The following is a 69,256-nucleotide window of genomic DNA, read 5'->3' on the forward strand; positions in this document are numbered from 1 at the left end:
GATTTCACCTGATTTCTTTAAAATCAGACACTGGGTGACTAATATCCAGTTAGCATCACACTGGGACCTATTTAAGACGGTGCAATACAAAGCATAAAGACTGCTTCGTCCTCAATAGATCTCAGTTAAATTTGGTCCAGAAATCTCTAGCTTTCTGGCTCCAGGAAGGAACATACTATCTTGGCAGCAGCTTGGGGGCATTGCCGAAGCCCATCCTGAGTCCCGAACATCAAGAAAAAGAAGCTTACTACACTTCCGAGGAAAAGAAGGCCAGTGGCAGATCAGAAGGGCGTCTTGAGTCAGAACCTGGAGTTGCCGGTCTGGAGGGAGAACTGGAAAAAGAGAAGACTGGCCTCACAGTCTTGTATGGGATATGAGGGGCTCCATGTGGCATATCCAGTCCTGCATTCAGGCTAAGTACTGAACCTTTAGATGGTCTCTGTAGTTACCACCCCCTCCCCCCTCCCCCAACCCCTCTCTCTCTCCCTCCGCCCACTGCGAGGAGAGCATTCTCAGCTCATTTCCATTGTCAGAAAGCTGGAGTCACTTCACAGGTACCCTGCTGGTGTCAGGTTCTTAGGAGTTTAGTTGGCCTCAGCCTCTGATACAATCAGGTTTCTGAATGGGCAAATCAGAGGACCCGCTCCCCTCCGTGTGCCTATTGCCGTGTGGATGCCACCTCAGGGAGTATTAAACCCTCTAGTTCTGCATTTTAGGGCTAACTCTTCCCCCTGGGTGTGGCTGCTAGGCCAGTGAACACCAACAGCCTCAGCTCCCACCACCTTGTTAAAAGAAACTCTGTAAGAGTTTGAAAGAAGGTGGCAGCGATGGACATGTAAGGGAAACACGTGGCCAGGGCCTGCAGAAAATTTTTGTGTGTGTTTACTGAAAATTTAACAGAGGGAAGATTCCCTAAAGCAGCCTACGTGCCTTGGGATGAACCCTGAATGCCAGTGCCTCCGGGTGGGGGGTGGGGGGCCCTCTAGTCTTCCAATACCCGCTATTCCAGCGCGGTTACTATGCTCGTGAGCGTCCATAGCAACCGCCTAGGGCAGGGCTTCCCTGCTGCTGCCCAATCCGTTTCCTGCGACAGACCCTGGCTGCGGTTGAGTGGTCCATGGTTTGATGTTAAGAGAGGCAGGGCGAGTAGGCTTCTAAGGTGGCTGAGGGTGGAAGGCGCACACAGGTAAGTGGTCTAGGAAAGCTCTGGCCCCGCAGGGCTGCGGCACCTGCCTAGGGGTCCTGGATGTCTCACCCTGGGTCCCCAGGCAGCCCAGGCCCGTTGCCCAGTCCTGTGGTCCAGGAAAGGGACATCCATCCTGTTTCTCACTTTTCCAGGGTGTAGCTTGTGTCTGAAACCCAGTCCGTCTTCCCAGTTGTTTTCTAAACCTAGGCTTCTAAGTGGCCCAGGGGAGAACATGTTTCCGAAATTCAAACCAAGGCTGGTGTCCTCTGGCACTCTCTGTCCCGAGGCCACTTTCGGTTAAATGTTCCTTGCATTTTGGCGGTTAAAACCAAAGCGCCTCAGTGCCATCCTTGGCACTTACGGTGTCGTAATAAGCAAACACGTGAGAAACCGGGAACATTCTTTGCCTAGTTACTGCAGAAAGGAGGCTGTTTTATTGGTAGGTAAAGTATTTGAGGAATCTGGTAAAATATTCTATCCTTCTTATAAATGAAATAACTCGGTGAACAGCATCTGTATGCCAAGTCACCCCGTCCACCCCTTAAACGGTTATAAGCACAAGCCTATTTTGTAGAAAATCCATTCACTTATCAGAGTTTAGTATTTCCTTATACTCTGCATATTTTACACTGTTATCATGATGTATCTCTCCAGACACCAGCCACGTGGTGTAACTTTAAGTTTATGTAATGTTATGTAGCAGACACTCTGCAACAGATGTGCTATCGCTATACCTCACATCACCTATACATCTTCCCACTCATAGGCTTTTGGTTTGCTCTCTTAAAGATGCCAGAGAGGGCTTCTTAGACAGTCTAATTGTTTCTGTCTCTGGGTGCCCCTGGGTATACAGCTGTGGTAATAAAGCAACCGGGGAGTGTCGTTTCCAGTGTACTAGCTCTGCCACGGAGAAGAATTCTTTTGCATAAAAAAAAATCTGTTTATTTACAGATAATTAAGTCTTTCCTATGTTCTTATTTAACCTTGAAGTTTCAATATTTCATATTGAGAAACAGGTCCTTGCTTCTAATTTTGGTGTTTGTTTAAAAGGTGAAAGATTTATATGGTCTGTGGAGAAGCCCTAGCTAGTTGTGGTATTTATTAACATATGTTTCTGGTGTTAATCTGACACTGTGGTAGCTACTAGAACCAGTGGACATGAGGGTCTGCGCGTGAGGCTTTTGCACCTGTCCCTGCCGCTGCTCTGAGGCCGGGTGTAGAGAACAGCGATACATCACTTGTGTTTTCTGCAGATGTTCTATAGGTTTTTGTTCCTTTAAATATTTATGATCCTGAAACCTTGACTTAAATGTGCTGATAAAATACAACCATTCAATAGATCATCTTAATTGTAAATGGATCTTTCTAGTACTTGTATTTGCTGTGGGGTTGGCTCTATCTTTAGCAAATTAATATTTATAGTTGAGCACTGTAGCACTTTCAGCACGTTAATACCTGCTGATCACACACTGAATAAAATCCAACATGGACTTTGTAGCACGTCTCATTTCTTTGAATGCTCTTTGGTAGTGAAAAAATATAATCTATTTAGTTTATCTTAGTGGAGCTCTGGCTGGCCTGGAACTTGCTATGTAGACCAGGCTAGTCCCAAATTCCTAGAGCTTTACCTGCCTCTGCCTCCTAAGCCTGGAATTAAAATCATAGGCACCACACCTGGCCCAAAATTTATTAAAAAAAAAAAAATCCAAAAAGCAATTATATAGTCTAGGGGATAATTTCCATAGGTACTTTCAGTTGTTTCCCAAAGACCTGATTGAATTTCCTTGCAGAGGGGAGATGAACACTGAGTTAACAGTCTGAGTAAGCGTTGCACATACTTGCAACAGACACAATCAGCAAATTAATCCCAAATCTTCTTAAAGCTGAGGTACGAGTGTGTGTGTGTGTGTGTGTGTGTGTGTGTGTGTGTGTGTGTGTGTGTGTGTTGGTCAGAGAGCAGCTTGCAGGAGTCAGTTCTCTCTTTCCACCATGTGGGTTCTGGGAATTGAATTCATCTCACCAGGATTGGCTGTAAATGCCTTTATCCTCTGAACCATCTCTTGGTCCTGTGCTGTCTGCTGTTAGCATAAAGTTAGGTGGGAGTGATGTTGCCCTATTACCTTTTGTATATTTGCTCTGCTGGTGGTAATATTCCTAATTTGTCCTCTCTTTATTTTGGTAAGTCTAGCCAATTTGTTAATTTTATCGGCAGAGTTGTATTGTTTTTCTTTTTTCTATTTATTCTTTTTCTGTTTCAGAGATTTTTTTTCCTTTCCTATTTCTTCCTTCTGCTTTGTTTTTATTTTAACCTTTTAACTTCTTTGATTAAAACACAGATCACCAGTGGCACAAGCCTTTAATCCCAGAGAGAGTTCCAAGACAGCCAGGGCTACACAGAGAAACCCTGTCTTGAAAAACTGAAAAATAAAGATAAAACAGAACAAAAACACCACAGATCATCCATCTGAACTTATTACTTTCTAGTAAGAATGAAGATACACCCTTTGCTCTAGCAGCGAAGAAAAATGACTCTCCATTTCTATATCCATTAGATGTCATGATAGCCCCTTGGCTAGCAGTGGGCCTTTCTGAGATGCCCCACCACCAGTCCAAGCTGGCTTGGTCTCATGGAGGTCCTGTGCATGCCGTCACAGCCACTGTGAGTTCATGTGTGCAGCGACCCATCTCATGCCTAGAAAATACTGTTTTAATATAGTGACATACTACCTTAGGCTCTCACATTTTTTGAAGATATATAATACTTTCTAAATGTTGCTCAGTGTGCTTACTAATTAAAAATGCTTTATTGTCCATTCTTTGGGGTGTGTCATTTGCAATTTGGGTAAATTCTTTTTCTAATTTTTGCTTTTCCCTTAATTTTCATAGCTTGTAGTTTCTTCTCATTCAGCTAAACATACTTCCCAATTTCCCATGAGATTTCTCCATTGATTCATGAGATTTTTAAAATTGTGTTGTTTAATTTCCTATTATTTGGGAAAATTTTAAGTGTCCATTATTGACTTAAAGCTTAATTTTGATATGTTCAGAAAACACATGTAACTTGCATGATCTTGGTAGCTTAGGACTACTGAGATTTCTGGCTGGTGATAGCCTGCATTCTCCGTGCAGCTGGCAATAGTGTGTGAGACTCCATTTGGGGTGGAGTGCTCTGCAGACACTGTGGGTCCAGGGAGTGTAAAGTGTTTGACTGAGTATTAACCAGGATGTCTTTTCTGTGAGTTACAGTGTTGGATATCCAGATGTAACTGTGGACTTGCCCCATCTGATTTTAATCTTGTCAGTCTTTGTGTTATGTATTTATGTCAGTGATTGCATAGACATTTAAGATCGCTATGTCTCTTAAGACGTTATTTCTTATTTGTTATTATTAGGTGTGTACGATGTGGGTCAGTCTGAACATCCTGAGGCCTGTTGTCATACTTTGCCTAAACGCACCCTCAGCATGCTAGTCTCACCTTTGCATTACTATTAAAATTACAAGAACAGATTAAGGGGCGGAGGATTAATTTTGCCTTATGGTTTCAGAGGATCACTTGGCCCCTGTGCAGGATGATAGCGGAAGAGCATGGTGCAGAAGGGCTGTTGTCCACGGCCAACTAGCAAGCAGAGAGCAAGCCAACCAGCCAGGGGCAATACACCATCAAGGACTTGCCCCTTGTGGCTTACTTTCTACAGCTAGCACCTGCTTCCTAAAATGTTTCTGCAACCTCCCAGAATGGAATCACCAAACTGGGGACCAGGCAGCAGCAAGCCTGATCCCATGGCTGGCTTTTCATGTTCAACCCACACTAAGTGCTTTCAGCTCAGGTACTTCAAACGTGTGACTGCTCTGACGTCCTCCTTGAGCGTCTCCCGGGACGCTCCAATCTCCACCTTCTCCGCTCTACAGATAGTTTCTCCAACAACTCCACGCCCAGTGTTTGGCAAAGTGTGAGGAGAGTACCTTGATCCATGTGCCAGCCATGCCTCATCAGAGGCTCATGCGTCCCGGTGTAGGTTTCTAAGCTGTGTTTGTGTCGCTTCCATTTTCTCCAGTTCTGCTTACAACTTCTGGACTCTCCAGAGTCTGGCCTGTCTCTTGGCATGTGAAGCCTGCCAAGCTCTGGTCCATTTCCTGGATTTTCCCCACGGTTGTCTGGAAGCTGCCTCCAAGCATGACGGTACACCATTTTTGCCTCCTTCCTCTCTGGGGTCAGTCTGTGTTACCTGTAGCCCAGCGTGTGTGAGAAGCTGTTCTGTATATTGGATCCAGGTTTTTAGATGAACAGTTTTGACTAGTCCACCATGGTTGTAGGTGGGAATCATGTTTTGGGTTTTTAAACATTTTTTTAGCCCCATCATACCTTCAGATTTCCTAACCAATAACAGCTCAAAATATGGGATGGTGGAGAACTTTGGTAAAAGGTCACCAAGGGATGGTTTTCATGCCATCTTCCTGGGTAGCTTTAGAGGATGGGCCACTGGAGCTCTGGGCATGGCTATAACAGATCCTCCGCCATCCCTTCCCTAAAGCAAAGTTCTGTGCGCCTGTCGGGTGGCTTTTTCTCAGTCCTCGGGTCTCCTACTCCTTGTGAGCCAGCTGTGTGTTTTCCGTTTAACAATCCTTGGTTGTGATGTCTCAAGATGGCAGCATTGCAGGTGTTAGGAGCGTCCACGGTGGCATGCCACCCTTCAAATGCCACTGTCAGTACCAAGTGACCCTGTGGATTTGGGATCCTTTACTGGGCACTAACCAAAGCTAAGTAGAAAGGTTTTCGCTAGAAGAAAACTATGTTATTTCTGGATTTGACAAGGGAAACGGGTTGGAAAGAAGGCAGACTTAAGGTCCCCAACACCTCAAGTTGTTTTAAGCTTGCTTGAAAGAAAACCACTATTTAAAGTTTCAAACTGAAGTGGAAAGATGCCATTATAAAGTGACTCGGAGCAAAAGGAAAAACGGACGGAAGAAACAGGGAGGGAGCTGGTGTTACCTGGACCACTCTGTCATGGGCAGCTACTCTATAATGTGGCCTGAGTGGATTTGAACTTGAACACAGTTCTACAAATCAGCGATTCCGTGGTTTTGGTCAAAAGGTGCCCTCATGTAGCTATTTAATCACTGATGGACTTATTTATTTTTATCTTCATAGTGCAGCAAATTAAACATGACTTGATTCTCTCGCTTTTCAGTAACAGGTTTATAGACATTAGCACCCCAGCAGAATTATACTTACATCCTAAAAAGTGTGTCACAGTCTGTGATGTCCTGGTCTTCCTAAGAGGTCCTAGCTATGCGTTCAACTAAAAATAAACAGTGTGTCCTAGAATGATATGTACTGCAATTAGGATAACTCTGTTTCTTATTAAAAAAATAAAACAACTCTGCACACAGAAGGAGCACATAGGCAGACGCCTATGTTATATAAATAACATTTATTTACATGTGAATGAAACACTGTGAAAGGTTACGACCACTAACGAGCCATTCACAGTGACTCCTTCTGAGTAGTTACTGCACTTTTAGGGGGAGAAGGGAGGCTTGTCTTTGACATCTATTACTCCTTTCAACTGGTAATTTAAAAGGCTCACATCTGTTGTCCCGACAATGTCCCAGATATCCCAATGCTTACTTAGCGTTTGCCTGTCCCTCTAGGCCCAGGGCTGGTCAACAATTTCTGAATCAGAGGCCCTCAGAGGTGGGTGGTGTCTCTTACTCTCCCTGAAACTACACACCAGCCACCCCACTGCCATCGGCTCACGTGCCTCTTGGTGGGACATGATGGAGCAGGGTGGGTACTGCTCAAGCAAGCCAAAGAAGGAAGAGAGTGCTGGCATTATCCCTTGGGTTTGTAGACAAGGCAGCAGAAGCTCAAGTCATTTGCCGATCACCATGCAGCAGGGGCAAGATTTGAATCTGCTAAGTGTGTGAGTAACTCTCTTTTTAAACCTGGAGACACACTCGGGATTTGAGTTTGTGTGCAACATTCCTAGTCTTTTAACTTAAAGCATCTGGATTTCAAAAGTTTAAGTGGCCAATATAAATACACACTACTTTCAGACATTTTAGAGACATGGGGGCGGGGAGGGACGTTGGAGGGATGGAAACTTTTAAACTTATCACCAGGAAGTACTGATAATGCATGATTAAAAAATGTCTAATGAGCTCAGGGGCACCGAAGCTGGAACTATGTCAGATGTAGCCTTTTATATGTATGTTACAAGAGTAATTTATTTGATATTCTTTCCTTCCTTCCTTCCATCCTTTCTTCCTTCCATCCTTCCTTCCTTCCTTCCTTCCTTCCCTCCTTCCTTTGCAGGAGAGATTTACAAATTGTGTTTGAGCGCCATGGAGCCTTTAGGTTCTACTTTAACGGCTACTTATGCCCGCCCTCAACCAGCATCAGCCAGCTTTCTACCAGCCATTGGTACCATGGCATCAAGCTATCGGGACAAGTTTCCCCACCGCAATTTGACACACAGCTTGAGCCTTCCATGGAGACCAAACACATACTACAAAACGGCCTCCAACTACCTGAACTTGGCCCCATACTGCACGAGAGCTCAGAAAGTGTGTGAGAGCACTATGCTCCCCTTCGTGTCCAACAGAACCACCCTCTTCACAAGGTATTCCCCGGATGATTGGTACCAGTCCAACTTAGTGAACTACCAAGAGTCCACTTGCTCACGGCATAATTCAGAGAGACTCAGAGTGGACACATCTCGCCTCATTCAAGACAAATACCAGCAAATCCGAAAGATCCAGGCTGACTCTACCCAAAACTTGGGAGAACGTGTCAATGACATATCATTTTGGAAATCTGAAATCACGCATGAGTTGGATGAAATGATTGGAGAGACAAATGCACTTACCGATGTCAAGAAAAGGCTGGAGAGGGCTTTGACGGAGATGGAAGCCCCTCTGCAGGTGAGCGTGAGAGCTGGAGTAGAAGACCCTGCAGCTTAGCCATTATGGGTCATTTTCAGCAAATCACATTTCATGTTGCCTATAGAAACACTATTCACCAACAAATTTGTAAATGGGGTTGGTAATGGCTAGCCATTTTTACACATATCGTGCACAGTGAGTTTCTGGGCGAATTCTGAAAGCAAAGCAGACTAAAGAAATATCATTAGGCTACACCCTGTTTCCACCTGAACATGCCATCTTCTTAGCCCTTAAAAAGGCTGGACTGATCTCTGCAGGTTCTAGGTCAAGATGAAAATGTAAGAAAATCGTTCTTTGAGACAGTTGTAATTTAATAGGAGCTGAGGAGATGGTTCAATCGGTGACACATTTGTCTTGCAAGAAGACCTGAGTTTGATCCCCAGAACCCATATAAAAAAGCAGGGCATGGTGGTGTGTGCTGGCAGTCCCAGGACTGGGGAGGTGGAGGTAGGGGTTCACTGGACAGCCAGGAAAAACAGTGAGTTCCAGGCCAATGAGAAACTCTGTTTCAGAATGAGGTTGATGGAATGTGTGAAAGCCCAGCTCTCAAGACTGACCTTAGCCTTCACACACACACTCATACGTACACATGAACAACACATGCATATACACACTCTACATGCATGCACACACACCATATCCATGCACACATACATGCATACATACCACTACACACATGCATACACATGCGCATACACACATGTACACACATGTGCATACACACACACACACATACACACACACACACACACACGGAAATGGGGCTGAGGGTAGACCAGTTGTCCTGGTCAGATAGACAGCACTTCAGGAAGTTGCTGGTATCTGCTTAGGCTTTCATGGGCTCCAGCCACCTGGGGCCCTTGTACCACATGATGGACCCTCCAACCCGTTCTTGCTTACCACCATAGAAAGGAGACATTCTGTGTATAAAGCTAGGGAAAACATTCTGAAGCCGAGGAAAGCATATAAATTAGTGTACCGCTGCTCAGTGAGTGCAGCTGACACCACTTGTCTCCCTGTGGAGCACCCAGGAGGTCATGTGGTATCTGTAGGGTAAGAGTGAGGACCAAGGGGCTGCAAGGCTCCTGATCTGAGGGGTATTTTGGGCTTCTCCCTCCAGCGTCACTTCTGTCCCATCCTCTCTCCGCCAGCCACAAACACGCAAATACACACAAGCCCTGGTGCCCTCGGGGAGGCTGGAGGTGTTAACATACGGTCTTTTGGATTAATTCACCCTGGGTTGTTAAGAATCAAAAGGCAGTCGGGCATGGTGGCGCACACCTTTAATCCCAGCACTCCGGAGGCAGAGGCAGGTGGATCGCTATGAGTTCGAGGCCAGCCTGGTCTACAAAACAAGTCCAGTAAGTCAGTTACTGTACAGACAGTGACAGAGAAACCCTGTCTTGAAAAACAAAAACCAACAAAACAAAACAAAAGAATCAGGAAGGGGCTAGAGAGATGGCTCAGAGGTTAAGAGTGCTGGCTGCTCTTCCAGAAGTCCTGAGTTCAATTCCCAGCAACCACGTGGTGGCTCTCAACCATCTCTAATGTGATCTGATGCCCTCTTCTGGCCTGCAGGTGTACATGGAGGCAGAGCACTGTATACATAGTAAATAGATAAATAAAAATTTAAAAAAGAAAAAATAATCAGAAAGCCCCCAGTGCCTCCCTGGTACCTAGCTTAGTGACTGAAAATATCCTTAAAACCACAACCACATACCCTAGTACTTATTTTCTCCAAGGTGCTCCATTGCTTTCCTCAGTCCCCTTCATGAGGACTGGGCCCTGACTTGGTTCTATTGTGAACTTTCTCCTGCAGTTTCTGCCTGGGTGTTCTTGTGTGTCACAATACTGACTGTTAAAACGGAGTCAGAAGATCCTGTTTACAATCAGTGTTACACAGAAAAAAAAACCCTCAAAAGATAAAATACAAATAATTACTTACTAGGAGGAAGACTTTAAATTTTAACACAACTGATTAAATCAATGAGGTGGCCATTTTTAGCTTATCAAACTTGCAATAATGAACACTTGTAACATCTAAGGCAGACGAGTGTATACCTGGATGTGTCACTGGTGGGACCGTGGACCGGAAGAAGGGTCCTGCAAGGCAGTATGGTGATATCCACTCAAATAATTAGCGTTCCCACAACCCACTAGTTCCTCATCTAAGAAATGTAACTTATACTTTTAAAAATTAGAAATTTGCTCAGTTAAATTTCAACAATATATCTCAACGGCGCTCACATTTTATGTTTATAAAAGTTTAACACCATACAGTAGTTTTATGTCATGGAAAAGGTTTTGAAAAGCCATTTTGGCTGCATACCTCTTCCACATAATTCATTGTTAGCAATATATGCTATGATTCATTGTTATCAGTAACATTCTCTGCCTGAAATAATATTTTAAAGCTTCAGTGTACTGTTTAATTTGATCCCAACAGCAGCGCAACAACAACAAACCAAAAACCATAGTATAAAGCTGGAGAGATGGCTCAGTGGTTTAAGAGCACTGACTGCTCTTCTAGAGGACCAGGGTTCAATTTTCAGCACCCACATGGCAGCTCGCAACTGCTTGTAACTCCAAGCTCTGACACCCTCCCACTGACATACGTGCAGGCAAAACATCAATGTACATAAAATTTAAAAAAATGTTTTAAACCACAGTATAAAATTACAGAGACATTTTTTATTTCATTTTATTACAATCAAGCAACCAACAAACAAAGCAGTGATGAGTATGGCAGAAACATGTTTTCTATATTTTAATTATTTTTGTTTTTTCCTCCTCCTCCTCCTCCTCCTCTTCTTCTTTTTCTTCTTCTTTTGGTTTTTCTGTGTAGGCTGACCTCAGACTCACAGAGACTCGCCTGCCTCTGCCCCCCTGAGTGCTATTGTATTTCTTAGTAGGTAAAGGCATATTATTTTTATAATTAGAAAAAATAAGTATTTTAAAAGACATGATTTAGATATATTTGGCCACACAAATATTTTATATTTTGAAAATAAATATTAATTTTCTTTTGTTTTTCAAGGCAGGATTTCTCTGTGTAGTCTTGGCTATCCTGGACTAACTTTGTAGGCCAGGCTGGCCTCGAACTCACAGTGATTCTCTTGCCTCTGCCTCTGGAGTGCTGGTATTAAAGGCATGTGCCACCACCGCCTGGCTTAAATTTTTATTAAAAATAGTAAAAGTTATTTGTAAAAAATGTTCTACTTTTTAATATAAAATATTTAAAAATAATATCTCAAACTCTTTCATGTCACCAAACTGTTTATTTTCAATAGGCTAATGCCAGGTATGTAATTCAGTGGCTAGTTGGTGGAGATTCATTTTGTCAGTTTTCCAAATTAGGACTTTTTTTTCCCCCTTTTATATTAATTTCTAGAGCAGGTACAACCCTTTTAGCAGCAGCAAAGGTTTCTTTCCTTGTCGTTGTCTTTCTTGTGCTAGGCCCTCCCAAACAGTCTCTGTTGACTTCCTTCCAAAGTCGCCCTTCCTGTGCCCTGCTGCGGTCAGTGTGTCGTGACGTGTCCTGTGCTCTGTGGATCTCTAGGTTGCCCGAGAGTGTCTCTTTCACCGCGAGAAGAGAATGGGGATTGACCTAGTTCATGACGAAGTGGAAAAAGAACTACTGACGGTAAACGTGGCGGGCGGGGGGGAGGGGATGTGTCAACAGTGAGAAGTTTATTGTCGCAAATGTGTGTTTAAGTGAAGAAACCAGGGAGGTCTGAAGCCGCCGACAAGTAAATTTATAGTGCCTAGCAAAGGTTCATTTTCTTGGTTCTATGAGTAATATGTGTTGACTGAGACTTTTAAAAATACAGGAGGGAGTAAAGGACGATTAGATGTTTGCAGCCCCGTCAGATATAAATCATTGTAAGTTTTGGAGTTTTTCAGTCATTCTGTCAAACATGTTTAGATAGATACCACTGGCTCACACAGTAATGACCACACATGTCTACAAGGCTGCACTCACACTGTATTTGTGAATGTAAAAAACTCCCAAAAGGTGACACTGAGGCCATTTTCCTTGTCGCTGCATATCCTTGTAGGACACAACTTTGATTGTCCAATTCCCGGTTTTCATAATGTGAAGATGCTGCCGCTTGACAGCAGCTCAGTCTTCCCTCCCCGACCACTTGGGCAGCTTCCTCATCCCACACACTCCATGGCAGTGTGTGCTTGGTCCCCAATGAAGGCACAGGGTCAGGCCGCCATGGCTCGATGCCGCCATGGTGTCAGAAACATCGCTGCGGGTCACAGCGCACAACTCCTGATTCCTTCCTCCCAGTTCCTTTCCGGAATGGTAACTGAGGCGTCAAGCAGCCAAAGGGTGTAAACATCTGGGGAAGTTCTGTCCCCATGCCAAGCTGCCAGCCCAGGGATGATGCGTCCCAGCTGCTCTGTGGAGTCTCCCAGGCTCACTTGCACTTTGCACCTGTTAAAGCCGACTTGCCCCCTAAGGTCTCTCACCTTTCTGCACTATCTGCAGTAACGACTCTCAGTCTGCTAAGGTTTTAGACTCCGTGTGCTTGAGGCTACTCCAAGTCTCTTTCTTTGGCTAAGACATTGAAATAAACACTACTTCTACACCGTAAGTGTTCTGACAGTTTTTAAATGTTTGGTTAACATGTAATAATAATAAGGGTCAAGTACGTACTGGTCAAATCCAGTGTCTGTTTGTCCTGCCTTCTGGGTCACTTCCCAGCCTGTCCTACCCTGTGGCCTACCTCTTCCTACAGATGGTAGAGTGGCCTTGGCTACAGCCATTGTCTCTGTGAACCCTACTGTCAGTCCAGTTCTTTATCTGAAAACAAACAAATAAAAACCCACCTCACATCCCTACACTATGACGTATAAAGACATCACATTGAAACAAATGGAAGGCTTAAGAATAAAAGTTAAAAATGGTCAAATTACTTAGGAAAAGTATGCATAAATAATTTTGACACTCGAGTAGGTGACAGTGTTTTGGATACACTACTAAAACAAAACAAAAAATAATAAGCTACATCAACAAAACTAAAAAAAGATGGTGCATCAAAGATGATTATCTTGAGCAAAAATCTTCACATATCATATATCTGATATGGGCTTGTTTTAGAGAAAAACAAATAATTGAAATTTTAAAAATGGTTGAGTTGTTCAAGCCAGACATGGTGATGCACGCCTTTAATCCCAGCACTTGGGAAGCAGAGGCAGGCGGTTCTCTGTGAGTTCAAGGTTAGCCTGGTCTACAAATTGAGTCCAGGACAGATGAGTATACACAAAGAGACCCTGTCTCCACCATCCCTCAAATGGTTGAATTGTCTCATCAGTTCACCAATCGGGAGAAGCCAAGACCAATAGCGCCATGAGACCTCTCATCATCAGTAACCGCCAAGAAGATGCAAACCACCTGCATAAAAAGCCTCAACCTCACAGCCACTAGGATAGAGACTTCTATACAGAAAACAAAAGCTGGGACTGTGGAGGGATTAAAATCCGTGCACATTGTTGGTGGGGATGGAAAAGGTTGCATATGCTTTCGAAAATGACTACTCGGAGTCACTATGTAACCCAGTAACTCTACTCCAAGTACCTACCCAAGAAGAGAAGAAAGCCTGTGCCCAAAGGGAAACAAGATCACACAAGCAGAGGAGGTTATTTATTTATTTATTTATTTATTTATTTATTTATTTATTTATTTATTTTTGAGACAAGGTTTCTCTGTGTAGCTCTGGCTATACTGGAACTCGCTCTGTTGACCGGGCTGGCCTTGAACTCACAGAGACACACCTGCCTCTTCCTCCCAGGATTAAAGGTGTGCACTTCCACTGCCCAGAAGCAAAGGAGGTTTTAAGGGGGAAATGTTTTTTTTTAAAAAAATAAGGGCTAACCATCCAGTTATCTTTGCAAAAGGCTGGGAAAGTTTGTCCATTGTCCTTACATTTAATATACAAGTCACCTTTGGTCACAATTAGCCAATGGCAGAGCTGGCTTTTGAATCATCACTGGCTGACGTTGAAGCAGGTGTGTAGCCACAGTTGCACCAAACCTAGGAGAGTGTGTGTGGGGGGGGGGGCAACACATTTTCACTTGGGGTGAAGGGAAAGAAAAGACAACAGAGTCTCTACTCTGACACCTCCCAGCTCCACAACACTGCCCTAAGAATACAGTTCATGAGAGGTGGGTGGTAGAGCGAGGTGCCCTGTGCAGGTATCACCAGCTCAAATAGGAGGCTTAATCCAAGGTTCCTCAGGCACAGAGTCAAAGCTCCTATTTGGCGTTCACCCACAGTCCTGCTAGTGGGACCACGCAGCCGGCATGTAGTACACGGACATTTTGAGACTCTCCGGGGAGTCTCCTACTCTTCTCCCAGTCTACACACGCACAGGTTGTCATTCCTCCTCATGACAGAGTCCGGACTCATGGGCCCAGCTCCCAGGTCCTATAGGAATGGCTGTGCTCTGCAGAAGCTGCAGTCATGGGCTCACTGGACCCAGGCCACCCCCACAGCTCCTGCCTCCCGCAAGCTTTCATCTTCAGGCAGAGGAGAGGGTGGCTTGCACCACATGTATCTCCACTGCAGGTAGGAGTGCAGATTGACAGGTCAGCTGACACTGGACAGCGCTACTGGTCCCCTTTTTACTCTTTCCTTATTCATGTAAGTTCCTCCGCCTTCTGCCATCTGCTGCTCTTCATCCGAATTTATTTGAATTCTCAAATTAAAAACTATTGTTTAAAGATTTAAAAGATACGTCTTATTAGATGCGTTTTCCCCAGTGGAAATCCCAGGAATTTCCAATGCGCGCCTTGTATGTGAAAGCACTTCACATATTGTAAAGTGCTCTAATGATGCTTTCTAGGTGGGGCTCCATGCCTCCCTCTCCCTCTTTCTCTCTCTCCCTCCCTTCCTCTCTCTCTGTCTCTCTCTGTCTTTATTTCTCTGTCTCTCTCTGTTTCTCTGTATCTCTCTCTTTCTCTCTCTCTCCTCACCTTTCTTCTCCTCCTCCCTCCCTCCCCGTCTCCCTCCCCTCCATATAATTGAGACATACAAAAATTAAACAATACAAACATCTAAGACTCTTCTAGCCTCCCATGACTATTTGTAATAACAAGTAGAAATTTAGTAGGATATGGAAGCAGAAAAAAACTCTTAGTTGATTCCACTGATCTCGAGCCTCTAAGAATTGCACAGCAGATTTTTAAAAAACATTTTAAGGATATTCAGTACTGTCTAAACATGTATGTAGCATGTTCATATGTGTGTGGGAGGGCACGTGTATGTGTATGTGCATTTGTGTGGAGGCAAAGGACAGCATCAGCTGTCGTCATTCTTGGGAATGCTTTTTATTGCTTTCCTGGCAAGGCCTTTCATAGGCCTGAAAGCTTATCGATTAGGTTAGACTGGATGGCCATCAAGCTTCAAGGGTGTACTGGTTTCAGCCTCCTCGGGGCTGGCATTACAGACACCGGCCATCATGTCTGACATCTTTGTGTGGGTTCAAACTCAGGTCCTTATGCTTGCAAGAGAAGTGCTTTACTGATTGAACCCCCCCACTCCCTGGAGCCCCTTATTTAATACCATTAAGTTTAAACAATAAAGGAAGAAGGCAGCTGGCAGGTGTTCATCTACTAGAATGAAGAAACTATCGTCAGATTAACAAAGACAGAAATAAAAAAATTGTTCGATAAATTTTAGCATCATAGAAATCATCAATGTCAGTATAAAAAGCACCATGAACAAAATTATATTGCATCTGATGGGGAAGTGTTGTGATTGTTTTTCCTCTCATCCCCAAGCTCTGGGAACGACAACTCATGATACTCAAAATATTTTTTACAAATACCTAGGCCATATAGCGAGGCTCTTCTCTGACTAACACATAATTTAAAATAACCTATTTATGCTATTCTTAGTTCTGCCACTTGACTGGGTACAATGCTTCCGTCCTCTTTCACGTCTTCCTGGGTGAGTCTCCTGTGCCTGGCTCTATTCCAGAATCTGCCTGACAGATGCCCCACCTCCTATTTCCTGCCTCGACTATAGGCCACTAGCTTTTTATCAACAGGTGATGCTTCCACACAGACACAGAGATGCCTTCTACACTTCCCCCTTCAGTCCAATAAAAGGCTTTTTTCTCTTACAATAATAAACTATACACAATAAAAACAATTACGAAATAATCAGGTAGATTTATATTCACAATGCCCAGTCCATATGCATTTGACAACTTAGGAGAAAGTATTTTCCATTATCTATCCTATCTTGGTGAGTTCAGAATTCTGTACTTGAATCATTTTCTATCATAACCGGCATCACCAACCTAAAATCATCTAGATCTAGAAACATCTTCTTAAATCCTAAACAACTTAAGTGTAATTGTTTGATTTTGTTTTGAGACTGGGGGGGGGGGGGGTGTCTCCTACTCTGTAGTCTAGCCTAGCCTTAGATTTAACCTCCTCAGCATCTCAGCCTTCCTTGTAGCCTATCACCACATGTGACTAAAGGTTGCTTTTAAAATGTAATTAAGAACATCAAATACATCCTTATATTAGCCTACAAATACAGGTAGGTTGGCTGTTTGTCTTGGACATGTTGTGCTACACTGGCAAGAGTTGGAGGGCAGATGACTGCCTGGTGTGCCCAAGGAAGACAGATTCGTTCATCATTGTACACAAATGGAACATTCCAGAAGGAAATTTTAGCTTTAATTGCCAAGCCTTCAAAACAAGCATGATCCTTGGCCGTGTCTACATGTTTACTCTGATTGTTCACAGCAGCATTGTTTAATGTCATGGGAAAGCATCCAAAGCTCAAGATGCCACAAACCAGAATATTAATAATGATCCTTTTTTATTTTAGAAAATGGTTAAAAATGATTGTTCACACTTATAAAAATGTCTAAAGGATATTATTTGAGTTTGCAAATTTTCTAATGTTAATATTAATTTCAGGGGGGTTTTAATATTTACATGCGATGAAATAATAATGCGATGAAATATGTCATTGTAGCCTCAAAATGCCACACATTTGGTCAAGTGAGTGGCATAACTAACGCAGGTATTGGTTCAAGCGGTGGGACTGGACCACAGGGCACAGCGTGGGAGGTCAATTTCCATGTCTGAAACACAGAGCTGGTCCTGCTAGTGTTGTGTGCATAGCCAAAGAGATGCTCTCAGGACTGGCCCTCAACTTTCACTAGTTTCCTTTTCTTTTGGAGGAAAGTTGCTATGAAAAGAAGTATCAGTTAAGTTCAATAGTGCACATTACTGGAATTTTAGGACTTTTGTTGTTGTTTTATTTGAGCTAAAGATAAAGATGGAGTAGAAACAAAAACTAAAAATTTTACCCATGTTCCATCTTGGTCCATATTATAGTTTCCCTATAGTCCTATATGGGAGGGTGGGTTTGCATTATCATGGTACGTGCCGGTAAATACGTAAATGTAAAGTTATTTTAACGCTTAATGTCACAGATTTTCAACAAATAAAACTTTCCTTTATTGATGGCTTTGAACGCTGCTGACTTTCAGTGCTATACTCAATGTGTTGTATTTTTCTTCAATTGAGTAGGAAGTTGATACCATTCTGTGTTGTCAAGAAAGAATGAGGCGACATCTGGATAAGGCGATTGCCCAACTTGCGTAAGCATTTCCTTTCTATTCGGCATTAAAGCCTAGCATTGGACTACGCTTCTGCCTCCTGTGCACATTTCTCTTAGAGACTTATAAGAACACACACACACACACACATATGCATGCATGCAAACACAAACACACACATGCATGCACGCAAACACAAACACACACACACACAGAGGCACAAACACACATACACACACATGGGCACACCCAAATTTTTATTCAGACATTAGGATAAATGCTTGTAATATTGTCTTCTTTTTTTTTTTAATTTAAAAGTTAATTTGGAGATGCTGTGGGAAGGGTGGCTAATGTTTTCCTTAAACTCGGGAATCTTTCACTTTGAGGCCTTTGTTCAGGCCTGGCAATTGGAAAGAGAGTAGGTTGTGTCTCCCTTTTATTTTCATATTTCCTTAAAGACCCACCTGTCCTGATTACATCATCACTCACCACCCCCAGGGCACTGTGGTTCTGTACCACCCACTGTCCTCCCCCAGAATGCAAAGCCCTCAAGGGAATAGGCTCCCAGGTACCTGCTCTTTCCAGCAAGGGTGAAAGACAATTGGAAGGAAGTGCGGCAACCAGGGAAGTTCTTAAGTTGTGGTAACAGCTGTCAGAATAGGAAAAGTGCTGGCTGTGCCTATTGTTTAATAGTTCTTGAAGGGTCTGTGTTGGCTATGGTCACAGAATGAAGCAGTGTTGAAAATGCCTCCCAAAGAAACGATAGCTACATATATCCTACTGTTACCAAAGATGACAAGTGTACTCCTCAGGTAGCAAGTGTCAGAGAGGCATCAAATTACTACCTGCTCAGTTTGTCCAACCTGGGCCTTTGGGTCAACACTGGCTGACACGAGGTTTGCATGCTGCATGCGGCTCTCTGGAGGTAGCCTTAGAAGGCTCTATAACTTGGGAATTGTTGAGGTGAGCAGGTTTGGCTATGGACAGGGAAGTTCTGACCTGAACTCATGACTGTTGCACTGTGTTCATTTGGCGCCACAAGGAATGGGAGAGGAAACCATCGGGCCTGTGAAACAACAAAATCTTTTATTATTCCCACCATGTAAGTGGAGTTGCTGATTGATCAGGGCCATCAAGCAAGGACTTGAGACCCTTGTTTCTTCTGGCAGCACCGATTAGGGGCTAAAGCTGGGTTTATAAGCACAAAAGCCTCAAGCTCCTGGGCCAAGTTACAGTTATAATCACCAATCAGAACTCGGGGATTAGGGACTTTCCAAAGAATTCCGTCCAACATCAACTGACATTGGATGTGTTTTTGCCCAACCAATCAACTCCATTTGTTCATTGGCATTATGCTTTGGGAAACTATTGTTGCTTAGAGACGGGGTTGGTCACCTTACCTAAAACAGAATCTGAAGTCAAAATGGCAGTACTGAAGACAAGTTCCTTTTATCTGCTCCCAACATTGCCCCCTCGTCTTGTGGCTAATGAGACAAATCTTCATCTAGAGGGTTTTTGGCAAAATAGGGGGTTGTAATGGGCTCTTAAAACCATGAGCTTAACTGAGTTAATTCTTGATTGACTAAATTTAACTAAAGCATTGAGACTGCAAGTCCCTATGAATAGCAGGGGAAAAAAAAAAAGAGGACCAGTGGTCCTGCTAAGGTGGTGAGTAGCCAATCAAAGAGATTCTGGAATCAGTTATTGGTCTCCTGTGTTTCTCCCTATCTAATTGGTTTCATTTTATTTTTGCTAAGGTGTCTCGAACCATCCCAGAGGCATAAACACTAAGTTTCCCCTAAAGGGAATTTACTTTCGACTTAGCATTTCAGCTTGTCAAGGGGGCAGGGACCATGTACTTAGTTCTGTAATAATTACTTCCAGCTGCAACTGGTGCATCAGCTGTTGGTCCCCAGGAAGGCTGAAAATGCTAGTCAAAGGCTGGGCAGTGGGACATTTTTCAGAAGCATCTGATTAGCTGATCCAGATGAAGGGACCAGGAACAATTATATCAACTGGGCAGAGCAAGGAAATATAGAAAATGTATGGCTCAAGGATTAAAGAGGCGCTAGGAAGTGGAATGGAGCTAAATCCCATGTTCTTGGAGATAAACAGATTAAAGATATTAAATGGGATTAGGGAAGGGATGGCCTCAGGGCAAGATCCCACCCAGCTGAGCTTCCATCTTGTGAAAGGAATTAAATAAAAGTTTAGGTCTGGGTATGGTGCTACATGCCTTTAATCCCAGCACATAGGAGACAGAGGCATGCAGTTCTCCGAGTTCAAGGCCAGACTGATCTACTGAGCAAGTTCCAGGACAGCTAAGCTTAGGCGGTGAAGGAAACCACCAAAGACAGAAAGCTGATGAAGATGTAATTGGAAGAGGGGAGTCATGTTCCAGCCCTAGCAAGCAGCAGAACTCGGCAGCTTCAGGCATCTGTGTCTGTGTCTGTCTTCAGAATCAAGGATGGAATTTCCCTCTGCAACCAAGAAAAGCCGCTGAGGCCATGAATGTGTCAGGGAAGTCCACTGAGGCCCCGAGAGGCCATTGTATGATGCTGTGAAGGTGAATCCCGGATTGCCTTGGAGACCCCAAGAGGTTAGTTAGAGATGCCAGAGCTGTGGGATACCTACCGAGGAAAGCTGCTCACAGGGACCCAGCCCAAGAGAAAGAAGCGTGTTGCAGTCAGCAAAGCTGAAAGGAGATCTGAAGAGCATTTTACCATCAGACATGGAGATGCCGAGTTTGGCGTTTGCCCAGCTGGTTTCGGTCTTGCTTTGGTCCAGTATTTCTTCCCTCTGCTCCTTTCCCTATGGTTTGGAATGGTGATGTGACATTAGAAGCATGGGACCTGCTTTTTTATTTTGATTTTATGGGGCATTACAGTTAGAGGGATGTATGAATCTCAGCATGAATCTCAGAAGAGACTTTGGGCTTTTAAAAATTGTTGAGACTGTGAGAGACTATGGGGGCTTTTGAAGTTGGACTAAATGTGTTTTGCATCATGGTATGGCTACAAGCCTATGGGGGGTCAGGGAGTGGAATGTGGTGTTTTGAATAGGTGCGGACCCCACAGACTCATGTATTTGAATGCGTGACTCATGGGGAGTGGTACTGTTAGGGGATGTGGCCTTGTTGGTTGGTGGAAGTGTGGCACCATGGGGGCGGGCTTTGTGTTCTCCTATGCTCAATCTCCGCCCAGTATGGAACACAGTCCTATTCTGCTGCCTTCGGATCAAGATGTAGACCTCTCGGCTCTTCCAGCACCATGTCTGCCTGCACGCTGCCATGCTTCCCGCCATGATGATAATGGACTAAACCTCTGAAACTGTTAGCTAGCCCCAGTTAAAGGTTTATAAGAGTTGCCTTAGCCACATTGTCTCTTCACAGCAATGAAAACTCTAATTAAGGCAGCAAGTCAGCAGTCTCTAGTTCCACTCAGAAGGAAATCTGTGCGTTTTTGACATCCAACCTATGCGATCCAACTGTCCTTATGCCGAGGCTCCGTGTCATCTGTTAAGGCCCTCCTGACCATCCTGTGTAAAATCACAGCCTTTACTTGGGGTTCCTGGTCCCCTTTTTTGGTTTTCACCTTGTTCTTTTAGACACACCAGCTGCCTGTCTAGGATGTAGATTGTCTGTGTGCCCACAGTAGGGTGAACTCTAGGAGAAATTTCTGCTGCGTTCACTGTTTCTAGGGTCACACAACAGTTGTTGAATGAACTGTCACGTGAGTGAGGATACGTTTCACCTTTCTCCCATGGTCACCCCTTATTTAGGGCTAGTCTCTAGGCATGACCTGTGGTCCCTCTCTCTTGGCATTCAGGAAAGAATGCATCTTTGAGATTGCCAGGCTCTCTTCTCTTCCAGTGGCTGGGGGCTGGAGGGTGGGGCAGTCCTGGGGTGGACTGCCAGTTCCCTGACCTCACCTGAAGCACTCTTGAAAGTTGATTCAGACTCTTCGTTTATATCTCCTGGGAAACAGCTGAGCCATAACATGGCCACAAACTTAGGTGACCAATTGGTTTGGGAAGCCTTTGTTGTATATGTTCCCTAAGTTCTTGGGGGCGTGGGGAAGTAGAGTCAAGGCATAGAAGAGAAGAGGGTGAGAATATAGGAGCTGAGTGAGGAGGAGGGAAGGAAGACACAGAAACAGACATAGGTCACAAACTAGTGTCCTGTCTGGGACAGCTGGTGCGCATTAGAAGACATTATTTTCCATCTGCCTCCTCTCCTACACGTCCCTACATCCCATGGACAGGAAGTGTGGTCAAGGTGGGGAAGGGCAGGCCAGGGCAAGGGTGGGTCCTCATGGCTCCCATGCATGGCCATCTCCACAGATGCTCCCTTAGAGTGAGAGTTGGTTGTTTTGGTGGAGAAGTGTGGAAGGCCCTGACTTAGAAGGGCAATGCTCAGTCACTTGGGAAGTAGTTTGCCTGACTGGAACCATGTCTCTCTTCTCACCCCGTGTACTGTAGCTCAGACAGAGCTGCACAGCATGAGCTTGAGAAGGATCTGAATGATAAACAGGCTGCCCTCCGCATTGACGATAAATGCAAGCACCTGCGCAACACTTCTGAGGGCGTCGGCTACTTCCGGGGAGTGGAGAGAGTGGATGCAACGTAAGTTGGCACGTGCCATTCTGTGAATGTAATGGCATTTTAATATTTGTTTAATAATAAGCTTCGCAACACAATAACTGAGCAGTTATTATTCTAGTCTTAACTCTCTAAACCTGGTTTCTTCCCAGTGTACATCCCAGAGATGGTTGCACATTGTAGCTTTTCCTGCTCCAGCTCCTCTCCTGATGTCCCCTAGACCTCTGCCCATGGCTCAATGCCTTACTTCCTCCTCTAACCTCTCCTCTCCTGCAAGGCAGGAAGTCCAGTCCTATTCTCTCCTCTGCTCAGTGACTGGCTGGAAGCTGCTTTCTTGGCATGCCAGGGGATAATTGGGGAGCAGTGTTTACATAACACTGAGCCAGGAGATTCTCGGAACAAGGATTGCAACCAGATTATTGGGGGTGGGGAGTACAGCAACCAGCATTTGAATTACACAATAACCTTATGCCTACAAAAGACAGACTCACTTTCATAACAGCTCGCTCTGGGAAAACTCATCAACTCCAGTGAGAATGAATTCACGCTCCCCAGAGAGGCATGTATGTAGGCAGTGGATGTGACTTAGTGAGGGGGACATCTGCCTGGATTTGTCCCTAGCACCTCAAAGTGAAGAGTGTTTGTAAGGGCACTGATGCTCTTAAATCAGTGGTTCTCAACCTTCCTGCTGCTGGGACCCTTTAATACAGTTTCTTGTGTTGTAGTGAACCCCCAACCATATTATTTGTGCTGCTACTTCATAACTGTAATTTTGCTATTGCTTTGAATCGTAATATTTTTGGAGATAAGGATTTGCCAATGGAGTCATGACCAACAGGTTTAGAACCACTGACTTAAAGGCTGTTCATCCTAACAATGCATGCACTGATGGTAATCACTGTTGATAAGAGTTAAAATGGAATGTTCAAAGTATGGTCAGGTGCCTGAAGAAGAGAGACACACTTGGCCTTGACCAGGTTTCAATAAGGTTTTATTCTGGTAGAGCCAGGCCTTGAGAATTGAACCATCCTGCATTCTTTCAGCAAAGAAAAAAAAAATTCCCTAATGTGAAAATGGCACCTTCTTGTGCAGAAAGCTTAGAAAAATGCATACAGAAAGGAAATCAGACATTGCCAATTCCTAGATGCCCTGAGCCCCGTGTGAATGCCTTTCTTACCACTGCTTGCCACACTTGCTTTACTGGTAGCTCTTTGCCAGACCTTTGGATGCCATTTTGGGCAAGGTTTACAAGTTGAACCAGCCACTTCCTTTCAAAAAATCAACCAAGTTGATTCAGTGAAGTTTGCATAGAATAAAGTGACAAAACTGCACATGTGTGTTGGTGGGTCTGACATATTTGAATGTCTGTATAACCACAGCCACACATCAAATGGAGACTTGTCATCACTCTGCAAAGGTCTTATGGTTTCCTCCACCCCTGTGTCTACACTTTACCCCTAAAGTGATTCCAAAATTGACTTGTCATGTGGGTGCCTCATCCCACAAAGCAGCTCTCTCCCTTGAGAGCCACATTACCAAGCACCGCATGGGTTTTAATGTTCATGTGTGAATCAGAACCAGATCCTGTGTTCTATGTAGTCGCCACATGATGCCTCTTAACTTGAGTCAAGGTGAGCAGAGAGCATCCTTTTTTTTGCCTCCCCAGAGGATAGACAGTGGCCTGAGACCTAGTCCTTTTCAAAGGCCTCCACTTGCAGCACAAGTACTTTTCCATCCCTTTCAAAATATATGGAGCAAACATGACATTGCTTTGGGTCTAGTCAACATTGAGTCCCATTCAATAGCTTATTAAAAGAACAAGCAAACAGATATAACCTGTTAAATCTACCATCCAGAGGGGCTGGAGAGATGGCTCAAAGGTTAAGAGCACCATCTGCTTTCCCAAAGGTCCTGAGTTCAATTCCCAGCCACCACATTGTGGCTCACAACCACCTGTAATGAGATCTGGTGTCTTCTTGTGATGGGCAGATGCACATGTGGGCAAATTATTGTATAAATAATAAATAAATCTTTAAAAAAAATCTACCATCCAGAGACACCCAAAGTTGACAACTGGTCCTTAGGCCTTCCAAGTGTCCCCAAAGGAACAGATGCTAGTGTCTAATCTTAAAGAATGATGTGGCCCACACACCATCTCTATAGCATATCCAACTTCTCACTGCACACTGTGTCAATAATATTGCTTGTTAGCCTACTGTCCCTAGGTTAACGTAGGTTCATGAAATAAATATGTGTGAATTTGCGTGCCACATAGATTTTTCTCACATATTAATCTAACCTGCACTTTCATTCATTTCGGTTGTTTCTAAGCTTTCAGACCTTTACATGAGTATTGCTGAAATGAATACCCTTCCATATCCATCTTTGGAAATACTATTTTCTTAGCGTGGGTGGAATTTATGAGTTACAAACATTTAAGTGGTAAACTCTTAGTCTGTGTGGCCTTTCTATCATCCAGCAAGATCATACCAGTTCAACGTTCTCGCTGCAAGATGCCTGACATTCCTAAAGCCGTCAGCAGCTGCAAGTTAACATGTCTCAATTTACTCTTCCAGGAAGGTTTCTCAGTGAGCTGCTGTTCGTTGGAACATCTTTGGCTACCCTGGCTGCCCCCCCCCCACTCCCCAAGGCTGATAATTTTGTTTCTGTGTATGGGGCTGGTCATGACACCTTTGTAAAGAACCTGCATGCTCTTGCCTTTCAATAATCCATGCCCAGACTGGCAGAAGAATTACTTTATGCCTGTCAGTAGACTATTGGTTAACAGTAAAATAAGAAACAATTGAGAACAAAAATTAAATTAGCTTTGTGTTGCTTGTTTTCATTTTGTGAGGTGTGTCTAGGATGGGGACATGGGGCCTTTCTCTTTCTGGAGGAACAGTCCCTGTAGGCCATCTAGGCTAATGTGCCATGTCGCCATTGGCTCTCTTCCCATTTCCAGGGTATCAGTGCCTGAGTCATGGGCCAAGTTTACAGATGACAATATTCTCCGCTCCCAGAGCGAGAGGGCGGCCTCTGCTAAGCTGAGAGAGGACACTGAGAACCTTCTGGTTGTGACAGCCAATGAGATGTGGAATCAGTTCAACAAGGTGAACTTGGCCTTCACCAATCGCATCGCTGAGACTGCAGATGCTAAGAATAAGATCCACATTCACTTATCGAAGGTGAGGAGCTTGCTTGGCCCAAGAGCTGGTACCCAGGTCTGGGGGGAGGGAGAGGGGAGGGGAAGTGAGAGGGGTGGTGTTCAGAGGCAAAGAGCTTGCTTGGCCCAAGAGCTGTACCAAGGTCTGGGGGGAGGGAGAGGGGAGGGGAAGTGAGAGGGGTGGTGTTCAGAGGCAAAGAGTTTGCTTGGCACATGCAAGGCCCCTGGCTCCACCAGCAGGACTGAAAGAATAAAACTAAAAAGTCACTCAGTCATGAGTTCCCATCGCTGCCATGGACAAGGCAGGATACTCTGAGAGCACAAATCTCTCACTGCCCCCCAGAAAAGCGCCATAAGTCACACGGTCTCCTGGCCATCCAGCCTGAGGAAAATTAAAAGCAGCACAAGGCATGCCGTTTATTTCAGTCTGAAGCCAGGTGTCAAAGTGAAGAGGGAATTCATGGGGATTCGGAACACAAAGAGCACACTGTATAGAGAAAGGTTCTTAGTATTTAATGGAAACAAAAATATTATGGTAAAGCTTAACGAGTCACTGTAATGACTAGGAAGGGAATTTAGTAGAACATATGGTGCGGGGTGTAGGGCTGGGTCAGTCATTTTGGACCTCTTTTAATGGACTGAAGGACCAAAGATAGGAAGCAAAAAGGTTGAGTGTCCCTGAGTCTGTGAAGTGTTCTGTGCTGTAAGTATAGGGGTTTTAAGTGAAAATTTAATGAAAGGTTGATGCAGAAGTCATATTTCAAGATAAACAAGAGCTGCTGCCTCCACTTGTACGTACTTTGGAATGTGGTCCCCATCACTTGTCATTTCTTTTTCCTTTTAAAAAACGTTCATTTTATGCATCTTTCATGCATGCCTGTGCACCATGTGCATGCAGTGCTCCTGGGGGCCAGAAGAGGGTGTCAGGTTCTCCTAGGACTGGAGCTACAGACAGTTGTGAGCTGCCACGGGGATGCTGGGAATCGAACTAGGGTCCTCTGGAAGAGCAGCTGGAGCGCCTAACTGCTGAGCCATCTCCCTGACCTGTCTTCTCCTGTTGAAAGACCTTGCACTGTTGCTCTAAGGTAGTATTTCACAGTAGATGGTGCCAAGCCCCCCCCCCCCCCAAAGCAGCAGCAATTCACATTTTCTTCTCATGACGCCCAACTTCTCCATACACCAACAGTTACACCAGGCGGTATCCTACATTGTGCAGGCAGAGAAAAGTATAAAACATAGGTTTGTTCCCCCAGCAGCTGGTGATAATAGTAGATCATGCACTGTGACTGCCCATGACAAATACAGACAGCATGCATGTCCAGGGGGTGGAAGGAGAAACAAGCGTTCTGACGGGGCAAAATCTTGAGCAGGGCACAGGAGGCAATATTTAAGAGGAAGAATTCAGATCTGTAAGGAGGCTGGTGTGTGTTTGTGTCTGCATTAGTCAGGGTTCTCCAGAGGGATAGAACTTACAGAATGAACCTCTCTTTCATATATATAGTAATTATGTCATATATAGCTCATATGTAACCTATATATGCGTGTATGTATAATATGTGTGTGTGTGTATAGGTTTTAGTAGAATGGCTAACAGGCTGTGGTCCAGCTAGTCCAGCAAAAGCTGTCTGCCGCCAGAAGATTCAAGAATCCAGTAGCTGTTCAGTCCACAAGGCTGGATTGTGTCAGCTGCTCCTCAGAATTCCAAACAAGCAGGCTTTAATGCCAGTGAAGGAATGAACTTACTAGTGAGAGTGAGAGCAAGCAGGCAAAGAGAGAGCTGTCCTCTTTCTTCCGTGTTCTATACAGGACAGAAGGTGTGGCCCAGATTAAAGGTGGATGTACCCACTTCAAAGACCTGGATTAGGAGCGGTCTTCCCACTTCAAGTTATATACTTCAGAAAAAAAAAAAAAAAATCTCTCACAGGTAGATGTGTAGATGTGCCCAGGCCTTTCGGGTTTTTTTTTTGTTGTTTTTGTTGTTGTTGTTTTTTGTTTTTGTTTTTCGAGACAGAGTTTCTCTGTGTAGCCATACTGGACTCACTTTGTAGACCAGGCTGGCCTCGAACTCACAGCGATCCGCCTGCCTCTGCCTCCCGAGTGCTGGGATTAAAGGCGTGCGCCACCACGCCCGGCAAACATTTAGGTGTTTTTTTGTTTTTTTGTTTGTTTGTTTGTTTTTGTTTTTTGACACAGGGTTTCCTTGTGTAGCCTTGCCTGTCCTAGACTCGCTTTGTAGACCAGGCTGGCCTCGAACTCACAGTGATCCACCTGCCTCTGCCTCTCAAGTGCTGGGATTAAAGGTGAGCGCCACCACGCCCACGGTCTTTGGGTTTTAATTAACTTCAGATGTAGTCAAGCTAAGAACCACTGTGTCCATGGCGCTTCTGTTTTACAAGATTTGGACCCATTTTTCTTGACTTCATTTTAACTTCACCACTGCAGAGATTCAGTCTCCAAATAAATTCACAGCACATTCTGGGACCTGAGGGGTGAGACTTCAAGATTTGAACATTTAAGGGAAGGACACACAATTCAACCTATAATAGGTACATTCGCTCCACTCAGGCATGTTGGGTCGTAGACACACTGATCCTGCTGTCTCATGAAGTTACACACACCACAACACACACACACACACACACACACACACCCCACAGTAGAAAATGGGTAGTCTGTTGGGAAAGCACAGAAGGAACCACTTGGGACCAAAGAAATAAATGTTTAACAGAAGGAAACGTTGTCTCTTGTGGTGAGAAACAGACATGGCTATTTTTGACAGGTTGGTAAAAGCTTGGGAGACAGGTCAAAGCCCACGTGACAGATTTAGCTGCACTTGGCTCACATGGGCATTCAATAAGTGTGGTCTTGCAAGGTCTCTGTAGGAGATGGAGGCCATAACAGCAGGGTTTCCGAGGATGAAGCTTTGGCAGTGGGGTGGAGAGCAATTAGAAAGCCAGAAATTTGCCTAGCAGCTGGCTAAGGGGACAAGTGAGGCAGGGTTTCAAGGAGAAGGAAACATCCAAGTGGCCTGGATGATCCCCTGGACAGCCATTTTCACGGGAGCAGTGAGTGCCGGGAGACAGAATCTAGGAACCTCTGGGATGCTGGGTAGGTAGGTAGGAGGCAGAGGGAGTGGGCACCGGCCACAGGTGAGCACACTTGGCAGGGACCAGGGGAGGGTTTGGAGAGACACGCCCCGCTCCCCACACACACTGGAGTTAGACTGGAGAGTGGCAGAAAACACATCAGGTTTGGAAAATGTGCTAGTGATACCTGGGCTGTGTCCAGGCCATAGGAAAGGGGCCACAACCAAGGGACCAAAGTGTGTGTGTGTGTGGGGGGGCTTGGAACTGTGGAGCCACAGGGAGCCAGGCCACAGAAGGAAGGTGTTCCAAGCACAAGAGGCGAAGAATGCGGAGGGAGCAAGATCCTCCGTGATCTGCTCCCTTCTCCCAGAGGTGGAGGAGGCACATGGGCCAGAGGTGGGAGTCTCACAGGTTGTTCAGGGAACAGCAGCAAGATGTCAGCAGTTGCTTCTCTTTGCCACAGACCCTGCAGGAGATCTTCCAGACAGAAATGACCGTAGAATCCATCAAAAAGGCCATCAAGGAAAAGTCTGCCTTCCTAAAGGTGGCTCAGACTCGGCTGGATGAGAGAACGCGGAGGCCAAACATAGAACTGTGCAGGGATATGGCTCAGTTACGGTAAGGGAATGGGGTGCGCAGAAGGGGAGAGCTGGGGGGACCCCGTCCTCGATACAGCTGACCTCTGGCTAAGGGTGTTTTCGGATGACAAGCGTCATTAGGAAGTCGTCTTGAAAAGTGTTGCTGATGGGAGCTGTGAAGTGGGTAGTGGGCTCACTCTGGGAAGGAATAGAGTCTTGAGAGGTGTGGTAGTGACGGCTGCCTGGCGGTGTGGACATGTTGAATGTCCCCGGTGGTTGCAGTGGTAAGCGTGGGATTGTGCGTACGACACCTTATATTTGTGAAAAACTGGAAGGAAACCAACACATCACATAACGTTAGCACTTAGGTGAGGTTTGGGTTTCTGAGCACTTCCGTAGAACCCTCGGTTTCCAGAACGCTGCTCTTGGAAGCAGCAGAGGCTCCGACATTCTGTGATTCCCCAGCATGGGGACGGTGGGACTCATCAGAAAAGAAACTCCCAGTACCGACACCAATGGCCCTTCTAAACTCAGCGGCTGCTTGTGGCATCTTTTGGCCTTGGTATCTGCTCTTGCCGTGGAGCCCACCCTCAGCTTCCAGGAAGCCCCAAGAGACGGGTTTGGCCTAGTTCAGATGTAGGACAATCAGCTGGCTGCTCTTCATCAAGCCAAGCTCCCTCACTGGCATCAGGAAGGATTTCAGCCACACTGTGCGGCTGCTGTTATTATTCTAACTTTGAAAAAAAAAAATGTATTTTAGGGCAGGCTTAGGATGGTTTAGCCAGGAAAATTCTTTTCTCCGCAGCCACATTCTGGGTTCCTTGTTACATCCCCTTGAATACCCATCCCCTTTTGTTGCTAGTTCAGGTCATGGGGCATTCCTTGTCAGAGTGAATCAAATCAGTAGCAGTGGTGTGGACAGCCGGGGGAGGGGTGGGGATGGGGGGTGGGAGTGGTGGTGCCATGGACCTTTGCTTGTATTCAGTTCCGTAGTAGAGTTCCATTATCACGAAGGATTTAGTCTAAAGATGAACCTCCCAAACTTGGACCAAGGAAAGCAACAGTAGTGTCAAAAGGGTAATTTTTCAGAGAGAAAGTAAAGGGGCGGATCCTTGTAAGGTCAGTTGTCATCCATGATGATAATGACGACAATGAAGATGGTGACAAAGTAATGCAAATCGTTGCCACGTTCTTGCTTCATGTGTGGCCCTGTCTTGTCTGCCCACTGTGCAGTATTTCAGGCATGACCTTCAATTTGTAAATGAGGAACAGAGGCTTAAACAGGTTACGTAGTGTCCTATTTAGGGTTACTGTTTTTGTAAGGAAGCACCATGGCTAACAGCACTTTCAAGAGGAAAAAAAATTATTTTGATTACACTTCCACATTACTGTTTATCATGGAAGGAAGCCGAGACAGGATCTCAAACAGGGCAGGAAACGGGAGGCAGGAGCTGATACAGAGGCCATGGAGGAGTACCGCTCACTGGCTCGTTCCTCTTGGCTTGCTCAGTCAGCATTCTTATAGGACCCAGGACCACCAGCCCAGAGGTGTCCCCACACACAGTGGACTGGACTCTCCCCTATCAACCATTAGTGAATTAATAAATTAATCATTAATTAGGAAAATGCCCTACAGGCCTGCCTGTAGCAGGGTCTTATGGAGACATTTTCTCAGCTGAAGTTTTCTCCTCCTAGGTGACTCTAGCTTGGGTCAGGGTGACAATAACAAGCTGGCACACAGCGCCACACACCTGATGGTAAGAGGCTCACCAAGCACTTCACCTGCTGAGCCAAGCTGTCCCCCCTGCCCCCCTCTGGGGGGGCCTCTTTATGCAAGAACCATTAGAACAAGGTGAGGTGAAGTTTCGTGATATGAAGCAGTGTCTGCAGAGTCATCAAAGATGCTGTGACGGGAACCTGTGGCCTTGGGAATGCTCTATCACAGAGGCACACCCTAGCCCATAAGAGCTTCTTTTTCCAAGTGTGCATGCCTCTGTGTGTTTGTGTGTACGTGCACGCATGTGCATGCGTGACCTGTTTGTCATGTGTGTGTTGCATGTTGTGTTTTTGTACCCATGTGGATGTGATGTCTGGGATCATCTTCAACTATTCTTCTATCTTATTCAGTGAGGCAAGGTTTCTCAACCAAACCCAGAGCTTTCCCATATGGCTAAACAAGTTGCTTTGATGACCCCCGCCCAGTGCGCTTTTTCCGCCGTCCCAGATTGGAATTATAAGCAAGCTTCCATGCCTCCTACCCGGCCTCTATGTGACTTCTGGCTATCTCTGCTTTGCTCCTTGTGCTTGCAGGACAACACTTCAACCACTGAGCCATGTCTCCCACCCATGAAAGGGTTTCGAGTGGTAACCTAATGTGACTCTGGAGTCACCAAGCAAGGGAGAGGTGTTCCCAGCTCCCCCTGAGAGGCTGGATGACCCCTCCCCCACTCTTTAGAATGCTCTGCTTTCCCAGCCAATGCTCTGCCATTTTACTTGCTCCCTGCCAGCCCTCTAGTGTGCCTGTTTCCTCCCTGCACTTCTGTGTTGACTCTGGGACAGAACCTGTTTTTGTTTCTTGTTAGTCTTTCCCTACCAAGGGTATTTAGGGTTGTTGCTATTCGGGGAGAAAATGTTTTCTTCAAAATTGATCAGTTGGAAAGCAACCCTTGGGCTGTCTAGATTGAGAGAGATCATAAACTTGGGGCGGGAGGAGGGGTTGGGAATGGAGAAAAGTTGCTGTTTTCATTTCAAGACCGATTTCCACTTAAAATATTCTAAACGGGCTCCTTCAAAAGCATGTCTAAGCCTTTTTGGCATCTTTGGTAGAAGTCCAGAGAAGGCTCTCCTTGACTTAAATCTTGATTCTAACACAAAACAAGTAAACCATAGCAGACATATTTGTGTTTTTAATGCAAAATGGTTTTCAAGTCAAATCTGTAATTAAAAAAAAAAAAGAAAGAAAAAGAAAAAAAGGAATGCCTTCAGCAAAAAAATCAACGAATACCACAGAAAGTAGAAGTGACTTGTGTCCTTGATGGTGACATTGATTTGGTTGATTTCGGGTGGCTGCAGTTGGGAGAAGGGGTGCTCCCCAGCTGTGTACACACAGCTTCAAGACAGTGGACTTTCTGAGGTTGCTTTCTCCAGATCTTGTGACATCGATACATTGGCATTATTCCATGGTCCACCGTTTATCACAGAGACTGGCCTTTGGCTGCGGAGAGGGTTCAGGATTCCTTCTAAGCTAGGGAAGACTGGGAGAGGAGAGGTGGGTCCTGGGAGTAAGAACTAGTATCGACAGAGGTCCCACCAGCAGTCAAGTCCCACCAGCAATCGCCTCCAGCAACCCTGAGGAGCTGGCAACATTTTATATTCTAGAATCTTAAACAAACAAACAGAAACTTTCTTTTTAACCCAATTTGCTGTAAACATCAAAACATATAGTTTCAGGTGAGCTTTCAGACTTCGTGCTGTTGGAAGTAAGAACAGCATGGTCTCTAGGTGAAGGGGATGTGAGATGTTAGCATGTGTCATGGCTGAGCTGATGTAGCCCCCCTACTCCAATGCTATGGAGCGTTAGAGAGCTCCATATAGGTTTGGTTTTTTGTTTTTTGTTTTTGTTTTTTGTTTTGTTTTGTTTTTGTTTTTGAGATATAGCTCACTGTGTATTTCAGGCTAGCCTTAAACTCAGGATCCTTCTGCCTCAGCCTCCATAGAGCTGGGATTAGAGGTGTGCACCCACGTGCCTGCTGGTGGGCACCCTTTACTGGTGTCCTCCTTGTCTCAGACTGGAGGCAGATCAGATGAAAGTGGGTCCCTCTGTTGTCCTTGCGCCTTGATTTCTTTTCGCTGTCCTGGGTCTGGATCTTATTCTTGGTGCCCCCTTGGATTTAGAACTTCTTGCAGCTCCCTGCCTCCCAAGGTTGCCTCCTCCAACCTAGAGTGTAGAAGTTGATTCTTACCCAATGCGTACATTTTGTCATGCCTATAAGCTGCAGGAGAGACTGCAGGAAGGAACCGTATGCAAGGCTGAATGAGGCTGCTTCCTGATTTCTGTAGGGAAGGCATTCCTAAGTGCCCAAGGGCCACGGGAAGGTTGGTTTCTTGGCATGCATTATGTAACTGTTCAGCAAACTAGTTCCAAGGACTGGAAGTGTCTCTTCCCCTAGTATTGGAGGATGGCATTCATTAGAGAGCTTAAGAGAGAGATAAAAGATACCCTGGCTGAAAAGATAGCAAAGGAATCCTCTGAGGTCAGGGACTGTGGGAGTGCGCTGGAGGGCAGGTCTGCAGAGGAATGAGGAAAGGATTGCGGGCTGGGGCAGGGTGGGAGGGGGAGGGCAGCGGTGTGTGTGGGGGGGCTGGTGGATGATTTTAGAGGACAAGATGGCTAGTTTTTATGCCTGAGGACTGTGAGGTCATGAGGAAGGGGTAAAGTCAGAAGAAAGTGGAGCCCATGCGGCCCAGCCTGCTTTGGTTATGTCTTTTACACCCCCTCCTCTGCCAGCCACAGAGCCTGTGGCCATCTGGGATGGGGAACTCAGATGCTGCCTCAGGTGGGAGCATCTTCATTGGACATGGAGATGCTACATGTCAGAGTAGCATCTTAATCCAGCCCCTTCAGGTAACACCTCTAAAAAGTAAAAAAAAAGTTAGAAAAAAAAATCTCTCCTGATTGCAGCTCCTTGCTATTTGGGGATATTTGTTATAGGACACCCTCAGAGATGTCAAACATCATGGGCGCTCAGGTCCTGCATATCAAATAGCATATTGTTATGAGCACTTCCTTCTATGTACATGAAGTCGACTGTAGATTATCATAATCCAATGTAAGTGCCACTAAGCCAAGCAGCTACTGCACTGTGCTGTTAGGGACTAAGGACAAGAAAGGAGGTGTGTATGTTCAGTAAGATGCAAATTAAAACAAATCAAAACAACACTTCCTGTCTGAGGTTGTTTGACCCACTGATTCCCGAGTGTTGTCTGTCTTTCTGTTTTATTGGGGGTGGGGTGGGGTGGGGTTTTTTATTGTTGGTGTGGTAGAAATCCAGAATAATACAGAAAGTAAAATAGTAAACAGCAAACAAATAGCTTCCCCGCACCATCTTAGCTGCTGTGTCTGCTGCACCACAAAACCCAGCAGGAGAGGTTTAGATTCTGACTTTCTCAAGCAGAAGCGTATTGCGTGGGTCTCTTCCCAGTGCATATTCTTACAAACAAACAAACAAACACCCCAAATAACATCATCAACAACAAAAGCTCAACATTTTTGTTGAGAACTTCCTTCATACATGAACACAGTATCTTCATAACCCCCACCCCTCTCTCCCCCTCAGACTCCCCCCAGGTCTCCCCAGATTTATGCTATCTTCTTTAATGCCTATATTTTGCATGAATATACACAAGTACATATGCACATATGCATACACAACCTACTAAGTCCATTTAGCTTTGCTCATATGTACACATGTCCAGGGCTGACCAATTGGGGTGGGCCATCCTATGTGGGAGCTCATCCCTGGAGGAAACTAACTCTGCCTCTATTAGCAACCATTGATCCACCCTGTTTCGGCAGCCACTCATCACCTGTAGTTTTTCATCTGGGGTGGAGCCATGTGAATTTTCCCAGTCCGCCTTGGCATGCCAACCGGTGTTGCCATGCTGGTCTTGTTCATATCATTGAGATCTCATGGGTGTGTTTTCTCTACCTAGGTGAGGTTGTCTGGTCACCCCCACCCCTAGAATCCTAGGCCTCTGGCTCTTTCCATCTTTCTCCATTTTCTGTGGATTTCCCTGAGCCATAGATGTAGAGGTTGCACTATGGGTGCATTAGTTGGTCCTTTATTCTCTGCATTTTGGTCACTTGTGGGTCTGCGGTGATCTTCATCTAGATAGTAGAGACAGCTACAAAATGTAAATGTGCTCAGTGTCCCGAGCTACACATGAATATGCTTAAGACGGTGCACTTTGCAGTATGTGTATTGTACTGGGATTAAAAAAAAATACTTGGCACTAAAAATTACTTGTTTATTTGATATTCAAGTTCAACTTGGCTAGCGTCCTGTGTACTGTTTGCAGGGGTTACAAATAAACGAAATAGTAAGATGGGTCATCTCAAAGGAGCCCTGTGTCCTGAGGCCACCCTCTTGGGTCTCTGCTTCTGCCTTTTCATTACAAGGAATAGAGAGGGTGGGGACAGGAAATGAGACCCTGTTCCTTAGTGCAGCCACCCAGGCAGGCTCTGTATTTCCTTATAAACACATGTGGGCTGTGTGCCCGTGGACAGGACAGCTCATCAATCCTCTGGGCTCAGTTTCCTCATTGATGACCCCTGACTTTCCTTTTCCAGTTGCAAAGCACTGTGAAGCTATACTGTTGCACTGTGTCCTGGTATTAACGTGGTTTGGATATGTTTCTGTCATAGCAAAATCTTTTCCCCCCTAGGGAGGCCTAGATACTTATTTGGTCATAGGCAGCTTAAAACAGTTGCATATATATATATGTGTGTGTGTGTATATATATGTATATATATGCCCCTTTAATCTGCCGGTAAATGGGACTTAGAAGAAAATACAGCTTCATTTTTGCATCACCAATTAGGGTTTTATGTACATTCATCAAGATCCCTGGGAGTGGTTTTGAGATTTCCCTTGGATATCAAAATCCACAAATATGAAATCCCTTATATAAAATGATTCGACACTTGCATATAACCCACTCATATCCTTCCATGTACCTTTCATTCATGAATAGATTACTTATAACCCTATGCAATGTAAATGGTTGTTACATTGTCTTTATTGTTTAAGGAATAAGAAGATGGAGTATGTGTTTCGCATGAATATATTTTTTTCCTGAATACTTTAAATCTGCGACTTACTAAATGCACTTGCAGGCTCCCAGATATAGAGGGTTGACTGTACTCAAAGTTATGTTTTCAACTGGCTGGGATCAGAGGAGAGTGATTAAAAGTGGCTGATAGGTAACTTCCGATGTCTCCGGGATCTGTGTGGTAGATATTTGGCCCAGTATGGCACTCAGAACAGCACTTACACTGACAGCAGTCATTAGCCAGTTGAAATAATGATTTCCTGCCTTTCTGTAACCTATTCCCTGTTTTACCCTTGAGTACCACAGAGGCAAATCCTTGGGATACTATTGGTCAAATTGGTGGGTAGTTGCTCTTGGGAAAAGCAACTTTCTAAACAGAAACATGGTAGAAGAAATCTCAAAGGGGAAGAAAGAAACTGGTACACTAAACACTGGCATCTTATGTCCAGCCAAACAGAAACAAAATGAGAAGCAAACAGTTATTTAGGGGCAATGTTTCCACAAGCAAACAGAGAAGACACGCACAGCTGCTATTTCCAGAAGCATGCCTAATAGTTATGTTTATTTATGCAAATGACATGCTAGGTAGCAGTGCTCTGGGAGCGTGATGAGCAAAAAGACAGGCAGCTTGAAGACCGCATGCAAAATGACACACAGGCATGTTCTATGAACATAGAAGACCAGGAAGACCAAGTCTGCAGTGACGGGTCAATGAAGAGGAACTCCTCCACTTTGCGATGATACTGTATTTTTTCCTTTCTGTTCTCTTGACTCTTTTTTTTTTTTTTTAAATCAGTGCCCAGAAAGGGCGTCTGCGACAGTTTCAGGGTCACAGTTTACATGGCGAGTGTCACATGACATCGTCTTTATGTCTCATTAAGGTTTGGAAAATTACAGTGTTCTGACTTTAGACCCGATAGGTTTTTCGCCTAGAGCCTTGAGATGACGTTTTATTTTGGTGAATGCCCCCTACTGAGCTATGGAAGCAGGTTGGGCGGAATCCTAGATACTAGATGCTCTTTCCTAAACTCTAAAAAGTAATTCTCAAGACTAAAGTAAAAGGTAAAAAGTCCTAGCTAAGTCAAGAGACTTTTTTTCCCCTCACATTTGCTTTTGACAAAATACCAGTGTTTATAATTTTTCTTCCTTTAAAATATTGTAGTTGGCATACATTTATGTATGTACATATGAATACTTATGTCAGAGAGAAAGAGAAAGAGAGAGAAGAGAGGAGAGAGAGAGAGAGAGAGAGAGAGAGAGAGAGAGAGAGAGAGAGAGAGAGAGAGAAAGAATTTACTGGTAACTCAGGATTATACTTAGTCTTTGGGTTATGGACTACAGGGTGCAGGCAATGGGCGTGGTCCTGGCATGGTACTGGAAGTACTCAAAGATGCCGATTTCCTTGCTGTAATAGGTACTTCTGACATGGTCCCTCTGCATCCCCTACATCTCCAGTAAAACTCCACGAGTGCGCAAGCCTTTGAGACAGCTGAGGACAGGCTGCAGGCATGTGCCCTCCGACCTAACCATGCTCTCCCTCCCTCCCGCAGCCTTGTGAATGAGGTTTATGAGGTGGACGACACCATCCAGACTCTGCAGCAGCGCCTGAGGGATTCTGAGGACAGCCTGCAGTCCTTGGTCCACACCAAGGCCGCCATGGAGCATGACTTGGCCGTGAAAGCCAACACCCTGTACATCGACCAGGAAAAATGCATGAGCATGCGCAGGAGCTACCCCAGCACCCTCCGGCTGATTGGCTTCTGTTAGGGCCCTCCTGGGAAGAGTGGGTTTTCAAACTCCTAAAAAAAAAAAAAAAAAGAAAAAAAAATGGTAGACGAAAAGCATTACCTCAGCATCTAAATGAGTGCTAATGTAGTCACTATTAAAGGGTTGTGTTGACAGAAAGACAGCACGCCTGTCTTGGATGGCCTTTCATATGTGTCTAAACCTTAATATTGTGTTTACTGGGTTTATGGGCTCTGGAAATGAAATAAGGAAACCTTGTCAGTCTACAGGAGAAGGCAAATAGGGGTTGAATGAGTCTCAACATTCTATATGTAATATGAATGAGCTGAAAATGAAGATCGTTTTATCCTTGGGGTGACCAGATCAGGGGTCATAATGGTATAATTGACGCTGAATGTTTCCTAAAGACCTGTGTGTTAAAGTCCTTGTCCCCAACATGATGCAGTTGGGACTTGGTGGGACATTTAAGATAGAGTGCGGTGGCGAGCCTCAGACTTGGAAAATGATTGTGAGACGCCAACCTCATCCCTTCCTCATCCCTTCCTCATCATGTCCTTCCTGCCCAGGAATTCTAAGCCCCTTCTCAGCATCACCAGGCACTCTGACATGGGAAGCCACAGCCAAAAGCGGCCTCTTCTCTCATTTCTCACTTTCTCCTCCTTCTCTTGGTGCCTCTCTCTGCATCTCCAGGTGCTTGCCCTGAGGGCATTGTCCATCAACATTAACATTAACGTTAACATTAACATTGACCATCAACTCCAGAGCTCATGCTCTCCCCCTCCCCCTGGCCTTTCTTAGCTCATGCCCTCTCTCCTTAGAATATCAGCTAGTCAATTTCACAAAACATTTTCAGATTCCAGAAGGGTTGATGTACAGACAATAAGCTTGTGCACTGGCTATTTTTGTGGCTTCAAAATAACATTTTAGAACCAAATTATAGGTTTTTATCTTGTTCCTTCTACTTCTGGTGGAACTAGATATCTCAATATTTCACAGTGAGAGTTAAACAAAATGTCATAATTTTATGAGTTTTATAGCCTTAAACTTACATATCTTTTATTTGTTATGTGTTTGGGGCAAAATTTTTTTTTTTTTATGAGCTGTATTTTTTTTTAACTTGAAGAATACAGATGTACACAGTCCTTTCACTTAGGTCGATATTCCTGGCATTACAAGAATGTGATGGTAAGGAAAAAATGTAGTTCAGACAGAAAAAGGCCTAGTTTTCTTATTTTGGCAAACTGTGGGCAAGACTAAATTCTGTAAATAAACATTTGGGTTTTAGCCTGAAGCATGGTAGCTACTTCATGACAAAGGTAACGGACAAAGCACTGCTGAAGACTACAGGCAGCCTCCACTCCCAGTATACTCTCATGGTTAAGAACCTCAGGGCTGGAGAAGATCAGCACATGACCTGCCTCTATCTGTTTAAAACTGTCTTTAATACGATGGGAGTCTGGAATGGTCCCTGGCCTGCCAAAGGCATCCACTTACCCCAGCATCATTCAAATTTAGAAATGTGTGTAATTGCCCCTAAATAGCCAAGCTGCCTATAATTTTAGTAATTTCCACTTATGTCTCTGGAGAATGTTATTATAATCACCTCTCACCTGGCACTTCTGCCTCCTGAGTTCCTGCTATAAATAAGTGGATGGTGGGGGCTGGATTTAAGTTAGGTTATTTATTTTTTTTTATTTTGCATTGAGAACAGGGATGGACTTCCCCCCTGTGTGTACGGGCTAATCTAGAGTGGTAGAACTGTTGTTCATCTTGTGACTCGCGTCTTCCAGCCTCCCCTCTCCAAACCTCAGCCCTTAATAGGTCCTAGCTGGGCTGTATGTACCACTGTCTCTCACTGCCGAGACTAGCCACTTCCGCCTAGTACTGATAATGAATTCGGAAACTTAGCCTGACAATTATTCGTGCACTCTTGGGGAAGGGAGATAAGGCTCAGACACTGCAAATTGACTTCACTTTGCTGATGAGCCCTGGCTCACTGGCAACAATTAATTACCTGTGTCATTGAATTGAGAAAGATCTTGAGGTCATGTAAGAACTCAGGCCCTTATGAATCCAGAGGTCCAAACGAGAGTGTCATCGCAGGGGGTCCTGGAGGGTGGATTGTCCACACAGTCACCCACCTTCTCTAAATGGCTCTGAACTCTCGCTCAGCTCAGGTCCTTACTGGTCAACTGTAAAGGATTCTACTGTGTGATGGGTGGCCTGCTGGGGACCAACAGCACTACAGGAGATCCCAGCCAAGTGTGAGTAGACTGAGGACTATACAAAAAAAAAAAAAAAAAAAAAAAAAAAAAAAGAACAAACACCTATTTTCAAACATTTCCCCTTCCTATAATGTGAAGGCCAATTTTGCAGTGATATATCTTGTACTAGGTTCTGGTCACTTCTGGTCACTGACACACAGGACATCTCTTTGATTTCCACAAAAATGAGGCCCTGCTTGCCTGGCAACCTGATCCCTAGAAAAACCTACATATTTTCTAATATGAAAAATCTGCTTTTGAGAAATGTCCTCTTATTACTAGACAATTGTCTTCATTTCCTGACCCCAGCATATTCCACGTGTAATGCGAAGACAGAGAGTCTGAAAACTTAAAGGAGTGGAAAAGGATTTAGCTGAAGACCCAAGAGCACCTCGGGTACGTGGCCCTGTGAGATATTGAAAAGTGCCAATGTTATGTGACACTGCTGTGTGGGGCAGAAACTTCTAATGCATGAATACAGTGGTTAAATAAGATGTTACGGGTCTTACTGTTCAGAAAGGAAGATGTGGATGGAGATGCTGGCCAAGCTGGAGACAGTGCACCACATTTCTTTTCACTAAGACTCACATGCCCCACCCATGGGTGTTTCTGCTCTATAAAGGAATGGGTGGCAGAAGCAGTGCTGTTCCTGGTCCTCAGAAGAGAGAGCAAAAAAGTCACCCGCTGGGTGTGTGCTTCTGAGCTACACAAAATGGCGATTTAATCCAGTCTTCTTAACTGAGATGTTTTAACCAAAGACAAGTGACTGATTCTATTGTTTTGTTTTTGTGGTTGTTGAGGGTTTTTTGTTTTGTTTTTTGTTTTTTTTTTGTAAGAAAAAAATTGAGAGCACAAGTCAGGCTAGATAGATACCCCAGTATCTGCAGACTGGTCCCATGGCTTTCTGCAGACATCAGTTCATGGATGCTGAACTGACATCACATTTACACGCAACTCATCTGCATCCTTCCATGTACTGTCATCTCTAGGGAGACACGATGCCCAGTCCAGTGTGAAGACGGTAAACAGCTGCTGTGCTGCACTGTGTGTGTGTGTGGCGGGGAGTAAGGGCAAGAAAGCGGTCCGCGTGTTTAGTGCAGGTGCAGTTTTAAAAATGTTTTCGGTCCGTGGTTGGTTGATTCCACAGATGAAGAACTCACAAGCACAGGATGCAGGCAGTCTGTAAAATATAAAATAACTTTCATCTAAGAAGGCCTTTTCACAATGCAGACATGAGGTGACCACATATCCGTGCTTGCCAGGGAAAGAGCTGGGGGTGTATTAAACTTTGTCAGCTGGGACCGATTCGAACAGTCATTACTGCTCCCTATCAAGTTTTCCCAGCATTCTATCTTCCTGTTCCTTGTGGGTAAGTAGATCCATGTGACTGAATAGAAAGAACGTGGGTTGCTTTTAGGAGAATGTATTCAATCACCAGCATTAGACCCTCCAAAATTCTACTCCTTTTGAAATAGAAGCAGGAACCTTTGAGCTATGTCTTGAGTAACTACAGTAAGTTGAATTTACCAGATCTGTGTCTGTGTAACACAAGAAGGAAGTGTATCTCTGCACTTTTAAGCACTTGGTTCTTTTGTGCTATTTGTTACCTATCCTGACTAATACGGCAGTCAGAAAAAAACAAAAACAAAAACAAAAACAAAACTGCTGAGGGTAGGAACCGAACTGTGAATTATCATTTTCACCATGACTTTTAAACTCTACTTCCCCAGATTCAGGCTGTAGTGGCGACTAAACAATTGAGCCTGTGCCTACTTCTAGCCTTCGAAATAGTAAGCTAAGACTAAACCTTTTGCCCTTACTTAGGTCGTAGGACAAGCTAGGATCTTCAAAGCACAGAACACCCAGCCCATTAGCGGCAGTGTTTTAAGGTCTGAGAGCCTAAGCGAGTTACTTGACTGCTAAACTTCTTAAAAGCTGGAGAGCTGGGACTCAGAACACTTACCAGCTTACCAGCTGAGCCAGGAGACATTCCTTTAACTTCCTCACTATGACTTGCTGTCCTGGAAACAGTCAAGAAGAAATAACAGCAGACAGAAGCCAGCTTCGGAGCTGGGGAAACACCGGAGAGAGCCTGGGAACAGGGAGCAGGCTTAGAGTAAGCACAAGTGTCTGGCCACACTGAAGGAGGTTGCAGCCACTCTGCTTCAGCCAGTTACTGCCACGTGGGAATGTGTCGCTGTGCAGCTGGGACATCTGTACCCCCACTGTAGAGGTTATTCAAGCTCTAGTAAGAGAGAGACAAGAGATCCGAGGAAAGATGGGGGAGGCGGGGCAAGACCGAACTACAGCTGTGATCATTTCAGATGCTTATTTTTTACAAAGCACCGTAAGCATAACGGTGGGGCAAAGGGATCCAGTTTAGATCTGTTGCACATGTTTTTTACATCCACGCTTCAAATTGTACCACTCATGGCCAAATTGTACACAGGTACGCAGTGGGAAAGGTACTGTGATGTGCTCTTAATTCATTGTACAAGTAAAATGGTGCCGTTGATAACAGGGTCTTGGATCATTTAGGTGAATTAACTTTATAAAAGCAATTTAAAGTGTATGATTCTTGGAAATCAAGAAATATGCCCTAGCCTGTAGCACCATACACATCCATCCACAGCAGAAGGAATGCTTCACAGTGTAGTTTAATTCTATTTATAGAGACGAAAGAAGCTCGACTCTCTGGTTTACAAACTTTGAGGTGACAACAGAATGCAGGGACCAGGGAGCTGCAGTCCTTGGCTAACCACAGTGTGTGAAGGGCTGTGTGCAAGCCACAAGCCAGCAGTGCTGACAGATGAATGAAGGATGCTATGATGTACAGATGCATCCATGGCGAGAGGATAATTGGGGATGAATAACGGTAGACTGCTGTTCCTGACACACTGACAGGGAAAAAGCAAAACATGCATCTGGTCAGCAAACCAGCCCAGGGGTGGTTAACTACACTGGTTCACAAAGTCCAAGCTCAGGAGAGTGGGCTCGTGAAGGATGTCACTCAGCCAGCTGTTTATGGTCAACTTTTAAATGTTAAAATATGAGTGTATATTTCTGTATCTTAAATGTTAAACAGATACTATGAGTGCATTTGGTTTTGGAAACCCTGGTTTTTAATTGAGCGTTACATTTTACGGTCAAGACAAGTAACTTATGTTTTGTATTTTAGTAGTATGGAAAGCTATAGATAGCACAGAAGCATGCTTTTCTTTTAAAATAAACTAGTCAAATTATACAACAGAATAGATGTTAAAAATTACTGTTAAGAACAATTTTTAATAAGATAAATGACTTTTGCGATGGTCTTAGGTAAAATTTATGTTAACTTTTAGATTTAGGGACTGTATTTTAAGCACTACAAAGGTAAAGCAAAGAGACTGAAAGACAATGTCACAGAGTTCAAAGGCTTATCTCAGAAGGTGGTGTGCTGGGATTTTTTTCCTTTGCTCTTATGTGCTTTTAATTTTCTAGAATATGCTTATAATAATGATAAAAGTTAAGTTTACAAAATATTTTGACTGAATAAGCCAAAATACAGACAAGCAAGAAATGTTGCAGCAGAGGCTCAGTTCTCGCCTCACTCTCACCCCACCCTGTATAGTTTTCCTCCAAGTTAATTACTATTACTACTTAGTGAGACATTCTTGCTGTAAAAACTATTTTAACACCAAGGACATGGCTCTGGGAGTAATGGTTCTTGCCGCTGAGCTTGACCTGAGTTCGAGCCCAAGGCCTACATTGTGAAAAGAGAGAAACCAACTTGTGTAAGTTGTCCTTTGGCTGTCACAAGCACTTAATGGCAGGTACACACCTACATCTACACACACACACACAACCTTCCCCTAAATCAAATCAATCTCCCCCCCCCCCTTCTCTCTCTCTCTCTCTCCCTCTCTCTCTCACACACACATACATACACACACACACAGTAATATGATTTAAAAGCCCATTTTTATTACTTTTTGCATCTACCCTATGCCTTTCAGAGATTAAAAACTAGTAGGACTTTGAGAAAGATGCTAATCATCAATGAAGATCCCCAAGAATGCATAATGCTTGTCACATCCGGTGGACAGAGGAGACCATCCTGCTGAGACCCTGAGGTCTCATCTTCTTGCATGGCTGAGTCAGATGCCATGGGTGGAGCTGAGCTGCATGGGGGAACTGTGGTGTGCTCCCTTCCAGGGTCATCTTCCTCTTGTCCACACTAGCTAGTTCTCTGACGATGTGTTGTGTGGAAAATATTTCAGCTATTTCTTTTCTCCCAATAAATGCATTTTTTTTTTTATCAGCTATGCTCTACATGTTAGCATGGTATTAGACCTCGGGGACAACAATGATGACATCATGGTGGAATGAACCCCGCTCTCTCGGAGCTTACAGTCAGTGGAAGAGACTGACGTCAGCCAGCCAGGCTGGTGAAGAGCTAAATTAATTACGAGAACGTGTAAGAGACATCGCATCTTGGGGTGCTTTTCTGAAATTGTCATTTAAATGACTATCTGAAGGGTACCAAGTCAATATGTGACATGGTGGTAGAGGGACGGCCCCGGAGGGTAATCTAGGCAGAGACAATTGTAAAGATGCATCATATTGTATAACTATTACCATGAGTCAGGTGAGCATGGTCCCTGTACAGGTGAGCAGGACCCTGGACTCACAAAGAGTTGTCACAATCTAAATGTCTTGTGGGTTTTGAGTAAAGAGAGCCACATTTTGTTGTTGTATACTGCCCTCAAGTATAGCCGATCCTGGACATAGGCGTCTGATCTTGACATAAATCTAAACTCCTTAAAAACACTTTTTAAAAAGATCTGTTAGTATATTTGGTTGTGTGTGGGTGCGTGTCTGCATGTGGATACGTGCTTGTGAGTGCAGGTGCCTGAGAAGCTGGAGGCCAGAGCTATCAACTCTCCTGAACTTAGAGTTATGGACTCTTCCCAGCTGCCTGATGGGGGTGCTGGGACCCGAACTTCGGTGTCCTCTCATAGAGCAGCCAGTGCCCTTAACTGCTTAGCCGTCTCTCTAGCTGTACCACAGAGGTCCGGATGGGAATAACAGAAGACATGTCGATTGCCCTCAAGAAACCTGGGGCATGGCTACCAATGTCGAATCCAGCCAAAGGGTTTATTGCAAATAACGTGATGGAAATATCTAGAAGAGGACAGTGCAAAATGGACGGAGAGATGGGTATTCCTGTAATAAAGTGCCTTGATTGGAATAAACTGTGCTACCTTAATGCTTCCCCCTGTCCTCCGAGCTAAATACCACCCCCCCCATCTTTCCTTTTCAACATAGAGGTCTTAAACCCACCCCTTCAATCTTAAGCCTCAAGACAACTTTTATAATTGCTTTTTATTTTTGATTTAACCTTTGAGGTTCTTGCATCAAAAAGGGCAACTTTTTAATAGTAAACTTTCCCCTCTTCCTTCTTAGCATCCATGGGCCCAGCTGACTGCAGTGAGAGATGCTTCTGTTACTTATTGCAGCCCACTAATCTAATTTCACAGGCACACTGGAGCGCATCCCAGAGGAGCTTGGCTGTCTCCTCCACTTACTTCAGTCGCATCTCTATTGTCTGTGAGCTACGACTTCTGTGTATTTCCCATAAACGCTGTGCAATGATGTCATTGGCAGCAGCATAGTGCTTGTGGTGGTGGCCTCGTCCCTTGGTGATCTCCATCATTTTTCTGCACCGAGAGTAATGTTCTATACCTTTTCTGTCTGGAACGGTAGCCATGAGTAGTTATTGGCACATCAGGGTTCTATGCAGAAGCTTAAGGTAACAAAGCCCTGCTAAGCCGAGCAGTAGTTCAAGGTCCTAGAGCCCAAATAGGACAGCTCCTGCATGACTCTGGACTCATTGCTTCCTGATGATATTTTCTCTATACGAGGAGTAGGGCTCATACGATGCTTTATTTGAACATGTTTTTTATAGGATATCAAGTAAATATAGCAAATATTTGGGTGACCTCAAGAAATCAAATTATTCCACTGGGTCACAAATGCATGATCATTAAGAGAAGGAGAAATACTTTGATGACATCCACAAGCCAAGGAGACAAGAGAGCTCTTGTGTTGACCTTCGAGAGAGCTGCTGTACAAAGGGAGAGCCCTTCAGGCCACATCCCCGGTGCTGGCCTCTGCTTTTTTGCTGCTCTGATAAAATACTGTGACCAAAGCCACTTGGGGGGAGGAAAGGGTTTATTTTGTCTTACAGTTTACAGTCCATCACCGAGGGAAGTCAGGGCAGGAACCCAAGGCTGGAACCTCGAGTCCGGAACTGAAGCAGAGACCATAGGAGAACACAGCTTACTGGCTTGATCCTTCTGCTTTGCTCAGTGTGCCCTGGCTATTTACCCAAGGTTCACACTTCCCACAATGATCTGGGACCTTCTGTATCAATCATCAGCCAAGAAAATGCCCCCACAGACATGCATACAGGCCAATGTGAAGGCATATATTTTCTCAGTTGAAGTCCTGCTTCCTAACTCTAGCTTGTGTCAAGTTGACAAACAAACAAACAAACAAATAAACAAAAAACCAACAACAACCAAAAAAACCACTAACCAGCACACAGGTGCCACTGCTGTCACTGTACAATATGCAGTGCTGGTCCTGCGTATTGATCACTGAAGGGTCATTAGTAATTGACACACACCGGAAATCCCAGTGCTGATGCTTCTGAGTCTTCAGGTTTAGTGGGAGTGGTTCTAAATAATGAGTCTGAATCCACCCAGCTACTAAGAAGTCATGACCTCCCTGATTAAAATCCAGTCTTTTTAAACCTGACCATTAGTTAGGGTCACAGGGCTAGGATGTGTGCTGTGTACCAACACCAGTGAGACATCTGAACTCTCCCAGTGGGTGGCAGAAAGCTTTTAATAAACAGGAAGTAGGAAGGAAGGATCTCCTAGTGGAGTTAGAGTAGAAAAAAGGGTCTCACACCAGCAGTGAGCCAGGAGTGTTGGGGACAGTGGTGGCCTCGTGATATAAAAGAGAGGAACTCTTCTGCAAGTGCCCAGGGAGGCAGGTGATTGATTTCAGCCTGGGAGGATGTTGGTTTGCAGCAGGCACAGCTGCAAATGCTCTGAAGATTTTTTTAAATGATGTGGGCTGTGAGATAACTGACCTCTTCCTCATGCTGTGAAGATCTGGAGAGAAGATGGCTAAGTAAGGCCCGTGTGCAAGGTCCCCCAGTCACATCTCAGGGGAGAAGAGTGCACAGAAGGCTTGTGCTAATCAAGAGCAAAAGACAGAATCTGCCTCCAGATACAACGCAGAAAGGCCCAAGGCAATAGTGGAAGGAGGGAGGGACATGGGTGGGTCCGGGCAGTGCAGTGATAGGGATCACTTGCAAGGGTCACCCGAAGTTGGAGGTCAGAAACAGACATGAAGAAGGTCACTGAGAACTCCTAACTGTTTTCATTAGGTAGCGCAGAGCAGCCAGTTAATGGAAACTCAGGGAAGGGGGAGACCTGCAAGGGCTATAGACTCATGGGCTGTGAAAGAAAAACAAACAAACAAACAAAAAACCCCAAACAACCAGCCAGAACAACACACAAAGAGGTCGATGAAGTTTCTTCCACAAGGAGAAGCCCTGTCCTTATAAACACAGATCTAGACGTTAAGTAATGCTGCAGGAGTCGTTGTGCTGGGCAGAGATGAGAACCTTGGTAATAGGGTGAACATTATTAAGATAAAGCTTCCACTCTCTTTCCAAGGGAACGTCTGGCCACATTTATTTGGTTATTCCAGAGACAATATGCATTGACTATGGAAATTAAACTTAGGGTGGGTGGGTCAATCAATGTAATGGGAAGTCATCTCCCCCACCCCCCACCCCCAGCCGAAACAGTCTCACATATGTGTGCAGAGCCAATAAATGGTTTCCCAACAGTCAGGGAAAGGTGGATTAGTCCAGAATTGGATATTAGAAAAACAGGAAAAAAATCCTGACTGCATTTAATGTTGTGTTTGAATGTAAGAACTGCAGATTTAAAAAATAAAAACAAAAACAAAAACAAAACCCATAAGATAATGTAAAAATGGCATAATAGTCTGAGCAGGTAAAAAAAACTTAACATTTGAATGTATGGGCTTAACCACAGAGCAGAAGCAAATGCTACAGGGCATGTGGCTAGCATCTGCTAGGGAACCTTCTACATGTTCCTTGTCCATTTAAATAAACACCCAGAGGGAGGGGACGAGGTGCTGAGCTAAGGCACTGAATGGCCTCTGCTCCACACTTCAGGATGCTGTCAAGTTCTGTGATATAATTCAGGTGCTGCCTACCCCACCCCCTTGTCAAGAAAATCAGCTACCTCTTTCTCTACTATTTAGAGAAAAGAAGCAAGTATTGAGAGGAAGTAAAATTCTCAGCATTTGTCCTTAATGTTCACCTCTTGAAGAAGTTTTGAAAACCTGTTAGATGAGAATGGGGAGATTGCTCAGTCCATAAGAATAAAGACCTGAGCTTGATCCCAGAAACCCACATAAGGAAGCTGGGCTTGGTGGACGCTTGTCTTAGTACTAACGAGGTGGAGACAGGCGGAGCTCAGGGCTCTCTGGCTGGAGAAGCTAATGGGTGAGCCTGAAGCCAACAAACACATTGTATCGAAAGCCAATGTGTGCAGCACATGAGGAACTATACCTCTGGTCTACACACACATACACACACCACACACCACACACACACACACACACACACACCACACACCACATACACACACCACACACCACACACATCATACACATTCACAGAGAGATTAATTAATTCATTTTTATCTAAAAACTGCTAAATATTCACCCAAATGGGCAAACCAACATAATTTAAAGGGTTATAATTGACCTTGTTAATGGCATGTAGTAATGCTTCAAAAACAAAACAAAATGAAGCAAACAGCAAAACTAATCAGTAGACAATAATGGGTACCGCTTGACTCTGGTTTTCAGTTGGAGCGTGCATCCTTCGTCTCTGCATCATAATTAGTGTGAAGAATGTTGAACACCAAGTATTGAGAAGAAGTGTGGGGGAGCAGGCGCCTTCATTTCATGGCACTGCCCTTCATCAGTGCCCACGTAGCTAGTTCCCAGCATCCGAACGCAAGGCCCACCATCCACTCCCGGCCACGGGTCACACAACGGTTGTTCACTAGAGGAAACACATCTTTTCCTACACCATGGTTCCAGCAGAAAAAAAAATGTCACCAAGTTATTCTAGAAGTTTCTTCACCAATAGGCGACGTATGTGTTCCTTAAGGTTCATGTTTGGGAGCTGAGTTCCCAATGTGTCAGTGTTGAGAGGTGACGGCTTTAAGAGGCATGAGTAGACCATTAGTCATGGATGGATTAACGCCATTTTTGTAGAAGTGGGTTTGTTTTAAAGGTAAGCCCTACCCTTTTCTTGGGCTCTGCTTTCACCTGATCTGAGGCACCACATTCTTGGACTTTCTGGCCTGAGGAATCATAAGCCATGACATTTTTGTTCATTATATATTGCCAGGTCTATGATATTTTGTTATAGCAACACAAATAGAGTGAGATAGTAATTTAGTCAACCATGAACCCAAACAGTTCTATGTCATGTGACATTGCTCATTATGTACTATGCATAGGCACACAGATCATGTTATTAATACTCTGTAGTTTCCAACTTATGCCAAACAGCTAAAGAATTATATTAGCATCACTCAGGTTATGCTAAGTTATGTTATAATAACAATCCCCAAATCTTTGTATCTAAGGCTAGCCTTGAACTCACAACTCTTCTCCCTCCCATCTGCTTCAACCATGGATATATGCAAGCACCATGAGCTCTCTATACCTTATTCAGAAAATTTCATGTACAACTCAGATCACCTATATATTTTGTCACCCACTTCCAATACTTCTTGTTAAGCAGATCACGGGTACCACAATTGACAACAGCCCTGATGCATCGATGCAAAGCTCAGATACTATCTGGATTTAAGAAGAGTCTGTAGAGTTAGAACGAGAGGTAGAAGCTTCCTTCCTGGTCCTGACCGGATATTTGAAGTCTGCAGACTCACATTGTGAAGTCTCAATAGTGAGTGAGATGGAGACAGGTTGGTTATGGAGAAGACAGTGTGGCTGCAGCACTGGTCCCCTTCCTTCAGAGGCAGAGCTCTTGACCAGTTCTCTGCATCTCTGTTGTGTAGGTGGTCTGTTGATCGATCACCCAGCCTCCAGTCCTGTAAGGCAGTCGAATAAAAGCCTCTTTGGAAATCAGAGGCTCCTGGGTTTCTTTGAAAGGAATGTGAGTCACTTTGGGAGGTGGACTGCACTTGAAACTTCCGTTCTCCTTTCCAATTTTTCCCTCCATTTGGGGTCACTCATTCATTGCCAAGACTATAGTACTCTTTTCTGTGAAGGGGGTATGGGCTGAGCTGTGTCACCTCAGAAGTCACATGACGACAGTTCGGCTGCCAGTCCCGCAGGATGTGACTGAGTTTGGAGACAGAGCATTTAAAGAGAAGACTGGAAATCTGGCAGGAAGCTGTGAGGGGCTTTTGTCCCCAGGCAACACGGCTCAGAAGAAAGCAGCCCAGTGACGCCTTGGGTTTGAAACGTAGATTTCAGAATTATGGGAAAATAAATTCCTGTTATTTGAAGTACCCCACCCACTCTGTGGGACTTTATTTTGTGGCTCCAGGAGACAGGCACAGGTATATGGAAAACAGCTCTTACTTTGTTACTATGGGGGTGTGAGCTGCTTAGAGCAGGCGTGTGTAAAGACTGTGAGGGAGCAAAGGTGAGTACAAATTGAAAGGTTTGTAAGTTCGTCTTCTTAAGATACTAACTAGACATGAAAAGGTCTGCCTGAGGAGTCACATGACTTTGCCTCCAGAGGGGAAAACCTTATACTTCAGCCAATGCCATTTGTCAGAGATCCATGTGGCTCCTATGTGCTGAGACCAGGGCTGGGACACAGAACGGCAAGCGGCCTGTGGCTGGAATTTGTGGCTAAGAAAGTAGCAGTAGAGTCCAGATGGGATAACCCAGGCTTGTCCAGAAGGCAGGCCAGACATCGGTGGAATCCATGTGGTCACAGCATCCCCATGCATGTTTGGGGAGAGCTGTGTGGTGAATGAAGTGTTTATACGCATTTGGGAGAAAGATGTGTGTTCCCACATTCCCATGGCCCTGAGTGCAGAGCTGAGGGCTGCGCAGCCTGGTTCCCACCAGCTGCACATACAGAGTCCAGCCCGGCTCTTTTTCTGTCCTGAAAGGAACATTCTCTGGCAGGGACTAGCCCTCCAGGGTGCTCCAGGGAAGCCGTTTTGAGAGCAGCAGGAATGGCCAGGTCTGGATAAACATAGTTCAGTCTCTCAGATGTTTTGAACATGACTAAATATTCGGCCACACGGCACTTCATCAGGACCCTTCAAATAGTTCCTACGAAATCCTGGCTGTGGTCCAGGCAGTTGCTAGTCAAATGTTAGATCTACTGCCCCGGAAACCAGACACCAGGGTGTTTTCACTTATGGGATGAAAGCTAAGGGCTCATGGGCCCTTTCTGGGCTTGGGGAGGAGGCAGTCTCTGTACTCTGAACTTCATTTTCTTGTAAAGTGGTGATAATACCAAAGATGTCTTCAATGTCATGAACCCTGAGTTTTAAAACTGAGGTGCAAAGGAGGAACTGTGCTTAGATAGTGGATCGTTCGCCAAGTCCCCTCACACCAGGAACATCCAGGAAACAGTGGAGGTGATGGTGGGGAGTGAGGATGATGGGGATGACCTCTTGACCTATCAATGAAGCATAGTTGAAATACCTCAAGGTACTGTGATGACACACTGATGACACACACATGCTTCTCTCCTCTCCTCTCCTCTCCTCTCCTCTCCTCTCCTCTTCTCTTCTCTTCTCTTCTCTCTCTCTCTCTCTCTCTCTCTCTCTCATCATATGGTCTAGAAATATAAATGGGTACCAGATGTCTATCATATTGGAAGTAATGTTGAACGGCTGCAGCATGGCCTTTCTACACGCAGGCACGCAGCAGAATACACGGAGGCTCAAGAGACTCATTTTTCCAGTGGTGCATTCATTCACTCGGCAAAGACCTATTTTAAGTCACACTTCAATATAGTATATCCCCCCAAGCCATAAGAGAGGCCTCAGCCATCCATGAGCTTAGAAAGATGAACATAAGAAAGTAATAAGTGCAGTAGACCATAATTAGGTCTGTCACTTGTCATTCACCATGTCGCCAGCAATCTGTGAGGAGCTCACAAGCCTGTGACTTTCGGAGACTTTGATTTTGCTGAGATACAGTGAACTGCTTTCCTGGGCACAGTGTGAAGTGTGGACTTGAGGGTAGGAAGCAGAACAGGACTCTGGAGGGTCGAGTTCCACAGCCATCCCACCATCCATGCCTCGGAGAGTTGTGTGACAGACTTTTCCTGGAGAGTCACAAGAAACGTCTACTCACCCCAGGAAAGGAGCCCACAGCAGGCCAAAATACAGATACCATTGAAGTCCAGTTTGATGATCCAATGAGTTTCATTGTGGCTACTTACAGGAATATGGGTGAGGGGTTATTTGCAGGAGCAGAAATGAATCAAAGACAGCTGCATCAGCAAAGCGCACCCTCGCATGGTGACAGATCACACAGTTTGGAACCTGGAGCACACTACATGGCCTGCAGGCAGTTCCGTAGACTGGAGAGTGTCATTTCCTGTTGTTTGGAGCCTTTTCTAGACAGTTTGGCTGATTTTCTGCTTCTTCCAGACTGCTTGGCTGGTCAGAGGGTTTTCTTTCGTAGGTTTGCTTGTCTGAGAGTGGCTCTCAGCAATCTTTATTATTTACTCTTGGGATGGATGGGTATTAATTAATCTGGTCAGTTTCAGGGACTTCCTGAAGCTATTTTGAGTTGTTTGCTTTCTCTCTTAAGGAGTCTCCCCTGGATGTCTCAATCTGGGAAGAAACTGCTACATGGCAGAGCTGCTCGGTTTTCTGTGGCTGCCACCAGCACAGTTACCTTAAATGTTACAGCATCTCATAGCTGAACTACTGTGTAAAAGGAACTTTCATTCACCTGTTTCAATTGTTGTCTGAAAGGCTAACTACCTCCATCTGCTAACCTAGCCCTAGGCCTGGAAGCTTCTAGCGTCCATACAATCTAACCTAGGCATAGAGCTTTTCAGTCTCTGAGATTTACTGCTTAATAAGCTCACCCTTTCTTGTCATATTAAACTGCTGGCTGCTTCAACTCAGCTGTTCTGGCTCAAATTTCTTTCCTAGCTGAGTTATTCAGTCTGGCTTTTCTCTTGGCCTCTGAATCGCTCTCCTTGGCCTCAAACTAACTCCAGCAATCTGCTCTAATCTCCTGGTTTCTTCTCATTCTCTGGCTGGTTTGGTCTTCGGCTGAGTTCTCTCTTTGAAGTCCATATCTCTACTACTGTCCAGGTAAAAATGCCTCCTCCTCCTCTCTCTGCATTGCCCCTTAAGTAGCTTCCTTTTCCTCTCTCTTCTTGTGAGAGTTGGGCATATCCAGTCCTGTCAAATCTCTGATTCGTCACCTTTTCTGTCACTCAATTAGACATCACTTTCAATCACGGATGCTTCCTTCTACAAACTAACTTAATCTTCGTTATTTGGGACTAAAGGCATATATCACAACACCTGGACCTCAGCTTTTCTTTACCTGGTACTTACTCTGTACCAAGCTGCCCTTGAACTCAGATCTGCTTGCCTCTGTCTCCTGGATTAAAGGCGTGTTTGTATTCCAGCTGGATCACACAGACCTAGAAGGTCTTTGGATGTGATCTCTTGCCAAAGCAGCCATGTTCTGAATGAAAATTCCTCTGCACTACTGGGACACAAAGCTAGCAGGAATTTATATTAATAGACATGAAAAGAAATGAAGATCTCTGAGACAGCAATTGTTCTCATCCAGAAATGAGAAGCATTTGAGAGAAAGATCAGAGAGCAGTCATGAGCACCAACGAAGAAAGTCATGCCATGCTCCGAAAGTATCTCTCATGAGTGTCCAGTCTGTGGATCATCTGCCATGCCAGGTGGAAGATGTCAGGAGCAAACTTGCAGAGGAGGTGTCTCAGATCAGATGCCTGGAGCAGGGCCATGTGCTGACCTGCAACCCTGAAAGCCAAAGCGACTCTGGCCAAGTTAGTTATAGAGACAAGACAGTATTTAACCTCACACCACACAAACACAGCAGACAAAAATACACAAAACAACTAGAACACTAGTTACCCCTGAGGGATCAGACACAGATGAGGTGGATGGATCGATGACAACATCACTGGGTTTACAGTGCTGCAAGAAGAAACCCATGAGCAGATTCCTGGTGCTAAGAAGTATCAAGAGCCTGGTGCTGCCATGCTGGGGTGGTAGGGAGAGAGAGGGGGAGAGTATCCATCTCCTTCATGCCAAATCTCTGCAGTCTTGGAGCATCTGAGGGGCATATTTATTGAAGTCCAGTCTATGTATGTTCTGCATTTTCTTGCCAGATCTTACCTAGCAACCTAGAAGCATCCTAAGGGAAGAACCAAGGCCTATGGATAACGGTAGAGCTAGTTTTCCTGTTCCAGCTTCTAGCCTGTGAAGAGTTAAGTGTTGAGACTTCTTGTTCTTTTCCTTAAGCACCTATTCTGGGTAAGGGTTCTGTTCTTTATCAACCCTTTGTGGTTTGGTTTTCACAGGGCTGTTCCTTGCAGATTGAAGAAATGGCATTGGTTTCTGTTTTCAAAGAATAGTGTTAACAGTCTAGTGTGTGAGACATATATATATCTGTAGTGTCCTGACTCTGGGCCTGAGATCACACACATGCAGAACCAGATTAAGCTCATTTCCAGCAAAACTACTCGAGAGGCATGCTGTGCACAAGACCTGTGTGAGTTCACAGACTGTTTTAGGCTTTCCCAGATGTAAGCAGAGATACAGAAGAAAGATGTTAAATGCTACCACCACCTCCTCCTCCTCTTTCCCTTCTTCCTCCTCCTCCCCCTCCCCTCTCCCTCCTCCTTCCCCTCCTCTTCAGTTCTTTAGCATTCTGATGTCCCATGACAATCAGTGGACACGTCTGCCTCTCATGCCCTACAGGCTCATGTAACTATGGTGAATTAGAAATAACGAGAAAGCAAGCAACAGTATAATAGTTCACTGTGAAGTCTTGCTCTCCACGGAGCCTCAGAGCAGAGCACAACCACACTTGACTCACCAGATTCACAAGGGGCTCCACAGAATAATCTGACCCTCAGGAATGTCTTAGAGGTTCCATAAGCCCAGCAATTACCACAGGACTTTCTTTGGTGATGCAGCTGAGTCAACTCTTTCTTTCTTTCTCTTTCTCTTTTCTCTTCTCTTCTCTTCTCTTCTCTTCTCTCTCTCTCTCTCTCTCTCTCTCTCTCTCTCTCTCTCTCTCTCTCTCTCTTTCTCATATTTTTTATTTTTTGGCTTTTTGAGACAGAGTTTCTCTGTGTAGCTTTGGATGTCCTAGACTCACTTTGTAGACCAGGCTGGCCTCACACTCACAATGATCTGTCTGCCTCTGCCTCCCTGAGTGCTGGGAGTAAAGTTGTGTGCCACCATGCCAAGCTACTGAATCAACTCTTAAAGTCAAATTTCTAAGCCTCAGAGAGACCCAGGAACAAGAAGAAATCAGTTTGCTACTACAGGGACATTGTCTCTGTCCCCATGGACATAAACTCTTGCTTCTAAATGTAACACGGTTGGCAGGTAGCCCAAGATCAAGGATTGTTAATGTATCAGCTACTTTGTGCTGTGTAACAAACCACCTGTAAACCTATTGACCAAAAACGGCACATGATTGGCTGTCACAGTTTCCACATGACATTCATTGGTATCCCTCTGCTCCAGGCCAAACTCCGATGCCATTTCCTGGGAGAATCTAAGCGCAGGTGGCTGGGGTGGTTGGTTGAGAATCTCTTATCATGTTGCTTCTTAGTCTCCAGAAGCTTGTTTGGGCTTCCTGTCACAGCCTCTCCTGGGTTGCACTGTTAATATCACACTAGCATGGACAAGTGACAATTCAAAGACTGGAAGATAGGCTCCATCCCTTGAGGGAGGTGCACATTGGGGCTGGGAAGCATTGGTGGGCATCTTTACATTCTGAAGAAGACTGAGGGGATCAACAATGTTGTTCCTTATTCCAGCTGCTGCTCAATGAATATCTATTGAATGGTTATTGTCTTAAGAGGCCTTCTGTCCCTCTTCTCTTCACATAGTTGAGCTGAAGAGCTTCAGAGCACACATGTCCCTAAGGCCTGCTCTGTGGAGTGCCGTGGATGCCAAATACACTTAGTCACCCCCTGGAAAGAGTCAGGCCTCTCTCATCATGGAAGAAATCACAAAAGTCCAGGGACCTCGGTAAGGAGGACCATGTGGCTTTCATTTCCTTGACGGAAGACAGCACTGGTGTGGTCAGGAAACCGATACTTCAGTGTGCAGCTTCTAATCGATGGCAAGGCTGTGAATTCACACACCATGTGAAGGAATGAGGATTGAAGACCTCACACTGCAGCTGCAGAGTAGAAATGGCTCCTGGGTTCCCAGGGCAGAAGCGTGCCTACAGTGTCACAAACTTTCACCAGCTTACATACAGGTGTATGTGTGTGATGGATGTGCTCCTGGTCGTCCTTTGCCTGGCCTCAAGCTGAGGAGTCTGTGTGCTCATCTCAGCTTGCTGGAATGTAGCAAGCCGTTAAGCAGCACCTCTCTATGGTGTCTGTTTCAGTTCCTGCCTCCAGGTTCCTGCCTTGGCATCCTTCAGTGATGAAGTGTGACCTCATAGTTGTAAGATGGAATAAGCCCTTTCCTCCCAAGTCTGTTTTTGCTTAGTGTTTTATCGCAGCGATAGAAAGCAAGCAAAGACAGTACTCGTGAGTTTTTCTGACACAGCGCTGAATTCAGGAATCCCTCTGCTGGGTGATTAGGAGAAGCACCTTAATACCCAATTCTTCTGGAGAATTTCCTTGGGGCATCGCTGAGCTCTGATCTAGGGATCCTCTGTGTTCCACCATTACTATCCCTGTGTGAAGCTTCCCTCAGAAGACTTTGGGGATGGGATTTTGAAAAATCCATGACAACAAGAGACCATAGAACGTGACAAACTCTGTCGGCAGTGTATGGACAGAGCTGCATAAAAGGCTTCGTTGCATGAGGTTTGTGGGGACTATGGGACAAAAGGTGAGGAAAGGGAAGTCTTTTGGAAGGGGATTTCAGGGAGGGGCCATACATATCTAGGTAATGTCACTGTCACTCAGCAGTCCTCTGAGTCAGAGAACTCTGCAGGGCCATAGCAACCAGGGGTCTCAGAATCATAAGGCTCCATTTGCTCATAGGTCAGTGATTGGGCCGAGGTATGCAAAGGTATGACTAAAAATAGGATTGTTAGATCTACTTTTACATTAATGCAATGTGTGAAAATTTGAACTTGAAACCAGTAGGCAACTGAATCAATGAATTTAAGCTTACAATGAGCTAAACAACCCATACCCAAAGGCCATCCTTGGCTCATTTGGGTACCATCTTAGCTGGGTTCTGTGAAAGACCAGAACAAGACCACTCCCCTGAGATGAAACACTGTAAAGTGGGGAGGAAGTGTATCGGGGGAGGGGTAGAAAGATCCTGAACCACCTGGGAACAATGTGGTTCTGTCTTGATTGAGGGGCCCCTGCAGATGTCCAGGCAAGGAAGTAAACCACGAAGAAGTGAGGATGAAAACTTAGTTCAGATTGACTTCATCAACCTGGATCTGACTTGGGGAGTCTGCTGCTACATGGTTCAGTGCTAGCATATTTAAAGCACAGTGCAGTTTGGAAAAGAGGCTTCCTGGAATAATTAAAATCTCCAGTGCACAAGAAAGCATAATCACATCAAAACTTAACTCAGGATATGTGTCATTTCTTCCAGGAAGATAGGTTCTAGAGATAGGTTATCTGCATCAACTTAAGAGCCTAGGGAAGGGTTTGGCTTGGTCTTGGTCATAGAGATAGCTTAGAAGTCATTTGGGCTATTAGCCATCTCTGGTCCTTGTTGAAGGAGCTTGGGGAGCCTCTGACTACAGGTAATGTAAGGGTCTTTAGCCTATTAGGGATCTCTGTTTTTGGTATTGGGGAGTTGGAGAGTCCCGGCTGTAGGGATCATTCTGATTACTAGCCACTTTCAGTCTTGCTTGTAGGAGCTTGATAAAACCTGACCTAACCAATAATGCAGATCACCAGGCTGATAATCACCTCCCTTCTGGTCGTCACCCAGCCTTCTGGATGGAAGAAAAGGTATTCCCTCCTCTGAGGAGACACCCTGAGTGATTAACGTTCCTGGCTCCCCCTGGATGTCTGTGGGTACACGGACCTCCATGCTCCCAACACTCCATCACTACATGATCCCAGATGTACCTCCCCAATTCCTCACTTAGGTTCACAGTGACAAACCTGTTCAGGACTGCTCAGTGTTGGGTGTGATTGATGCTGCCTGTTTTCTGTCTTGAGAAAGTTATCTGGTTGAGACTTCTTAGCCAATGCTTCCTGCCTTGAAGTCTGCCTTTTGTTTTTCTGAGATGACCATGGTCCATTTCCTCCATTAGCGAAACCCACAGCATCAGTGCCAGAGAAAGTCAGGTAGACCAAAGTTTTCATCAGTGACATTCAGTGATCCTGAGTCTTGGAGATACCCTGGGGGCAGTTCTGTAGCCTGATACATTTAGGACATGCTTTGGAACCCAGTCTTTGTCTAAGGACTTGTGACACAGTGGCATAGTAACTAGACTAGACAGGACTAAGGTGGGAGGGGCTATCGTGTGGCCCAGCATCCCCCCTGGGGAAAACTCATGCAAACACTCCACTGAGACAGAAAACTCACAAAGGTTCTAGGACTCCTAATTATGGAGGAGCTTGCATAGTAGAGGAATTCAGATGTTAACATCTTTCACATTTCAGTATGGACACATTCTGTGAGACAGGGCACTGAGCAAGGGAAAGGAGGAAACGGAGGGAAAAGATAACATGGTAGTACATGGTAAACCTTGGCACCCACACAGGCCAAACTCATCACCATTTTCAGTATTGCTTTTGTCATCCAAACCATGTGATTTACCACACCCTATGGCTTATTTTCACATTCAAAGCCATGCACCTAATGCTGTGAATTTTGGGCTCAGTAAGGATCCCTTAAGATAAAACAACAATAACAACAACCACAACAACAACCACAACCACAACAACAACAGATTTAGGCTGATTCTTTCTTTAGAGTTGCCTGATATATTGTTAAAAGTAAAAAAAAAAAAAAAAAAAAAAAAAAAAGGATTATCAAACTCATAACATATGCAAATCTTAGCATTTTACCATCAACACTGTGAAACACAACAACTAGCCCAACACTAATTTCCTACCTATGTGTCCAGATGTGAGACTAGCAAGACCTGGCTCGTGGCCCTGTTGATCCTACCCTGGGGTAGACTGTATTTCCTCCGCTTGGGCCAGAAAACCACACATTCAGTGTGCTGGAGACCTGAGGCTGAACTGTATGATTAGTCGGCACAATTAATCGGGTAATGTGTTCGGCTCCCTACAGTTTCTTTGCTCCTTTTAAGTCAGAACGTGGAAACACGGTGTGTTCATCGCCCTCCCATTGCTGAACCAAAATATCTGATGCAATCAACTTATGGGGAGGATTCAAGAATCCCAGGGCAAGGTTGGCTAGCTCTATGCTTTAGGGCCGACGGTGAGGCAGAGTACTATGGTGTGGTGTGCGTGGTGGTGAAAGATGCTTACCTCATGGCAGCCAGGAAGCAAAGAGAAAGTATGGATCTGGGGTCCGATACTGCCTCCAAGGCCTCTCTGGCTTAGCTTTTTTTCTATTAGGTCTGACTGCCTACAGGTTCCCACGCTGACAAAGTCTTAGTGTGTGATGTCTCAAGGAATGGGTACTCCCAACCACAACACACACTGATTATAGAGGTCAGTGTCATGTGTTCTCCTGGCTTTGCCCAATCACGGGTTTTAACCCTCACTGCTGTTACCATGAAGCTGTGATACTGTGTATGTGTAGAGCCTGGTGGCACAGGCCTATAATCCCAGATACTTCTGAGACCGAGGCAGAAGGATTGCAAGCTTGAGGATTGCTAACCCAGGTCTTGCTGGGTTATAGAGTGAGTTCAAGGCCAGCCTGGGCAACTTAATGAGACTCTGTCTCAAAATTAAAACAAACAAATGAGCCAACAAAAAGGAAATGGTAGAGTATTTTTTTTTTTTTTTTTTTAGCGTGTGAAAGGACCAGAGTTCAATTGTCAATACCATTAAAAAACAAAACAAAACAAAAACAAAAACAAACCAACCTGTCCACTTGATGGAATTGAGTGGTTAAGAATGTGGTCTGATGGCCAAAAGTAATTTATAAAATTTATATTTGGGTACCACTTTCCTGCCAATTGTGTGAGTGTCTTAGGGGCCACAATCTCCACACGAGGCTCCAGCTTGCCACTGGAGTTCCCTGGATTAGGTATTTCCTGGACTGTAACAATGAGGAGGAAACAGGCTTGAAATTTTGCCCACTTTTCCTTTGAACCCTCTCAAGAGGGCTTGACCTTTGACCTCTGCCTGCGACCTTCCTGGTGTAGCTAAGGCTTCATACCGGACAAGCAGATGGAGAGAGCCTCTCCCCTCAGGGTCATGCTCACAGCACCTCAGGCTCAGGGGTGCCAGGAGAATGAGACCCCTTGGGACCATAATGGGGTCGTTTTCCCAGGTTCCCCGTTGTCTTCTTGGTGGAGGTGAATATGCCCGTTTCTTGGCGTGTGAACTCGAGCATCCTCTTGGGGTTAGCAGCGTTCTCCTGTCACCTCTCTCAGTATTTTCTCTCAAGCCCAGGCTGCTTTTCTAAGAAGGACCACAGCTGGTTTGCAGGAGCCGTGGCAGTGCAGTGTTGCCTCCTTCCCTTGTTTGTAAGTTCTGCAGCAAGACTGCCCACTTTCGTCACCGCTCTTGGGGCAGAAGCCTGCCTCTTAGGACTAGGAATTTCAGAAAAGCCTCAGCATTGCAAATACGTGTCTGTGTCTGACCTTCTCTCACTCAAATTGCTCTATGCCAGCTCATGAGATATCAGAGAAAGGCAGCTTTCTCCCCTCCGCTTGTATCCCTGGAATCTGGCTTTCCTAAGCAACAACACACATTCAGGCACAAAGAGTCTTTTGTACTCGGTAGTTTTTGTGTGCGTGTCTGCAACATAATTATTCTGTGCTTTCTCTCTCCCACAGGTGAAGGAGCTAAAGATGTGCTTTATCCTGAGATGAAATTGTGAATTGCCAAGTTAGGTCACGTGTGCGTGTGGCATGTGTGCGTGTACACGTGGTGTGTGTGTGTGATACGTGTGTGGGTTCATGTGTGTGGTATATATGTGGTGTGGTGTAGGGGTGTGTGCATGGGTTATGAACACACATGTTTGCATGGGCACATGTGTGGCATGGTGGGTAGTGTGTATGTATGTGGCATGTGGTGTAGTATGTGTGTGGTGTGATGTGTGTGGTGGTGTGTGTGTGTGTGTATGTGTGTTGATGGTAGTGGTAGTGTGTGTGGTATAGTGTATGGTGGTCATTGTGGGGTGTGTGTGTGTGTGTGTTGTAATGTGTGATGGTGGTAGTCTGTGTGTGTTATGGTATGTGGTGGTAGTGATGGTGACCTATGTGTTATGGTGTGTGTGTGTGTGTGTGTGTGTGTGTGTGTGTGTGTGTGTGTTAGGTTGGTTTCTACCTGCTTCTTTGTTTACACGGGGCATCTTCACATCCTCCAGAGTCTTGGACATGACATAGTTACAAGCTTATGTATTGAGAGAGGGGAATGGAAGTCAGTGGAAGTCAAACTTACCTTGTTCCTTCTTTTCTCTCATCTCTGCCTCCATCCTTCTCCCTTCTCTCTGTGCACCCGCCTCCCCTTTGCTTGTTCTTCTAATAAGCTGTTCTTGCACAAGGTCAGAACAGTATAGATGCATCCAGAGCCAGCGAGTTGGCTTTTGAAACCCCTTCCAGACCATCTGCATCCAGGTGGGGCCAAGAACTCCCACACAGGCAGCTGTGAGGCTGCACAGGCTCCCCGTGCTGTGTGAACGCCGTCCAGATCATGACTCGGGGTGGATACACGCCAAGGTCAGGCTCACCTCTCCTCTGCTCTTGGGGAGTGTGCACAATGCAAAACCACAGCTTAGGGAAGCAGGGATCCGGTCTTATGTCCCAGCCTGGCCTTTGCGAGCTGATCCCAGGAGAAAGATGCGAGTTTTGCCCGCCTCAGCTCCTTCACATGGACTTGGTTACAGTGCTTACCTCCACATAGGATGCCGTGGCCAGTGGCATTTTATCAACTGCCAAGTGCACAAAGGGCTTCCTCTTCCAGAGTCTGTTTGAACCCTACTCTACAAAGACAACAGTGACAAGTCTCATGGAAACAACTGTTACTTCTGGACGTTGCCCAGTGCAGGTGCTGGACAGGTGTGTGTGATATGGACCTCCTGAGGCTGGACGCTGGAAGCCAGTACCAAGGGACTGGTATAATCTTCCCATTCAATAAGAAAAGAAATGTGAGTGACTAACTGTATGTAAACTGTATCTTTCATCAAAAACAAAAAACCAAAACCAAGGAAATTGAACTATAGAAAGTTAAAGATGCCCATTGTTAATGATGTGCTAAGAATATTCTACATATAGCAAGGAGTGAGACAGAATGTTCCCCAAGTATGGACTCTAGGTGTCATGTTGTACCCCTGCTGTAGAGGGATTTTAATCCCGCAACGTGCTACTCTTGATGGAATACAGACATGCCCTTAGCACACAACTTTAATCCCAAATAATGAAGGTAAAATTAGTAGAAGAAAGCAGACATGTTTCAAAGTGATGCCTAATTGAGAGGCAGACAAAGTGATGAATCAGGGAAAGATTTGACAGAATAGGATATGCCCAACACTCATGAGGACAGGGAGGAAAGAAAGGCAGCTTAAAAGAGAGTAGCACAGAGATTGGAAAAGAGGAGGCAGCTTTCCTGGGACAGTTTTACAGAGACAGGTTGTAGAGAGAACAAGCTAGAGAGAACAACAAGGTAAAGACAGAATGAGCCAGAGAATGAGAAGGAGCCAGAAGATTAGAACGGATTGCCAAAGTCAGTATGAGGCGGAACAGAGCAATTCAGTCAGAGGCTGAGAGAGAAGCCAGATTGAGTCAGTCAGCTAGGAGAGGAGTTTGAGTCAGGACAGCTGAGTTGAACCAGCCAGCAAGAGTTCAGAAAGAGCTAGAAAGGGTGATCATATTCAGCAGTAAGTCTCAGAGGATGAAAAAATTCTAGGCCTAGATTAAACTGTATGGAGCCCAGAAGCTTCTAGGACTAGGCCTAGGCAGTAAGCCTCAGAGACTACAATTACATCAGGTGAGTGAAAGTTACTTTTACACTCTTCTTATAGAAGATGGTGCTTTTGGTATCTATCATTTCCTGTAGTCATTGCAAAGATTGGTGATGTGATTCACATGAAATGTTCAGGGTGGTCCTTGGTCTTCATAGGCACCCGGAAATTATGAACAACCAATGTTACTATTTTAGTCTGTGACTTCTGAGTGGAGTAGTCACTCGCTACTTGAGTAGAAACTCAAACTCAGTGCAACAGAAACAGCTAGTAAAATTAGTCTAGGGTGACATCACTGTTTCCTTGGTGAAGTTACAGAAGTCTTTTTTTTTTTTCCCCTCGTGTGTATTGCCCATGATAATAAATACGATTGGGCGACTGTTCTGTGTGCTTGTTGTGGCGAGTGGCTCAATGGGATGCTCTTAGTGGCTGGGATTTACAGGAGCGGGAAAGAACCAGAAGGACGTTTTCCTCAGGTGGCTCCCCGGGAAGGAGACAGACAACCCAATTCTGATAGGTGAATGGGATGGATCGTTAGCTGCTCTTCCAGGGCCTAGCTACGGAGATGGACGGGTCCAGGGAAGGATGGCTCATAGAGGGAAGGACTGGCTGACCCGATAGGCCCAGATGCAGAGCCCATGCCCTCAGCCCTCACCCTCACTCTTCCTCAAACCCCGGGCTTTGAGGTCATAACTATTGTTTTCTGATGCGACCATTTTGCCCTGGCTTGCGGTCTTCAGTTTAATGGTGGGAACACTCAATGGGAGTCGGGTTGGCGGGGCGGGGGTGGGGGATGTCAGTAAAAATCAAAGGAACTGCGCTCCCTGCTTTCCAAAAACTCTGTGCGGACCATGTCAGAGGAGGATTGGGACAGACCCCCACTCTGTTTCACCTGGTGAGATTAATCCATATCTTGTATAAAGCAGTAACCCGCCCCTAGTCTCGACCCAGTTTGTACTGAACCACAGAGGGAAGCTAGGGGGAAAAAAAATCAAACAAACAAGTGTGTAACAACTCTGAAACACCTTGCTGGACAGTGTGACATGCTGGAGAAGCAGAGTGTGACAAGTGACCGGCCTCTGAGTCCCGGCCCTTACCGCTAATGCCAGCATCTCTGGCATGGGCCTTAGTGAGATGATTGGCCAAGTTCTCAGAAGCTTCTAAGCACAGCAGTCAGAGCTAAGGCCAGGTTCTGGGAAAGCAGAAACGGCTAAGCAGTGGGAGAAAGGAGTGATTTAGGGGAACTAGAACACTGGCTGTGAGCCGAGCATTCAGCCTTTCTCCTGACCAGGGAGCCAGCAAGCTGTAAGGTCTCTGTGGCAGACGAGGACTTCCACCAACTCTTTGGGTTGATTGGAGTGGGAGTTCCAGACATAAGAGATTGCGGAGTTGCCAGGATTCCAGGAAACATATTCTATTAGATCTCTTCCCTTAGATGAGCATCTGCGGTCGTTAGTGATGCGGACCTGTCTAATGAGTTGGAAGGGATAGGGTAAATTGAGACAATGCAATGAGAATCATTTGCCAAGCTCATGACTTCCTGATCGCACTTCCAGTCTCTCCAGCCTGATAGGTCAGAACCTTCAGAGGGTTGTTTGCTTGAAATGAATGACCCCACAAAGGCCAACACTTAATAGTGATCTGAGGAAGGGCTACATTAAAGACAGAGCTGGGAGACATGTTATCCTAACTCCCATTCTAACACCCTGCCAGCATGGTATGCCGGGGCAGAGGGGAGTCAAGGCAGAAAGAGCAGATAGCTCAGACCCTTGCTAACCGGGAGCACAGCAAAATGGACCTGATTTGGCTAATACACTGAGATATTTGGTTCCCTGGTATAATGCTGAGGGGGTAATTTATTGGAATGCTGTACAAGGATGCTGGGTTTTTTTCCTCCACCATGTAACACTGTGTGTATAGATCCATTACGCAGTAGATTTCAATCCTGCAGAATCCACAGAGAGTTGCTGAGAGCCTACTGAGAACAGGCTGGACCTCTTTGCTTGTACATAGGCTAGCATTTCCAGGGAGAACATCTCTAGTCTCTTGGGTTCAGGAACACCCCAAATCCATTTCAAGTTCTTCATTTCCTGAAGGGCCTCTTGGGGAATCACTCTACCCTGGAGGATGCACAAGCTGGACACTGTCTCTTTAAATAGTAGAGGCTGAGAACCTCTCAGGCCACCATGACATATCCCAGCATTGGACCAGCCCCTGAATAAACTGGAAAGACGCCTAGTCCAGCTTCAGTTACAGGGATCTCCACCAGGGAACATCTCAGGGAGCCTGGCTGGAAGCAGCCGAGCTCAGAGTCTTGTCTGCTGTGAGCATCTGCTGTCCTGCAGGGAGGGCTTGCCTTCCCTCCTTTGCACTTGACTGCAAAGAAATCCGTGTGGAGGAAGGGGGTTACACCGTTGGTCTGGTGAGTTGTATTGGCAGATGGTGCCTCTGGGTAGTATGTACTTTATAGAGAGGCTCAGTTCCCATCCATTGCAACCTGAAAAACAGGAGCAGGGACTCGGTTCTTAAGATCTTGCTTTAAACCTGGGTGTGTGTTTGGCTGGGGAGGCAAGAGGGCGATCTGAGAGCATCCAGAAGCTGAATAGATGAAGCTTGGAGGGGAAAGGGGGACCTAGATGGCTCTACCCTAGCGGGAAGCAACAAGATCCACACAGCTGGCTAGTGGAGCGGTACACTGGCCAATTCCACCTGTGGCCGGCAGGCTCTGGGTGTGGCCAAGCTTGCTCAGCATTCCCTCAGTAGCATTTCCTTTCTAGCACTGGGAGCTGGCCAGGAAGCAAGAGGCATCGAGCGACAGAGGCGGCGGGGTGGGGGGTGGGGGGGTCACCTTTCTGGCAGCTTGTGGTTATGGCTATGACCTAGGTGACTGTGGACCGAAGTGCCGAGTTAAAAAAAAAAAAAAAGGAGAGGAGCAGGCTGTGAACGCAGCTATAGCCTTGCGCTTTTCAAGGTGTAGATTAGACTTCCCCAGGGGGAAGTTTACTTAGGAGACAGAAAGGAAAGAGAATCCAGAGTTAAACACGGTGTCACCAAGATATGCTGGGAACAGACATGGCTTTAAGTAAGGGCACAGCAATGACTTTTAGGACATATCCAACTTACAAAGACAACCCATAAAACAGAAGACATAGTTCCATTTCCTTGGTCACTCTTGGGCCACATGCTCTCTCATGTAGTTGTATAACTCTGGGTATTTTCTACCCTACTAGAAATGGACAAACCCTGCCTTGAAGGGTTTTGAGCATTAGATGTGGTATTCTCGTAATAGTGGTGTGTTTGGGCCTGTATTTTGTTCCAGACACACTGCGAATGGCTCTGAGCTTATCTTTAAGGATTGTCACACCATTCCATGCAGGCAGCGGTGCTCTTCCCAGTTAAAACTACTGAAGCTGTCAGCGGTGGGAATCTGGCTGATTAGGTGTGCCCCTGAGTGCAGAGCCAATGCTTCAACCACTGCACCACACTGCCTCTCATCCTCCTGGGTGCCATAGACCAGGTAAAACACCTGGCACCGACAGGGCATTGGATAAAAATGTCACAAGTATTTTTTTTAATCTGATGAGAAACTGTAAAAGATCGTTGTCTGATGAATTCTTCAACTATATATATATATATTTTATTTAACGAGCAACTACATACCATTAGTTGACATAGCGGCTACTTTCCAATAGCAAAATAATATAGAACTGTCTGAGTCATTTAGGGCTTCATGACACACAGGTAGGGAGGGTGTGGATGTGTGGATAAAGACTTTTAACACACTGCCTCCTTGCTCAGTCAGCCGATACAGGTGACCTGATGGCCATTTGGGCACATTTCCAAGAGGAGCTGGCTAGCCTCTCCCTCCTTAACTCTGGGCTGGCCACACTCAGGCGGCTGTGAATCAGCTAGTTTCTCCCTGCTGCTCTTCCAGCACCTCAGATGGCCACTTCCCTCACCCCCTACCCCGTGGCCAGGACTCCAGCCAAGGCTGGGAGCCAGGCCAGGCCGCCTCAGGCAAACTTCCTTTGGAGCATATATGCAGTTGTAATCTGGTTTTGCCAAGCCTAGGAGAAGCCGGATCCTAGGACTCCCTGTCAGCCTGGCTTTTCCTACCGCCCCCCCCCCCCCCCTTACCTACGGATTCAGGTCCCAGCAGGGCCCTCTAGATATGTCCTCCGAATCCCAGGAAGCTAGCACACACTTTCTAGGTACAAACAAGGATACCCAGAATAGCTCTTTAGAGGACCAGCCCAGTTAGGAAGCCAGGGCAAGCGGGTGTGCCAGGTGGGCGCAGTCCGCTTCAGTGCACGCAATGCTTGGGGTGGGGTGGGGGGCAAGCTTTATCCATGTAGGTTGAGGGGGGCGAATGTCGAAGGTACAATTTATTGGTCAAGAGAGCCCAAGTACCACAGAGCTAGGGGAGGTGGGAGGTGAAAAAGTCCAGGGGTAAAGTCGAGGTTTGGCAGAGGTCTGCTTTTTTTCTCCCCGGGAGGTGTCTTTAAATCCAAGTAACTGTCTCTGGCAGTCGGCGCCCCGCCCGCCAGCCCCTTCTCCTCGGGGAGGCCCGCCCTCCCGCACACGCTGACCCCGGGACACACCCTTCTGCAGCTACGCAAACAGGGCGTAGTTCCCGTTAAAGGGGAACGTCGGGTGCCTCCCTCTGCCCCCTTGCTTTGCGTGCGCGCAGCCCCGCAGCACAGCTGTCTTTGGGGACGCCAGCAACCCAGAGTTCGCACCCGAGTTTGTGCCTGAGGGCACTCTGCTCTGAGACAGCTGTCTATTTGAACTGTAAGTAAATTGGTAGGGAAAGTGAAGGAAGTGGGGGGGGGGGATAAACCTGGGCATCATTTGGAGATGGTGAGCCTAGAGTCGGGACCGGCTCCAACCCTTCATTGGGCCGCCTTGTGGCAGGAGCGCTGAGACCCCTGTCTGTTTCCTTCCTAGCCTACTGGAGGGACACCCCTAGGATTACTTCCACTGCGTTCAGACCTCAGGGCCGCGGGGTCGGCCTTGAAATTCTTCCCAGATGATGCGCTTGTTAAAACACCTAGGATAGTGTCTCGAACCTCTGGCCCTCCAGGTCCTGGTCACAGCATCGCGCTCTTGGCTCCCTGCTACTTGAAGCTGTCCGATATAATAATTTTAAATTTCTGGAAACGATGGCGAAATCCTGATTATATCTTCTGTGCATTCCTGAGTTTTTGCTTTTGATGCGTTCCTTGGGAGAAAACTGGAGGTGTGTGGGATAGAATACATGGCAAAACTAATTTAGAAATCTCTTTGGCCCAAGGTTCTAACCGTAACTGGTCCACCCAGCTGGAGCCAGTCTTTCACAGCTGTACACATTCACTACCAGGTCACTTAAGGTTTAACTTCCTAAACTTTGTGAAGAGTGAGTGAGTGAGAGTGTTGGGGCGTAGGGGTGTGGGAGTGTGGGGGTTTGGGGGTGCGTGGTGATAGGATCTCCTCCGGAAACGTGTCTTGCCAGTTCTGACTTGCAAGACTTCTCAAACCCAACCAACTCCTTTATGCACTGTCTCCTCCTCGCCAGTCAGCGGCACCCGGGCATAGGGCTCCTGGCGCATCCACTCGGGATGGGGCACTGGACCGGGTCCGCGTGGGGGCCCTGGGTGCGGCTGGCTTAGCCTAGCTGTCCGTAGGGCCGTCTAGGGGAGCGCACACGGAGCTAGCAGGGCTGAAAGTCCTTAATCCCCCCGGGGCGCAGGGAAGGCGCGGAACTCGGCGCGCGGGAAGCTCGGGAGCCGGGCAGTCCTCCAGCCCGCCTGCTCTCCAGCTCTCCGCCGCCCTCGTCTAGGCTAAGCCGGGAGGGGGAAGGGGAGGGGGGGCGGCTCCCCTCCGCTGGCA

The 69,256-nt window shown here is 45.5% G+C and overlaps 1 protein-coding gene across 1 annotated transcript; it reads left to right on the forward strand.

Moving 5' to 3' along the window:
- Nucleotides 1-7,506: 7,506 nt before the first annotated feature.
- On the forward strand, nt 7,507-37,749 carry Tekt3 (tektin 3). The gene is made up of 7 exons (XM_051167699.1): nt 7,507-8,111; nt 11,692-11,775; nt 17,697-17,767; nt 22,205-22,348; nt 25,287-25,509; nt 29,037-29,191; nt 37,533-37,749. The coding sequence occupies exons 1-7, from the start codon at nt 7,533-7,535 to the stop codon at nt 37,747-37,749; spliced, it is 1,473 nt and encodes a 490-aa protein (XP_051023656.1). The 5' UTR covers nt 7,507-7,532.
- The last annotated feature ends 31,507 nt before the right edge of the window (nt 37,750-69,256 follow it).

The sequence above is a fragment of the Acomys russatus genome, chromosome 25 (genome assembly GCF_903995435.1).
Source record: "Acomys russatus chromosome 25, mAcoRus1.1, whole genome shotgun sequence".
Taxonomy (NCBI): Eukaryota; Metazoa; Chordata; class Mammalia; order Rodentia; family Muridae; genus Acomys; species Acomys russatus.

Coding starts and splice junctions, on each gene's coding strand:
- Tekt3 (XM_051167699.1), top strand. CDS start 7,533: ATGGAGCCTTTAGGTTCTACTTTAACGGCTACTTATGCCCGCCCTCAA. Junction 17,768..22,204: donor AAGGCGATTGCCCAACTTGC/GTAAGCATTTCC, acceptor CGTGTACTGTAG/CTCAGACAGAGCTGCACAGC. Junction 29,192..37,532: donor AGGGATATGGCTCAGTTACG/GTAAGGGAATGG, acceptor TCCCTCCCGCAG/CCTTGTGAATGAGGTTTATG.